At 35.0% G+C, this 72,089-nt stretch overlaps 4 protein-coding genes across 6 annotated transcripts in view; 2 read left to right on the forward strand and 2 right to left on the reverse strand.

Moving 5' to 3' along the window:
• Nucleotides 1–4,064: 4,064 nt before the first annotated feature.
• On the reverse strand, nucleotides 4,065–34,007 carry LOC134839193 (AKT-interacting protein-like). Of its 2 annotated transcripts, XM_063854663.1 has the most exons (7): nucleotides 33,620–33,946; nucleotides 23,047–23,111; nucleotides 22,545–22,645; nucleotides 21,384–21,472; nucleotides 18,929–19,027; nucleotides 15,775–15,982; nucleotides 4,065–4,315 (listed from the first exon to the last, which is right to left on the reverse strand). In XM_063854663.1, exons 1-7 carry the CDS (start codon nucleotides 33,679–33,681, stop codon nucleotides 4,220–4,222), a joined length of 720 nt encoding a protein of 239 aa, XP_063710733.1. In that variant the 5' UTR covers nucleotides 33,682–33,946; the 3' UTR covers nucleotides 4,065–4,219. The 2 variants fall into 2 exon arrangements, with proteins under 2 accessions (XP_063710733.1, XP_063710732.1); XM_063854662.1 differs by lacking the exons at nucleotides 4,065–4,315; nucleotides 15,775–15,982; nucleotides 18,929–19,027; ... (1 more) ...; nucleotides 22,545–22,645; nucleotides 23,047–23,111 and adding an exon at nucleotides 30,717–33,082 and having other exon boundaries at nucleotides 33,620–34,007.
• A 9,854-nt stretch (nucleotides 34,008–43,861) lies between these two features.
• LOC134839624 (E2F-associated phosphoprotein-like) lies at nucleotides 43,862–47,204 on the reverse strand. Its single transcript, XM_063855237.1, has 2 exons — nucleotides 47,031–47,204; nucleotides 43,862–45,083 (listed from the first exon to the last, which is right to left on the reverse strand). Exons 1-2 carry the CDS (start codon nucleotides 47,093–47,095, stop codon nucleotides 44,123–44,125), a joined length of 1,026 nt encoding a protein of 341 aa, XP_063711307.1. The 5' UTR covers nucleotides 47,096–47,204; the 3' UTR covers nucleotides 43,862–44,122.
• A 45-nt stretch (nucleotides 47,205–47,249) lies between these two features.
• On the forward strand, nucleotides 47,250–60,025 carry LOC134839623 (uncharacterized). 2 transcript variants are annotated; one of them, XM_063855236.1, is made up of 3 exons: nucleotides 47,250–47,710; nucleotides 51,636–51,854; nucleotides 58,091–58,246. In XM_063855236.1, the coding sequence occupies exons 1-3, from the start codon at nucleotides 47,582–47,584 to the stop codon at nucleotides 58,115–58,117; spliced, it is 375 nt and encodes a 124-aa protein (XP_063711306.1). In that variant the 5' UTR covers nucleotides 47,250–47,581; the 3' UTR covers nucleotides 58,118–58,246. The 2 variants fall into 2 exon arrangements, with proteins under 2 accessions (XP_063711306.1, XP_063711305.1); XM_063855235.1 differs by having other exon boundaries at nucleotides 47,269–47,710; nucleotides 58,091–60,025.
• Nucleotides 60,026–60,891: 866 nt separating this feature from the next.
• LOC134838935 (peptidyl-prolyl cis-trans isomerase B-like) overlaps nucleotides 60,892–72,089 on the forward strand; it is a 332,107-nt gene continuing 320,909 nt past the window's right edge. Inside the window, exon 1 of the mRNA XM_063854288.1 lies at nucleotides 60,892–60,913. The gene's annotated coding sequence lies outside the window, so the exon portion shown is untranslated. The remainder of the gene's footprint in view (nucleotides 60,914–72,089) is intronic.

Below are 72,089 nucleotides of genomic sequence, written 5' to 3' on the forward strand. Positions count from 1 at the left end.
TTTAGAGATTTTTGGATCTCGATTTTTCGACGGATTTTTTCTTATGGCTGACAGTTATTGATTCTGAAGGGAGATTCTAAGAAATGAAGAGAGTTAAGGTAGTGCGAATCCTTTTTACTTTTTAGGTACTTGATTTTTATAAGAATTGCATCGAAATGTTTTTTGATTTTTTTGGCCTACGGTTTCTTCAACAGAATTCAAGGAAATTTTTCTTCAGAATTCAAGGAAATATGAGATACATCATATTTTGTATTTTGGTATTTTATTTTATATCGAAAGCGGTGTAAAGCTCAACTTTGCCTGTGTCATAGGATACTTTGCGAAATTTTCTCTTGAAAAAAAAGAGTGAAACATGGCACAGAAGCTAAATCAGCAATAACTTTCGCAAAGTATTTTCCCATAAGTGAAAAAGTTTCCGTACATTTTTTCTGGGAATAAATTTAGTTTCTATTTATATCATGGATGCTACAATTCTGCTTTAACTGAGCAAAAATGTCCAAAGCAGCGCTAAAACGGTTTCGAAATAATTCATCATCATAAGTTATTTTTTATAGCAAAATGGAGTTTCATACAAGTTGCGATACGCAGAAAACTATCAACCTACAAAAATAGTTTTCTTCGTTTCTACAATATAATGAAAAACTAGAAAATCAAAACACTTAGCCAGGGGATATCAAAATAATTTTTCGAGTAATTAAGGAAAATAGTCATGCACAATAACACCAAATTTAATTTTGAATCATTCCATTTTCAAAAAATACTCTATGTTAATAATTGCCCATGTTTTTTTTCACAAAATTCAAGGACCATAAATGTGAATAAGACCAAGGAAAAAAAGAAAAATCAACGAAGAAAAACTAATTTTTGTTTTTCAACTACACGTATCTGTAAATTTGTTCTCATTTTTTATATTAATCATGCTGAAGAGTGATGTTGGGTCGCGCACAAATTGAGAAACAGAAGGAAAACTAACTGACTTTTGAATTTGGCCAGGGAACCCATTTCAAATTGGCCTTTTTGTTGTAATCAATGAATTATGCATGGAGTTTGTCAATGATTGAAGGTTTGTCAATGATTAATTTTTTTTTAGTACATTAAGAGCTGTATTAATTGAGTGTCTTCAAATTTTGGGCTAGATTGCACTTCGAACTAATGTGTTTCCTTTTTTTTGGCTTATTAAAACCCAAATTTGTCACCCAGGAGTTTTGCTAAAATTAGTTTTTTTTGTAAAATTGGTATTATTGAGACACCTTTCAGGACAGGTTCATGGCTCAATAGTCTCTAAAGTTTTGGTTTAAAAAAATTGGGTAGTTCGCATTATAGCTCTTTCAGTAATTTATTGCCTGTCCAGAAAAAATTTCTGACATATCAAATAAACGTGCACAGTGAAATCGCTTGTGCATCTTGTGTATTACTGCATAACTAGTAACTCTATGCACCGCTAAACTCAACACTTACAAAACATGCATACACTTTCTTATGAATGCAATAACGATTGAAAGCCTAAAAATAGTTTTTAAGTCAATTAAAAATTAACAAACTGGAGAAGCTACTTTTTTCGCTACTAGGCTGGAGGGGCTACAATTGTAAAACCCAAAAAAATGAGACAAGCCAAGCATATTCTTTTTCTGATTTTAGAAAAAACAGTTTTACACAGGCGAAGCAGAGCTTCTCACCACTTTTTATAACACCATCATAAAAAAAATATAATTAAAAAAATTGAAAATTGTTGAAAACTAGGTAAAAAAAATTTGCGCATGTCTCGAAGAAGGACACGTAGGTCCCAGCTTAAGCTGGAAGTACGTTTTTGATATTTTTTGGGTCTGTTCTACTGCTGCGGGATGAAATGCGTAATTTCATAAATTGAACTTTTCCTAAAAACTTAGTTGTTTCTCTACTAAAATAAGCTTAGTAAAAATTTTTGAGATAAGCTTTCTGTAATAAAAAAATATAACAAGTAGCCAATTCTGCAGGAAAAACTCACGTAACCGCTTCTTTCGAGAGAAATTTTTATCTCAGATTTGATACGAAATTTTTTAAGAAACTCAAAAAATTTCTAAAAAACGTAACTTTTCGAATTTCGTAACTTTTTTCTGCTAAAAGCAGCTCGTGGCCGATAAAAAAATGATTCCAAAATTGAGTTTCTCGATTGAACACTTAACTGAAAATTTGCACGGTAGTTTTTGAGTAGAGTCAATAAGTTTCCAAAAAACGGTCCAAGTTTCAAAATTTTTACTGAGTTGAAGGACACAACTTTTTTTTCGAAAAGAAACTGGGCGTAGCAAATTATCAAGGTAAATTTCCAACTACCTGTTGTGTCGATTAAACCTATTAAATCAGATTTGGCAGGAGAGTTACCAAGAACAATCCAAAAAACTGTCAAAAAATCAGAAAGTTGACTCTTCCGAGAATCATAGCTTCTTGTTTTTAAAAAAATGTGCGTAGCCAGTTATTCAGGAGATTCAAACAATCTGTAATTTCGATAAAAATCAAAGTTTCCAAAACAACAGTCAAAAATCAAAATTTGGATTTTCCAGAGGGCCACAATTTTTTTTCTGCCAAAAAATGGGCGTAGACGCGCATGCAAAGGAGCTTCACGCAATCCGTGTTTTGTTTTGAACCCAAATTCTCAGATATGGGAAGGTTTTTTTTCGGTAAAACTCATAAAATTTGAAAAAAACGCTCAAAAAATCAATTAAAAATAAAATCTCATATTTGGTTAATCTGTTTTTGAGAAAACAAAAAAAATCAAAAATTTTAGTCAAATATTCTCCACACAGACTTTTTCGAAGGCTACAGACAAAGGGGTAAAGAAAAAAGAGACCAGGGTAAGGAAAAAGAGAGCAAGCACACAAGAAAAGTATGTCGTCTTTCTATAGATAGCCCTTTTTACTAAGCTGAGACGCGGCAGACTGTTTTTGCGTTTAAAAAGTCTTGTTTGACTTGAGTCTGATTTTTGCTTTAGATTTTCAGTGTTGGATAATTTCCCAGGTTGTCTATAATTATCGTCCGCACTGTTCTCTTTTGGTGAATCCGAAGTATTAGATGACTCAAGTACGCAATTTATCGCGTTGAATATTTGTTGACTAGCCAACATAGCCAGCAGTTGGAATTGTCATTGAAAGCAAAGAACCAACAAAAAAACTGACTTGGTTTTTGAAAAAATTAAATTTCCAAAAAAAATTTACGCAATTCAAGCTCTTAATATTTCAGAAAGTTTTTTAAAAAAATTTAAATTAAAATCAACCCTATTTAAAAAAACTGGATTAATTAGAATTTGTTCATTCCGATAGAAATTAAGGATCTACTTTCAGTACTAGAAGTCATTCTTATTTTTGGTGACCTTTACACTTTGATTTTTCGATATTGAAGTTTGCCTACCTTTGAGGATATGAATTGAACTTAAAAAGAAATCAAACGTCAAACCGCAAAAAGTCTTATTTGAGCGTGAACAGATTTTGAACTTTTTCCGGAAAAACAATCAACCTGTATACGTGACAATCACTTCGTTTTATGCTTAAAGAAGTCAATTAAACGGCAAAAATCAAATTCAGCGTGAACCAAAAATTTTATGACTTCCTGAAAAACATAGCCAACAGACAGTTGGAAAAAAGTCAATGCACGCAACTACCCAGAAAAAAAAAACTACTACTCAGAAAAAAATAGTGACTTGTTTTTGAGAAAATCTCAACTTTCGAATTTCAAAAAAAAAGATGGCCGTAAAGTTCTTTGAATTTTTAATCAATTTATGATTGACAGTTTTATGATAAAATTAACACATTTTGAGAAAACTGGATCAATGGTAAATTTTTTTGTTTCGCTGCGAAATGTCGGATAATTGAATTCCATTTCGTGATCTTTACAGTTTCGCTGTTCGATAGTGGAGTTTGCCTTCCTTTTAAAAAAGTACATGAACTCAACTTAAGAAGAAATCAAAAGTCAAAGCGCGAAGTCTTTGTATGAAAAACCGAAAAAAAATTCATCGCGACCTATATAAGAGTTTACACAACGATCACTGACACTGAAACATTATATATCTTCAGATCCAAAAAAACAGTCAGAAACATTTTAAATTTTGTACGCTTTTATAAGACTTAATTATTGCACTAGAGTTAGTATATTTCGGCTATCCGATAGAAAAGTATCTGGACTGATGTAGATGCTTTTAATTTTTTGAAGAGGTCCAAACTTCCTTGGTTGCTTTTCTGTCTTGACCACTTCAGTCTCTCTGTGAAAAAGAGTGGTATGAACCTGGCTGAACCCACGAGTAGCCGCTGTGCTGGTGGTACTGCGAGTAGTAGTCGTACTTCCGTCGCTGAAATATCACAACACCACAAATCAGTGACCAATATATATACAATGCCATATACAATAAAAGTTCTTCGCGCATAATTAACTATTTTCGTGAATGCACCTTAGCATAAATATTTGAAAAAAATTTTTTTAATAAAAATAAATATTTCAAATTCGGTATACAAACTCTTAAAAAAATTGCAGCAGTCACTTATCCCCTATCCTCTCATCGTCCGTGAGAAACGAAAAACGCGCATCGCTGATAAGTAAAATTAAAGCGACGCGGATATTCTCATATAACCTTAAAACTGTTCAACAAAACTTGCTACAGCTGATAGCGAATAGATAAATTACCGAGAAAAAAATTCTTTGAAACGATGCACAAATGCTTGGAATCAAACGCTTCACCTACTTCGCCATAGGACCTAAATATCAGGAAGATTAAGTTTTTGACCGTGACCTCGTATTATAACAAACATAGCCAACTAACAATTGAAAATCAATGAAAAACTTTTTCATTTCTTAAACTTGAAATACGGTCAGCAATACTAAGCTGTCCTAAATCTTGAAATGAAAACTGTGCCATGAAACTTTACGCCAATATTAATTTTTCGTGTGTATGCGGCGCAGAAAATTTGACGAAAACAGGGTCTTTTTAGTGTTTCAAGAGCTCGGAAAATCAATTCGGTCGATCTAAAAAAAATGTCAAAATTTTCGAAAATTTTCTGAAATTCTGCCCCCTCGAGAAAAACCGAGATCCGCCCCTGCTTTTAGCTTAAACTTGAATTCAATTTGATTTTTACTGTGTTTTCATGCAGAATAGCTAAATTATGATCCATTATAATTGATTTTTTTAGTGAGATAATATTTTGATAGACAAAGGGATTATAATAGATTATAAGAAAATACAAGAAATTTTCGGAAAAATCATAATCAATTATATTTTATTAACATAGGCGCTACGCGCAATACACCGAAGGCATAGAAACTGAAGCAAAAACCAAACAACTTGAACAACTAATAATTGAAGAATAACAGTTCTAGAACAAAAAATCGTACTCTAGAGTAAACGCGATTGCCAGCGACAAACATGTAACGCGTAATCAGCAAAATAACAGTATTTGCAATATGGGTTGGTTCTTTAGTTGTTATTGCCCTTTCTGAGATACACGTGGAATTTGGATATGTTACATTAATGGCTTGGTTGGCGAAGTGATTGACCACAAGCTCCTGCAGAAGTTGACCATTGCGTGGAGGACTTAAAACTAACGCAGAAGTAGTTTCAGGTCTTCTCCATGACACATTACACAGACAACACGTGAAATTATCTGAATACGATATTTCAAAGAAATTCCATTGGCCCTCAGATTTAAATGCATTGATAATTGACAGTAGTACCTCGGAAGCATCGTGCTGATGTCCATAGGTATATGAGAAGCTGTAATTCAAATCAAGATGCTGGAGAATTTTAACTTTGGAAGTAGACGCATTGATGAAAAAGTTTTCTGTGGACAGCATTTGACGAAATATCTCTTTCACAGTTGAAATTAACACGCCACCATGGTCAAATTCAGTAAGTCTACTGAGCCGATCTCTGATGCAAGCGCTTGACAACAAAAGCTGAAGAACAGAATTGAGATAGCAACTGTTGTCATCATTTGCAATGCCCGTGGGTCGAAATGGCTCCATTACATGACTGAAAATAGAAGTAACATAAAATTTAACATTTTGCTTTACGTTATTGAGTCCACGCTCCAACAAATTCTTTTTTGAGAAATACAAAAGCAAATTTGAAAATTAATTACCGGACAGATAATAACTATAGATAAATCTTTAAAATAAATAATTTAAAATTATTTTTGATGTAGCTGCAACCCAAAAGCAAGTGGACAAATCTCGTTGGCAGCGTTCCCTGTAAATCGTTGTACGCTAATTGGTGATATACAGATCTTTCTGAAAATATCCTAAACAGAACAATAAATTGAAAATCATTTTTTGCTTTTAACTACATAGCTAAGAAGTAAAACATCAAATTTCACAATCAAACAACAAAGACGCTAACTAAATAAATAAATAAATGAACGCACAAACCAACAAATGAACGAACAAACCAAAAATAAATAAACATAAATAAATAAATGAATAAATAAATACATACATGAATAATAAATAAAAGCAAAACTAAATGAAAGAAAATAATTAAATAAATTTAGCAATAAATATCAACGAATAAACAAAACACACCTGATAAATAAATAAACAATAAAAAAATAAATCAATACATAAATAAATAAATACATACATAAATAAATAAATAAATAAACGCAAAACTGAAATGTACAAATAATTAAATTAACATGAAAAAATATATATCTCATGAACAAATAACCAAACAAACAGACCCATAATATAAATAAATGAAAGTAAATGAATTAAATAAATACACATACATAAATAATAAAAGCAAAACTAAATGAAAGAAAGAATAATTAAATAAATATAGAAATAAATATCAACAAATAAACAAAACACACCTGATAAATAAATAAGCAATAAAAAAATAAATCAATACATAAATAAATAAATAAATACATAAATGAATACATAAATAAATAAATATATAAATAAATAAAAGCAAAAGTGAAATGTACAAATAATTAAATAGACATGAAAAAATATATATGAACAAATAACCAAACAAACAGACCCATAATATGAATAAATGAAAATAAATAAATGAAATAAATACACATACATAAATAATAAAAGCAAAACTAAATGAAAGAAAGAATAATTAAATAAATATCAACAAATAAACAAAACACACCTGATAAATAAATAAGCAATAAAAAAATAAATCAATACATAAATAAATAAATAAATACATAAATAAATACATAAATAAATAAATAAATAAATAAATAAAGGCAAAAGTGAAATGTACAAATAATTAAATAGAAATGAAAAAACATACATGAACAAATAACCAAACAAACAGACCCATAATATAAATAAATGAAAATAAATAAATTAAATAAATACACACGCAGAAATAATAAAAGCAAAACTAAATGAAAGAAAGAATAATTAAATAAATAAACAAAACACGTGATAAAAATAAACAAAAATAAATATGTACATACATAAATTATAAATAAATATAAGCAAACTAAACATAATTAAATAAATAGAAGAACAGATAATTAAATAAATAAAGATGAACAAATAAAGAAACAAACATACGCAATCACGTGACATAGCGCGATATAGTCCAGCCCACATGATAATTGATAACTGTGGACGTTATTTGTCGACACTTGACAACAGACAACATTAAAAAAAAACCCGTTACACGATACCATAACACCTTGACTAAAGTCTTCGGTGTAATAATTTATTAAAATTTCATCAAAAATGCTATCATTATAATGGATTAGAAATCGTTTAAACATCTAAAATTGGCGCTTATAGTTAACTATAATTTCGCTAAATGTACGATTATAATTGTCATATAATCGATTATTTTCTCTTTTTACTGAGTGTGGGTTACTCTACTCTTCATAATAGGCTGAACTAAAGTAATGATTTTTTGTATAAAGACAAACACCGGTCGTATGCAGAATAAAATCTAAAACTTTTAAAATCAGCGGAAAAAAAGCAACTGGCAAAAAAAAACTTAAAGTCAATGAATTCTACTTTTCCTTTTTTTAAACTTTCATAATATCGTTAGAATTAAATCATGCATCGTTATTGGCGAATTGAAATTATTTTCACTTTCAGCTAAGGCACCCTCAAAATCAAAGTTATCAAAAATTTCTGTAGAGCAATGAAACTGAGACAATCGTTGCACTTCAAAAAGGTATCCTTTCGTGGAAAACAAAAAACATTTGAAATTTTTATCCAATCAAAATCTAGTGTTCTGCACACAACTGTATGCACTTTCAGTCCATTGGGGGGAGGGTCCTGCTCGTCACTCAGGAAAATAAGCAGCTCTGATGTTCCTGATCGCTTTTAAACCAGGTGTGTTTTAGTTGTATTCGAGTGTGTTGTAGTTTTTTTTGTTTTCCACGCAAAAACACGGAGTCATCTTTAACAGCCTATACTTAAAAAAAATGAGATAAATACATGCGTGTGGATTTTTGGGAACGATATCTAAAAAACAGCTTTACATTGAGGATCAATCACAGAATTTTTGTGTTCCCAAGCAGGTGTGCTCGTACGATCCGAAAATCCTGTTAAACTATGTTAACTGCTCGTTTAATATTTTGAAGACTATATCTATGATGCTAAAAGCGTAACCCCAATTATTGCCGTGCAATGAACATTGTTCCGAATTCAGATCAAATTAATTGGTCATATTTTTTGTCATACGATTCAAAATTAACCAGTAAATACTTGATACAGAGAGGCGAAGCCGAGCTTCGCACCACTTGTGATGCAGAAAATTGAACGTAAAAATGTGGAAAAATTGAAATTCTGTTTCGCGAGTTTTTTCATCATCTTCGCGAGTTTTTTTTAATCACCAGCAAATATATAAATTTCTACAATCAACAGTTTTACTCCAGCTAAATGGACTGCACTGCATTAAATTGCTCAGAAGACAAGCGATGAAACCTTTTGTAAATCACACAATGATAAAAAAAAATCATAAACACAATTTCAGATCCTTTAAATAGCCAAAACAATTAGCGTACAAAACAGAAAATTCATTTAAAAAACCGATACTCAAATTGAAAACAACGAATATTCTCCTTGGGAACGTGGGAACGAAAGTGCCCAGAAGAAGCTCCTATAAAAAAAATAAGATCAAAAATGCTACTGCTATATGGTTTTAAAAATTCTAGGCTATGCAAGCAAAAAACTAAATATTTGAGAAACATAGCGCAAATCAACTCAAGATTACATTTGAAAACGAAAAACTCTAACGGAAATGTTCAACAAATTAATTAAGAAATTATCGAACTCATGAATTTTTGATTTAATGGCACTTTATATTTGCTAAATCTCTGACACATCAAATGAAACGAAAATCTTCACAATTATTTTAGGCTAGAAAGCAAAAAAACACAATCAGCTAATGACGAAAACTATCAGCTGTTGACGAAAAACTAGATACACAAAAATTATACTAAGAACTAAGTGAAAAAATAACAAAAATCAATTACCTTGCTAGAAATAAAATGATAAAAAAAGAGTTTCACAACCACAACATAAAAAAGGACTCGACCAGAGTTGTAATACAAACTAGGAAGTCGAAAAAAAGTCAACATCGTAATCAAATTAACTAGCGTTTAACGCACCTCCGGTGCTTTGAAAACTCAAAAATCCTCTGCAGAAATTTGGAGGCCAGATTTTCAACCACTGAGAGTCCCTGAGAGCACCCTACTATAGGGTTAGGAATTCAAGTTTCCCAAAAAAAATAATTGAAAAAAAAAAAAAACGTCATTTCTCGAAAACTACAAGGATTTGAGCAGTCATATTTGGAGGCAAGACTCGCAATCCTTGATAGTACTCTGACAGTACCCGACTACAGGGTTGGGAACTTCAAATTTTGTAAATTATTTTGTCATTTGAAATTTCTGAAAATTTTTGAAAAAATCTCAAAAATCGTCCTATCTCGTTAACTAAAATGATTCGGGCATTCAAAATTGGAGGCCAAATTCGCAACCCCTAATTCGATATTGGGCTGCTTAATTTAAACTCGGTAAAATAACCACTAAAATCAAATTGGAAAATCGAAAAAAAAATTCTAAACCATTGCAATATACGATATAGCTGAAACATGCAAAAATAATACGTTGAAAACGCTTAAACATGGCGAGATAGTGAATCCCACAATTAAATATATAATAGATTGAGGAGGTTCTGAGGTTGCCTTAATTTTTCTTTAAATAAATTTTTCGGGGTACATAATTATCATATAATACCAACCAATTTTTATAAAAAAAAATTGGGAAAAGAAGCTGACAGAATTAAGGCCGAACGACCTCCAGCGCCAAAAATCAACAGAAAATCTTGGCACCGAAAAATTTTCTTTTTAAGGACTCATAATTTGCTCTCGAACGATACATGCTACCAATATAGAACTGAACATGATATTACCACATCAGTGGATATTGAACAGTTGATATTGATTACCATTTGAACATTCTGTGAACAAAGTTATTTACTGAAAAAAATCTAGCACCCGATTGCAATACCCTTGCTTATCGCAAGGGTAACACAGAGGCGAAGCTGTGCATCGCAAACACTCGCGGGAACACGACAAAAAGCAGCTTTATGAAGTGCAATTAAAAACCTTAGAAATAAGCCTCGAATTGGTTTAAAAAATTCGACTACGTTTAAGCTTCGAACCTGCGACATAGAGATTAAGAGTCTCAAACACTAACCACTCAGCCACGGACACTTAATCGGCACCAAACACTAGCTACAAAAAAAGCAGAGAACAGATGACATGCAATTTCCCAGGCTACAGTGAATTTCCAAACAAGTGAACATTTTTATTTAACACTTTTATTTGCAAGTTAGCTTAGAAAAAAAAGAATTTTCGTATTTAAAAACTAAGCTGACGATAGTGTAATTAGCATTCCGAATTTTATATTTTCATTGCCAAACAATTGGAGACCAATAAAAAGGCAGTCGCAACAGTCGGGAAATTGCCCTGGAAATCAAGCAGTCTTGTTGAGCTATCAAATCGATTACTATAAAGAGGTATCAAGTGAATTGATCATGTATTTACTGAATAAACGTTTAAGTTAAACTAAAACTAATGACAAAGTCACCCCAGCTAAAATTTTACGTATAAATGGCCCCCAAGTAATAGAGAAAACCAGTTTGCTATAATTTAGTTACGAGGCTGGGGGAAGGATGTAATGTGAAAAGGCCAAAAAAATTTGTGTCCATCGAAAAAAAATGATAATAGCACAGGCTAAGCTGCGTTTCGCAAACACAAACGAGGAAAATGCAAAAAGGTTTTAAACAGGCAAAACAAAGTAAAATAAGGAAACAGGAAAAGATTAAAACACACCTTGAGAAAAAATTTGAATATCAATTTTGAGATTAGGAGTATCACGTTCTCATATCTGCTCCACGAAAAAGCGAAAATTCGGTCAAAAAAAATGTAAATATTCCAATGTTTCGGATTAGAATCTCCGACGTGAAGACTAGGAGTGTCACTCAACTCCTCGCATCTGCGCCACGGTCACTTGGAAGTGGCCCAGCTAATGCTGAATGGACCTTTTTTAATATTTTGAGTCATATATTGTACTGGTACGGAAATGCACAATTTTCAAAATTTCAAAAAAAGGACTTTACGCAAAACTCTAGTATTTTCTCCGCTGAAATAGGAGATAGGCTGTTTATTTAATTGAGACAACTACAACTAGCTCTTTCAATTGAATTCTTTAACTCAGAATTGGCTGGGAGTTTTCGAAAAAGTGAAAAAGATTCCAAAAAACGAGCAAAAATAAAAAAATTGACTTTTCCTATAACCATAAACTTTTCTCTGCTAAAGCATGGGGAAAACTTTTTATGCAGGCAAGATTTCCACGGCCTGATTTTCAGATGGAACCCATAAAATCAGATTTAGCTAGTAGTTTTCGAGAAAAGTGATGAAATTTTTTAAAAAAGGTTAAAATTTCAAAAAATGGATTTCCCGAAGTCCATATCGGCTTTTCTACAAAAAATATTGCGAAACAGATTACGCAGGGAAAATCTAAGCACCATGTTAGTTTGAATGAAATATCAACCTCAAAGTCAGAAGGTTAGTTTTTGAAGAAAAAAAAGTTTCCAAAAAAAACGGGCTTCCCATGATTTTTTCTTTTGATTTTAACTTTCATCTCAATTTGTGCATTTCAAGTTTGAGAAAATGAAAAGAAGCAAAACAAATAGGTCAAAAATCCCCCAATCGAAACTTTCGAAGGCTGTAGAACGTGGGGTAAAAAGAAAAGAGACTAGCAAAATAAGCAGGCACATAGAATAGCAACCGGTTTGTCCATTGGTACCAATTTTTGACAGAGGCGAAGCTGCACTTCGCAAACACTAGCGGAACACGACAAAAAGCAGCTTTATTAAGTGCAATCAGAAGAAATCGAAATAAGACTCGAATCAGTATAACTTTGCTACGTATGGGCTTTGAACCTGCGAGCTCGAGAATTGGAGTCTCACGCCCTGCCTTCTCGGCCACGAACGCTCAACTACCGGCAAACACTAGCCACAGATAAAGTAGCTGCAGCTATATATGCTAAAAACTTGCCAGTGCTATGCAGCAAAAGTGCACCAAATACAAATATACACTGTTTTAAAAGAACTAATTTGGAATATAACAAACTGAATGCATCCACACTAATTTTGCATAAAACAAATTGGAAAGCATAGAGCCACATTATGCATAAATTATGCATTTCAAAAAAGTGCTAGATGTATTGGGTAGGGAAATTTCTGAAACCGAGTTTTTATTATTGATATGTTGTTTGAAACAAATAGCTTTTCTCGGTTCATTTGATGAATTTAAAATGTATCAACTGTGTTAATTTATAACTATTCGAATGCAAAGCACATGCTATCAAAAAGCCGCGAAATGCCCCGGAAGTGGCACGAATATTTGCGACTTAGGTTAGAAAAAAATAATCATAATAAAAATAATCATCATAATACTACTTATAATAAAAAACAATCAGAATAATAATGACAGAGGCAAAGCTTTCCGTCGTAAACTAGCTAGAACACGAAAAAAATCCAGCTCGTTAAAGATCAATAAGAAAAACTAGAAAAAAAATTGAATTAGTAAATTTTCGGATACGTCTGTGATTCGAAACTGCGACCTAGAGATTGAGAGTCGCACACACTAACCACTCAGCCCCGGACACTTAATAAGCACCAAACAATAGCCATATTTAAAGCCGAACACAGATGATATGCAATTTCCACTGCTACAGCGAAATTTCCAAATAAGAGAACACTTTTAATGAACACTTTTATTTGAGAGTCAGGCAAGAAAAAAAGGTTCGTTACATTAAACTAAGCTGATCGCTAATTTAACCATAATAATAACAATAATAATATTAATAATAAAACTAATAACACAACACAGAGGCAAGCTGAGCTTCGCCCCACTTGCGATACAAATCAAAGCCGCTGAGTCGAAAAAAACGAAAAAATTAGATCTATGAAAATGACTCGCCCTCAAAACACAAACACTTTTTGATTGTCAAATGCAACAATATGAGTTCCTAAAATAGCCAACTGACAGTTGGAAAAGAGTAATGAACGCAAGGAAACTAAAAAACACAACTTGTTTTTTCAAAAATCTTCAACTTTTGAATGTCGAAAAAAATTAGATGGCCTTAAAGCTCTTTGAATTTGTAGAACAATTTATGATGGACATTTTTTGTTAAAATAAACGCAATTTGAGAAAACTGGATCAATGGGTAAATCTTTTATTTCGCTGGGAAATCTGATGATTAATTTCTATTTTCGAAATAATAAGTTTCGTGGCCTTAACAATTTTGCTGTTCGATAGCAGAGTTTGCCTTCCTTTTAACAATAGAAATGCACTGAACTTGAAACAAAATCACAAGTCAACAAAATTGACGGTTAATTCTATGCATACGCAGTCGAAAGAAACTTGACGGCGTTTTAGTGAAATACGTTGGCTTTTTGTTTAGCAAAAAATTTTGTAATAACTCATTTTTATCAAGACAATATGATTTTTCCGAGTAATTGCTGCCTATTTCTGACTTTCGGAAGTGATGATAGTAAACTTTATGGTGTGTTCCTAAGACCCATTTACATGCCATGTTTTATATTATTATTATTTTTTTGAGCTTGGTAAGGTTGAACCAATCTCAAGAAACAACTATCGTTATTGATTTTCACACGTACATGTTTCAGATTGAGCCCATGTACAAACCCGTCTGCCAATTGCACGAATTTCTACACCCGCATAGTTTTTGATCCTTGCTGCATTTTTTTCTCCTCGTAATCCATAATTTAGGGGATACTACTGGTCTAAATTTAAGGATAAGACATAAGTATTCATGTGACAAAGGGTCTAAATAACATCACTCGTCAGATCCAATGATGATGATGATATCTAATACCATCTAGACCTTATTTCGCCAACCTTCACAAAACAGTATTTGGATTATAAAGTTTACTTCGATTCTCCTTTGTTGCACATGGTTTCCAAAAACATAACACTTAAGCCAGCTCAGCTAAATTTCATGAACTTCCCAACAACTAATGTGATGTAATTATGTTTTCGAATTGAGTGCTGATTGACTTTTAAATTCGTCCAACAGAGAAAATGATGGCATTGTTATGAGAGGCACTTCGTTCACGGCGACTCAAGCGTCTCGGCTGTCGCTTTCTGCTAGCCTGGCGCGTTCGACTATTTGAACTATCCAATGATAACATCGTGTTATCGATGCTGTCTTGGCTAGCAGACTGCTCACTTAGCATTCGATTACATACTTCAAGAGGAGTCCGCTCGAACCGGCCAGTGAGCTACAAATGTTCAACTAATTTAAGTTATTTCATGACTGCCTCAATTAGAAGGAAAACAAATCAGCCTTCATTTCACACTTATCAGAAAGCAGAAAAATTTAGTCGCTTAATTCTGATTGGCTAAAAATAATAATGCAGCATATTTTTGAAATATACTGACAAAATTAATGAAACTGTTTTCAGTTTTGAAAAACCTTAGCTGTCTTTAAAAGTAAATTGCTTAGAAACTGTCTTCGAGTTAACTAGATTTATGAGAGATGATACTTCGGCAAACTCGGCTGCTTACTAAATTGCATGCGAGCAGAGTAGTTAAGTGCTCATTTCTATTTTTAGCTGTACCATATCTTAGTTTTTTTTTCAGACGTACAGTGCTTTTGGGAAACTTGAATCCCAATAAATTTTCGTTGACTGTTTTGACCCCGTACTTTCTCAACAGAAATCACAGCCAATTTAATCACAGCGTTTGAATATTGATGAACTATAAAAGCAAAAAATCACCGGAACAAGTTTTCTCTGACTGTGTAATGTTATTGGCAAAAGTACGTAAGCAAACCTCAGCAAAGCAAAAAAAAACGTCAACGAATCAAAACAACGTCAACAAAGCAAAAAAAAGTGGAAATGACGTTGATATGGCAGAGAGCTGACATATGAAATAAATTTCTTTGATCATTTAAACCTTTTTTATTTCAGTGTATTTTTGATCAAAAATTACCAGCATAATTTTGTTCAGCGCTTGCATTGAATTAAGAAGACTTGCTTTCGGGTAAAACACTCAGATAGATAGAAACATAGCAAAGAGCCAATTAGTAAGCAATGTGTTAAATTGTATTGTTATAAAACGTCAGAAGAGGGCATTGAGCGACTTTGGATCTTTTCATAATGTAAGCAGTGATTTCACTAGTGGTTGGCTATGAAGAACAAATATGTGAACTTGATGAAGGGGTGGGGGTATTTAAAAAATGGGGCGTTTCTTACTCTGAAGCTGGCCATGGCGTCCTTGGCCTGTTTCAGCTGCATGGGGTCCATGTGTGAGAAGCAGATGGCCATTGGGTCGTCCGAGGAAGACGAACTAAGACCACTGCTAGTCTGGTCCGGATTGTGCGGCTGCACCACTGCCCTCTCCAAACAGCCCTCTATGCACTCCTCCACTTTGGCCTTGAACTGGTCCACATCTGTCGTGTAGCTATACATAACAAAAACCCACTTTACGCCTCAAATAATTATGGACTTTTTTAAATTGTTATTTAAAAGTCATGATGTGACCCGCTAAGAATACATTGATCCTGAAACGGCGAAGAATCAAAGATCAGTCAAAAAATTAAAGATATAGCCAGCAGACTTTTCAAAAAGTGTCAATGAGTTCGAGGAAACCAAAAAAAAATGATTGACGAATTTCAAATAAAAAATTTAATGGCATTAAAAAGCTCTTCGAAATTCAAAAAAAAAATTGGTTGAAGTTTTTTTGATAAAACTTACCCAAATTGAGAAAAAAATCAACAGATGAATTGTTGGTTCCGCTGGGAAATCTAAAAAAAAAACAACTTTTCGAAATCTGCAAATGATTTTAAAAAACTAGACTACTTGTATGTGCGCGACGCCATGAGTGTTCCGACAGCATTCAAAGTATATGGAGTAGTATTCGTTCGATTGAAAAAAAAAACATTTTCCAAACTTGCAAAAAAATGGAATATTAAAAAAAATGCGACCTGTTTTTGGAAATCTCACCCAAATGCTATTTTATGTATCATTTGAAACCGCCCGAGCACAAATGTTTCGTCACTTTTTCCGACTACCCCTTCAAATCCAAGGAATATGTCATCTTTTTAAAAAAATTTAATATCTGATAAAAATTCAAAAAAAACTTTTCTTCAGATTTTTTTTGAAAACATTACCCCTCACACGCTATGTAAAGCGCAAAATGATGTAAAAAGCGTCTAGAAATCGAAATCTAAATATAGTTCCATTTAGCTTACCTCAAATAAAACTGAAACCGAATGAAATTGATCTCAATAAATCGCCGCTCACGCGTTTACAAAACGACATATATCGCGTGTTAAATGCCACAATGTATCCAAATATTTCGTTTTGTAAACGCGTGAGAGGCGATTGATTGAGATCAATTTTATTCGTTTTCAGTTTTATTTAAGGCAAGCTATATGGCTATTGGCAAACTGTAAACCTATCTGAGTTGACAAATACAGAGGCGAAGCTGCGCTTTACAAACACTAGCGAGAACATGACAAAAAAAAACAGCTTTATAAAGTGCAATAAAAAGTAGCAATAAGCCTTGAATTAGAAAAACTTTGCTACCTATCGGACTCCAACATGCGACCTCGATATTTGGATTCTTATGCCGTGCCCTCTCGGTCACACACGCTGAACAATCGGCAAACACTAGTCACAAGTATAGCAGCTACATATGCTAAAAAAAGGCCAATGCCATGCAGCAAAAGTGGCACCAGATACAAATAGACACAATTTTGCATGTGATAATTTGGAATAAAAAAAACTGAAGGCCTCCACACTACTCTGCGTGAGAAAAATTGAAAAGCATCAAGCCAAATGATGTATAAATTACGCATTTAAAAAAAACGCGAGATACATTGAGTTGGAACTGAAATCAAGTTTATTATTGTACTGTTGTTTGAAACGAAAAGCATTTTTCGGTTCATTTGACGAATTAAAAAAGCATCAAATGTGTTAACTTAATACTAATCGAATGTCAAGCACATTCTATCAAAAAGCCGCAAAGGTGCCACCAAAAATGTCACCAATATTTGCGACTAAGGTTGGACAAAAAGAATAGTCGGACTATTACACTACGCAAAAGCGCGCTGGTGTAAAAAAAATTACACATTAAATACCTTCTTATACTCAAGGTCGGGACGGCAATAACTTTCAGATGGTAAAAAATATTCAAAAAAAGGAGTCTAGTTAAAAAGTAACAATTTGTCTAAATAAAAAACCACGCCAAGCACAAATATAACATCTTTTCTTAGTCGGATCAAGACTTCTCATATATCAAGGCTAAGCCTTGGATGTTTCGACTGCCCCTTAAACTTGCAGAAAAAAAAATTGCTCAAAAAAATTGAAAAATTAATCGAAAAAAGTTCGATTTAATTTTTTTCTTGATTTTGTCTTATTTTTATTTCCCACTAGCTATTTGAAATACAAAAGAACGTGTTAAGCGTATCGAATTGTATTGATGGCCTCAAATCATTGTATTGATGGCCTCAATCTGCTGCTTAGGCGTGTTATAAGAACACAAAATATTGAGCGTTAATTAGTCCAAATAAGTAATTTTTAAACCAGGATAACTTGACTAAAAAAGATCACAGCAAAAATTTTCTTTTTCATTTGAGCTAAGAAAAAGATATCTTTCAGATGGTATAAATAATTTGACAGATATCCCAAATTACACATTTGAAATTTTGAAACAAGAAAAAAACATCCCAAGCATAAATATTCCGCCACAATTTTTAGGACTTCCTGAAAAAAAACTAAAATAAACTCAACCTTTATAAGTGACTTCACAACAATCATTGACACTTCATAAGAAACAAAACATCGCCCTATAAAAAAAGCACATCTCATGGAATTTGCACATCGAAAACAAAAGGCTTACAGTTTTTCTCTCAATAAATTTGTCAAAGATGATCATTTTTGGGTGGGATAAGGTAATTTATAAAACTAATTTTATTGAATTTGTAACAGCAAGCCTAATGAGACGTCAAACAAACCACCACAAAACAAAGAAAAATGAGGGCGTAACAAGGAGGCATTGCTTTCTTACAGCCTTATGTATCTCTTACACGTTTAAGCATTCTCTCAGGCAGTCGTCCACTTAAGTTAATATGACCAGAAATTATGTAACGGTACCAAAGTTGCTTAGGGAATAATTTAATTGCAAGTAAAAACATGAAACAATGACTTCCGAATGCTAGATAATTATTGACAAAACACCAAGTCATTTCTATAGGATCATTCGGCTAGACCAATCTTTTAAATATTCACAATGACGTTAACAATTCATTCGTCTATCTTTACTCGTTTACAAGGTATTCGAATGAATTGATTACATTGATGAAGTTGTTGTTGTTTTGTTTAGATTATGACAGGACCGCCTTACAGTTTGGCGGCGTGTGGGTTGAGTGGGCTGTCCGTCTCCACCTTGTGGAACACCCTTCGAGCATACATCAACACCTGCCAGATGTGGTTCACGTTCCTCCTACAACACCACAACAATAGTTTAATAACAGTTTTTTTATGACGCACAATTATCAAAGGCGAACCGGATCTTCACATAACTTACCGAACAAAAAAAACATGCCCACGTCGATGACTTGAATAAAACTGCTAAAAAGTCGTAAATTTTTAAAAATAATTTCCAATAGACACAAGGAATTTTTGTAAACTCTTGAAAAAAGTGAAAATTTGTTAAAAAAACGTCGACTAAAAATCATTAAAAATGAAAATATCAGCCATTACGTATAATCGGGCTGAAATATAAATAGGAAATATAAGTTTCACAGCATCCACATAATGTTTTTTTTGGAATTTAGAAGACAGCCAACAAAAAGTTGAACACAGCGGCGAAGCGGAGCTTTGCACGATTTGCAATACGATCGGGAAAAAATCGAATACATTCGGAACTGCCGAAAAACTGGATGTATCAAAAAATAAAGCTAGTTTTTTTAATTTAGTTATGAAAAATAAAACATATCTAGACAGAAGAATGTGAAAGTAGCATCGGAAGCCAAGTGGTAAAAAAAAAGCCGTGGACGAGTGGAGCAGCCGTGGCCGAGTGGGGTAAGGCAAGCGTCTCTCATTACGAGGGTCGTGAGTTCGAATCCCACTTCGATCATGCTTGGAGGGGTCCCAGTGTCAACCGCCTCCTCACGGTGGGACAGGCTGCGTCGAAATGGATGATGTCCCCCTCCCCACGGTTGGTCCTGCATTGAGTTGGACCGGGGAGAAAAAATAATAAAAAAAGCGGTAAATTTTGTTGAGCAGAAACCGCTTCAACAAAAAAAACATAAACAATTTTTGAAGCCTCCTCCCCCTCCAACTACCCACACACTCACACAAACAAAGTCTTAGGTAAGCAAACGACACAAGATAAAGCCACCAATCAGATAAAATAAAGGCCGAAATCATTTAGGCAGAAAAAAGTTTTAAAGCGAAAAAATATATATATATATATATACACAAAGCCAAGGTTTGTAAAATTACAAACAGCAGAAGTAAATCAGCTAAAAGCGACTACATTGTAAGTAAACTTCGAGAAATCAGATATTTTCAAAAAATTTAGTTGAAGTCAAAATTGGTGTGAAAAAAATACCATGACGAGCACAAATTTTCCATTTTTTCTATGAAAGTCGGAACAAAAACTTGTGAACGTGCGATAATAAGCTAAAAAATATAGAGCTATATAAGATGATAGGTGGCAACTCCAGAAAAGCAATTTGGTAACAAAGCCGAAAAAATTGAAACGAAGCAAAACTACATTTTTCCAATGAGGTTTCATTCAAAAACTTAAAAATGAACCGAGCAGTCTATTTTGTAAACACCACGCTGTTGGCAATTATTTAACAAAAAAACGAGCCAAAAGAAAACTGAAACGAAAACTATGAAAACGAAAATACTTTTTTTCTTATATGTTTCAGTCACAAAATTTTAAAGCACATAATATAAACAATATAACCATATGAACAATCTATTTTGAACATATAACAGCATTTGCAAATATCGACAACTGGACGTGTTTCGCACAGAATGCAAGAAAACATGTTTCATGGAAAATTCGACAAGAAACAAGACGTTTGCTTTGCGAAAGTAACAAATTCAGAAGTGTTGGTAATGAGTATCATCACAAAGTAAATAAAAAGTTTTTGCTCCAATTATTCCTAGCAATCTGTTGGCTTCACGGCGTTGATGCGGTTCAGAAAGCCTTTATGGCCTTGGATCGTATTCAAAATGACACAGCGGCAAAGCGGAGCTCCGCATCAATTCCGATACAACTCAAGCGAGCGACTAGAAAAGGAGACGATGCAACTCAAGCGAGTGACTAGAAAAGGAGACAGAAAAATCTAAACCGAATTATAACCAATAGAAAATTCGGAAAGAGTCCAGGAACGCAAGTAAACAGAAAAAAAACTGACTTGTTTTTTTTTATTTCAACTTTTGAATTTCAAAGAAAAATTAGATGCCTCTAAATGCTCTTTGAATTGCTACAACAGTTTATGATTGACACTTTTTGATAAAATTAACCCAATTTGAGAAAACTGGATCAAAAGGTAAAAATTTTTTCCGATGCGAAATCTGATAATTAAATTCCATTTTCGAACATAGAAATCGATCACCTTTCTCGTGACCTTAACAGTTGTGTTCAATAGTGGACTTTTCCTTCCTTTAAACAAAGCAAATGAAATGAGCGTAAAAAATCAAGTCAAATCGCGAAAAAGTAAATTTGAGCATGATTAAATACTTTTCCTGCAAAAAATGAAAAAAAAACCATCGGGACCTATTTAAGAGTCGGAACTACGTTCATCGAATTTTGAAAAGAAAGTGAATGACCCATTTACCTCCACTTGGAGAATGCACGATGCACATCCAGCTCTCCAGTGTCAGGATTCACCAGGGGGTGGTAGACGGGAGGGTCGAAAACCAACTTCTACAACAACACAATACATTCAATAAGTGATAAGCAAAAAGTGATGAAAACTAAATTTGATTAGATTTTTTACCAGAATTAACATGGCGCAATTTATGTTGCGAAATTCGGACTCAAACTTTTACCCTAAAAGGGGTTAATTTTGGCTTCATTTAGTCAATCAAAAATTACCTGAAAGATGATTATGGTAAATCTCCAAAATTTGGCTCTTTCCCAGCCCCCCTTTCTAATTTTTCTGAAATTCAATAGTTGAAAGTCTATTTAAACTTACTTTTCATGTTATAAACTGAATCAAAACGTGTCAGCGTGAACAGATTTTCACAACAATTTTTACATGCAAAATGCCGTGTGAGCATTTTTTGAACCGCTTAATTTTGTTATTTTACGAGGGGGGAACTGGAAAAGAGACCAAAATTTGTGCAAAACGTCGAAAATTATTTTTAAAGAAAGTAATACTTTATAAAAGAAGCTCACTTTCATATAATTTGTTCATGAACTGACCAGGTAGTTTTGGCCTAGTTTTTTATTCATTTTTGGCGTAATTTATTTTTGACCAAGTAGTTCTGGCGTAGTTTTTTGTTATGTGGTTCAATTTATTTCGCAAAATAAATTAAACCACATTACTTCTGGTAAAATACACATTACTTGAGTGCTCATCACTTATTGTCTAATTTCAGCCCAAATTGAGAAAAGGGAGTTCAACGTTTCCAATTTTGTTCGGATAATTTAAAACAGCACCGTAGCTCGTGCTGAATTCTGGCTCCCATATTATTTCATTAAGTCTCCTGTTTGATGTTTGTTAATGTGGTCACCACTTTAGTTTATGTTATCGGCGACATTTTTAGTTTAACGGACTCGATTTTAAAGGAACCAGTACTCGCGCGAAAAAAGAGCACAGAAACCTTACGCTAAAAAAAACTAAATCTTTGGCCAAAATTGAGAGCCCTTGAAATCATACCGACATCATCTACCGTCAAAAAAACGCATATTAATCCTTTTATCAACACCTATATATAGGTAAAGCTGATAAACAATTATCAGATAGTTCATGACGGCCTGATATGAAACCTACTGGACAAGAGCTGTCAGGGAAGTCGTGAGGTATGAAGATTGCTAGTTTGAACACCCCGCCCTGGTACAGTCCCTGGCGCACAAAGATGACCCCGTTCCAGCCTAAACACTCTTCTTACTAATCACGATCTACCATAAAAAGCTAACTACGTGTAATGGTATATCGGAATAGTTAGGTAGTAGATTTAGAGGACATATTTTGTTTAGGCAAAATTGATTTTTGGCTCAATTAAAATTGCATCGGTACTACTTTAAATGCAATACTATACTGCTCGTATCAAGGGGCAGACTTGGATCTTCCGATTGTCCCAGAATTTGTCTGTTTCTTAGACAACAAAATTTTATAGAATTACTTGAAAAAAGTCGATTTGCCCGCCCATAACTTAACTTAAAATATCATTTGAGCTCTCATTTATGCAGATGATATTCTATCTTTGCTCTAGAGTACTGAAAACATGTGTGGATGCACATAATAGCAAGTATGTTTATTGCACTCTACTCACAGAGAGGGGTGCGACCACTGGGTACCACGAACACACCAGGCAGCTTCTGTTTCGCCAGTAGTTTACTAAAACAATCACAGTATCACAATTACAAAACCACCAAATTAAATTTTTGGAAAAAGGCTCCGCAAATTACTATCGACAGGGGCGGATTTAGGGGGGGGACGCCCCTTTTTTTCAGGGATTCGACCCCTTGACGACCCAAAGGGTCCCCCCTTTGATACTTTTTAAATAATCCATTTTTGACCGACCGACCCTAAAATTTTCTAACATATACTAACTTTGAGGGGGAGCGCGCGCCAAAAAAACAACACAATATTCGGCGCAGAATATTTGGCCAAAACAGCGTTTTTTTAGTGCTTTAGGAGAGATCGGAAAATCAATTTGGTCGACCTGAAAAAAAAGGTTGTCAAAATTTTAGAAATTTTTTTGAAAATCAACCCCCCCCCCCCCACCTGGAGAAAATGTTAGATCCGCCTATCGAGATCTGCAGGTAAGCTAGTCAGATTCACAATTGAGTTTTATTTATACAAGCTCTTTCCCCACTTTTTCTCGAGAACTAAATCCGTTTTGATGACGAAATAATCCTCCGCGATGCTACGCATACAGGAACCGAGGTAGGACAAGATACGTACTTTCGTGAATGCGCAAGTATCATTAGAAGGATTCCAACATAATATTCTTACAGAGTTATCACAAACGTAGGTCGGGAGAATTATAATTTAATTAGAGAGACATAAAAACCAGGTTATTTTTTCTCGTCAGCCTCCCAAATTTCAATAGCTCAAATTGAATAAAAGTTGTACAGGTAAAAATTAATACTTTGAACAACGTTTCAAATTGAGCGCCTCTAATTGATTGAATCGTTTGATACTCGTTCCATTCAAAAAGCTTTGAAGTGTGGTCCCGCCAGACCACTAGGAAAATGCTTAAAGTACTTTAAGTGGATGAAAACAAAGAAACTTGTAAACATTTCTTCGTTAGACTAGTAGCCTCTAAACGCTTCTTGAAAATGAAATGATCAAAAATATGAATTCACTGGCAAAACAAACTACATTTAAAAATGTTTATCTGACTTCTAGATGGGACCATTGATTTTTTTACGGGACCATACTTCTAAACAAGGTTTTAAACGGGATCATACTTCTAAGCGAGTACCAATCGTTTTCTACATATTACTGAACACACTATGGGGGGAATCTGAGAAACATGCTCGAAAAATTGGAAAGAAAAGTTAAAAAATGCAAAATAAAAAAACTTCAGTGAAAGAAAGGTGAAAAAAAATCAATAATTTGACCAATTTTATGAAATATGGTGTATATTCAATGTGTGTTCATGAAAACAAGACTACAGATGCAGCTGACAACCCCACTTTTCATTTTCAATTTAATAAACGCCAAATAATAGCTTTCAATCTAAACAGATAAAATTTAAAAAAAAAGGTCCACTTTTCATTTTGACTTCACTTGCGAATCTCAGATTGTTATTTCAACTAATTTTTGTCTGCATACAACTTTCTTTAGAAATCTGTAAAAAAAACCATATTGTATAATAAAACCCTTAACAGCTTCGAAGCCCCTTCTCGTTTGAACTAGTGTATACGCGCGTGCCTTAGAATTCTCAGGTCTTGTGTTCGAATACCGACCCGCTTTTTTTCGCTGAAATGGTTCCAACTCATATTAGATCTGCTTAGTCGCCCATACAGTTTCATTTGATGGAGAAAAAGTCACATAACTTGTATGCTTTCGTAAGGGTTGGCAGTGAAAAAATGTGACAATTTTTTAGGGCAATTTATTTTTGGGTTCGGCTTATCGGTGTACTACCCAAAAATTTTCGGCTTATTGACCTCTTGTTAAGCGATGCTAAATACTTATTGAACGCTGGTGAATGTGTTTTGCGACTGTTTTCCTGAAATTGAGCATCAACTGAGACTAGGCATGGAATGCACGGTTTCGCAAGTGCTGCAAACCCCCTGCTTTGCCTCTCTGATAAAATTGACATACCACTAATTAGACTACTTCAAACAAATTCAGTCTTCATACCCAACCCTGTTAACACACTAGGCCATAAAATTGATGCATACGAGAGTAAAAAAAAGCCTTCTACATTTTCATAATTCAAGGAGTTCTTTCAAAAAAAAAACTCGATTACAAATTAATACTTACGGTTCAAGTACACGTGTTTTTTAGCAATTCAGGAACTAGAAAAAAAATTAAGCTCTGAAAAAAGACAACGTCGTAATATCATGAAAAATTACAATACTATGCACAGAAGGAATGTTCAACTTCGCTTATTTCAGTAAAAAAACTGATTGCGCAAAAAACTAAAGGACGTTTTGAAGATGCTTTCGAAAAAATCTGAACTCAGCACGGACATTGCCTGAGCTTCTCCCAAATCGCAAAATGAAAACTGAAAACAAAAATGGCAAAATTGACTGAGTAGCCGAGAACTCCGCAAATTTAAGAAAAAAGTATATTCACCAGTTCCGATCATGTAGGCAACAATAACTAAAATATCCCGTAAACGGTGGGAATTGTTAAAAGTTTTTATTGAAAACAAATGAGATTATAGGTGATGCTATAGGTTTCACAAGAGTCAAACAGTTCAAAAAATTTCAACAAAAACAACAGTTTATCAAAGTTTTTCCAACATGTCTTTGAATATCATAGAACCAATGACATTATCTTGAACCTCGTTCATTTCCAAAAATCTTTCATATATATTTTTTTGAGGAACAAATAGGAATATGGAATTTGGCTACATTTCGTTGAGAAATCTAAAACATAGCCAACAGAATATTTGAAAAGTGTAAAAGAACTCAAGGAAACTCAAAAAAATATTGATATTTTTTAATATATTGCAACTTTCGAGTGTCAAAGAAAAAATATATCAGGTTTAAGCTCTTTGAAGTTCATGAAGTGTTCATGATTGCCACTTTTTCATAAAATTACAAATCAATCACGTTTTTCGCGCTTTCGTTATTGCAGAGCGCAATTGTCTACTTTTCAGCCAACGCTTTTAACTGCTTCAAAGTTAAAAGTGATTCTTCACTTTAATTCGTCTGACAGTAAAAAAATGCAAAGCAGTTTTTTCTCGAAGCGGTTTGACAATTTGGAAATATTCAAATTGGGTCGAATCACGACTGAAAAACTAGAAGTAACGCTTCACTAATAGCCCACAGAGACAGAAGTCTAATTGTTGTATCTAATTTTGCGTGAAAAGAAAAGAAAACTCATTCTATTGAACTTCTAACCGTGGTTGGAATTTTCAGCGGTTGGAATAAAAATAGAACTTACACGGACTTGACTAAAACCAAGTTGCCAAATTTACAACTAACAAAAAAAGCAGTTCTCTGAGAAATTCATGAAGCTCAATTCTGAATTCAATTCAGTTCTTCAAGAAATTTCATGAAGCGAACTGAATGTCGATATATATATATATATATATATATATATATATATATATATATATATATATATATTGACTGAAGCAACTCAAGCTATGATATTTTGAAACATTTCAAGTAATTTCATAGAGCTAATCGGATGACAAGTTAAATTTCTCTAAGCAAACTATTAGTTATGAAACTTTGAAACATTTCAATATTCATAAAGCGAATCAGGCGGTGAAGATTTTAGGTTAGTCTAAGCAAGTTTTTCCTGCTATGCAGAATTGAAATATTTCAAGTTATTTCATGAAGCGAATCGGATGCCAAAAAGTTTACGTCTTCCTAAGCTATTCCAACAAGGAAAATTTGAAAAATTTCATTTTTATGAAGCAAATCAGTTTGCCCGAAAGTCTCAGTTTTTCTAAGCAAGTTATACAACCTATGAAACTTCAAAAAATAAAACGATTGATGAAACTTCAACAAATAATCCAAATAATTTTATTGTTTGAGTCGGTTCGCGATCAATTCAGTTTTTTTCTGAAAATATCTATTCAAGCTATGAAACTTTCAATAATTTCAAGTTATCTTTGGATCAAAATGTTTTGCAAAAAACAAAACAAGTGTTTCTACACAAGCTATTCGAGCTAAGTTTCTTCAAGAAGCGAATCGGATTGCAATATGTTTAAAATTTGATATTGAAGCTTTTTAATTGATGAAACGTAGCATTATTCCAAACTGTTTCATAGAGCAAATCAGTTCGGTAAAAGTTCAAGCTTATCTTAACCCAGGTAATGGAGCTATGGAAGTTAGAATGTCAAATGATTTCACAGACCGAATCGCTTTGTGAAAAATTGAGTTTTTGTAAAGAAGCTATGCGAGCGATGAAAATTTAAAAACTGTTTCATAGGTTAAATCGATTCGCATAGAATTTAAGTTTTTCTTAAAAAAGCTATTCAATCTAAGAAAATTTCAATAATGTCAAGTTATTTCACAGACCGAATCGCTTCGTGAAAAATTGAGGAAACAAGTCGAAGCCACAAAGCTGTGGCTATAGCATGAATAACGACCACCAAGGCAACAACTTGGGTAATACTGCTTTAAAAATATAACCCCTCAATTCTACTTGTTACAGTTCCATGAACAAAAAGTAAAACGGAACACTTAGGTTCATCACCTGATTAGTTTATATAAAGCACATTCTATTGCATCAGAAGTTTTCCTTTCGAACATCTTCTTTTGTCAAAGCGAACATCTTCTTTTGTCAGTGCTACTCTAGTTAAGAAAACTTGATGGATATCAATTTATTTATAAGACCGAATCGGTTCACGAACTAGTTAAACTACATATGTTGTCACATGAAGCTAATCAGTTGTGTAAAGTTAAGTTTTTCTCAAGCAAGCAATTCAAGCTATGAAATTTCTCAAATTATTCTGTAGACCCAATCAAATCGCGAAAAATGTAGGTTTTTCTAAGCAAGTAATTCCAGCTCTGAAACTTTGAATTCAAAGTTACTTCATAGACCAAATCGGTTCGCGAAAAGCTTAAGTTTTTCTAAGCAAGCTAGTCAAGCTCAAAAAACTTGAACTATTCAAGTTATTTTATAGACTGAATCGATTTGCGAGGGTTCAAGTTTTTCGAAGCAAGCTCTTCAAGTTACAAAATTTTAAATTATACAAGTTATTCGATAGACTTCGAACTATCAAAAAAAATTCGAACTATTGAAGTCAATTCATGGACCAAATAAGTCCGCAAAAAATTTAAATTTTCTAAGCAAGCCATTCCAGCTTTCAAACTTTAAAATATTTCAGGCTATTTCATAGATCGAATCATTTTGCGAAAAGCTCAAGTTTTTCTAAGCAAGCTATTCAACCTCTGAAGGTTTTGAATACTTCAAGTTACTTCATTGAATCAGTTGCTTAGAAATGTTTGCGAAAAGTTTTGCTTCACTTAAGCTTTCCGCAAAACGATTCAGTCTATAAAAAGCTTGAAATATTTCAAAATTTATCTGAGCACGCTATTCACGCGATAAAACTTCGAAATATGTCAAGTTGTTTCATAGAGCATATCGACTGGCGAGATGTTTCAATTTTTCTAAGCAAGCTATTCAGGCGATGAAACTAAAAATTCCACGTTATTTCTTAGCGCAAAGTGGTTTGCAAAAAAGCTTGTTTTTCTAGCAAGGAGGTTGCTGTTTTTAGTTAGTTCGTTTCAGAATGAAATCAATCTGAAAAGTCAAAATTTCGAAAGAGTTCATCTTGTCTAAAGAATTGAAATTTTGTCAAAATTAATTGTAGAATATTCGAGACTTAAGAATATTTGAAAATTCTAGAATATTCTTGATTTTCTCTTAAACGTTAAGCCAAAAGCATTTTTTAAAACGTAGCATTCTACAAAACTAATATATAGATATAAGATTAATTAGATAATAGACCAAATCTGATAAATTCAATATTTAGGCAAGCACAGAGATGTTTTTCATGGGTAACACTTCACAAAACAGCTAATTAATATGCACATACGGATGAAACAGATCTAATATTAAGGCGACCAAAAATACATTGGAAAACTAGGAAGCTTCCCGATCAAATTCCAAAAATCACCAAACACGAAAAATGCTTTAAGCTGTGAAGTCGTTTTGAGCCGTTATATCAAATAATTGGAGACAAAGACAGACCCTAAACACAGCTGAGACACAATTGAGGCAAGAAGTCAAAAAAATTATCTGAACAAAAACTATAAGTCACTTGGCATGAAAGTTATCTCCATTCATCCAATTTCTAGCATTTGAAAAAAAAATAGGGAAGACACCTGGAGTCGAACTCGGATCTCACTCCCCAGCGTCACTTGTCTTTACCTCGGAGCAATAGCGTCTCGCATTCTGCTAATTTTGCGCTATTCTGAGACATCAGGCAGATAAGAATATGCTTTTATAAGTTTTATAGCGGATATAGCTAATGCAAATTGACAGCAAACAAAGACATACTAAACTGCAAGCAGAAATTGAAAACGAGAACTGAAAGTTGCCACTTGCAATGGAAAAAAGTGATCTGATATTAAAAAGTGGAACAAGGACTCATTATCCAACACTCTTAATATTCATGAATCCCTATGAGGTGAACGACTCATTTGTAGAGAATTAAGGTAAAAAAGGATTCTTTTACCTGAGTTTGCAGAGAAAAATATCATATTTTTTTCTAATTAAAAACTAAGGATCCATTCATTGCGTCCGTATATTCAAAAAGCAAATGAAATGAGATAAACATTGCATAACTTGGTTCACACGCAAAAAATAACTGCGTTATTAGCAAGATTTGAAACCAGGGTTTATAGAAAAAAGAACAAAAACTTTTAAACAAAGTCTGTGCTAAGGTAGACGCCGAAAAAGTATTTAAAAAAAAACATTTCGGAAATGCATAAAATTTCGGAAAAAAGCATTTCGGAAAGCTAACAGGTTCTAGCCGGGCTCGAAGATGAGTCATTAGCAATTTCAAGCACGCATGTTACCTCTACTCCAAATGCGCAGAATTACATAATCGAACTTGTTTCCATGATGAAAAGTTTCCATGATGAAAAAAATCTGCACTCCAATTTGGTAGCGATTGCTGATCACAAGCATAAGAATTCAATCAGATAGTTATTTTACGTTCTTTTACCTTCTTTGTATAATGAAAACGCACATTGGAAAAGTTTGAATTGTCAAATAGGTAACAGAAAATACAACTTAACTTTACAGATAGCAAAGTCATCTTTGTTTATATGCAGCTAACACTTTTTACATTATTAGTAATCAAAAGCATATGCAAGAACTTTAAACCCAGATCGGAGATAAGGTAATAAAAATATTTGCTAATTTATTCTGTGACCTCATCGGCATTTAGTACTAGAAGGCAGCGAATGAGTTGAATGTAGAAGATCATAACCTAGTAAATTAAAGCATGAAGCGACAAGACATTGTACTAACTAACAGCACTCAAGTGGTCCGATTATGATTCAAGTAACTCCTAGTCAAGACTATAACAGTTGCCACATTTGATCTAAACTGAAAAAGAGCTTCTACCTTACAAGTAATTGAAATCTACACAGTAGCGTGCCGGGAGGGGAGTCAATTCTGGTCCCACATTTGGTATAACTTTATGACATCCATTTTTCACTGAACAACCTCAAAATGTTTCTAACGGCGCCTTTGGCGCGAATATGACTAATTTTGATGGGCGAGCACGCGCCGAAAAAAAACTCAATTTTTTGGTTAAAATTTTCCAAAAAACCAAGCAAACCCCCCCCCCCCCCCCAGAAAAATTTCTGCGCACGCCACTGAATCTACATATTTCCTCAACAAGTACCTTGGCGATTAATAGTATGCGGCTATAATTGAATCCCGATCTGAATACTACAACTATCATATCACAATTATGTCATCTCATTTATAATGAGTAGATGCAGAAAGTTCGAGCAGACAAAACTAGTTCTAAAAAAGTCCTATATTTCAGACAGAATTCGTGTCAAGAAAGACTAATTTCAAATTTCCATGCAATTTTCTAAATAAATTTTCTGTCACTTTTATCAAAACGAGTAGGTTACTCTTCCTAACTATTTTGTAAAAACTGGCGAGTTGCTGTTTTCTATTGTTTTCTGAAAACTTGCAAGTTGAGTTGCTGTTTTAATCAATTTATCTCAAAGCGGCAATTTGCTGTTTTTATTATTTTGCACGAAAATAGCAACCTGTTCTCTATGATTTAAATTGTCAGTTCAAACTTTCTGCACATCTCTTTAGCTTATCTGGTTCTCAGTCAATCAACGTGAGCATTGCAAAACCACAGAAGGTATCCGCATTCGGCACCTCCCGACTGTCAGCAGGCAAGTTCAACTTGAACAGCACTTTTCTCTCTCGACCTTCGATAATCTTGACTATATTATGTGCGAGGAGTATCTTGTTTGAGCCACTGATCAGCCCAGCAGACACCATCTCTTGTGATACACTATCCGCGCTATCTTCTGCTGAATTGAAAGGAAACTTGATGTCATTCAACTCATTAGATTCATTTCGCATTCGCAGACATAACTCGAACTTGCGCGGCTGAACTGTTCTTATCTCTGGTTCTATGCTAGTCGATGATGCATTCAGTGTCTGTCTGTCACTTCCGTTTTGATGAGACGGTTCAGGCGAGGAAGTATTGGCCGAGTAGTCAGCGTCGCCTGAGGACTGCAGAGATCCTGATGGCAAGGCAAATTGATCAGCTTGCAACAGTCTATTCTTGCGATCTGATTGGCTGGATTTGTTATTGTCGCGATGTGATTGGTCGACAGCATTTAACGAGGACCCCGTGTCTAACTCGTCGTCGCTCCACTCCCATCCTCCGTCTTCTGTCCTGTGCATTGTTCCCGTAGATCCAGGCACTCTTTTCACCTTCTGGGCACGGTGTTTAAAATGGGGAAGCTTTTCAACAAAGTCAATGAATTTAGTCTCTTTTCCATTATGTGTCAATCCAACAACGTTTTCAAACGCACTATGAGAATGTTGAAATTTCTTGAAAATTTCGTGTTTCAGAAGCTTGGCGGCCGTAGGTCGTTTCAGCGGGTCTTTCTGAAGACACTCCGATATGAAATGATCTAATTTGCATTTTTTGAGGCTACTGAAGGATACGTTGGCTTCGTGGCAGCATTGCTCTAGTCTTGGCGAGTCGTTTTGCACAGTCATGATCATCACTTTCATGGCTGGATACTTGGCGTAAGGCGCTTTTCCAGTAGCCAGTTCGATGGCTGTGATTCCAAAAGACCAGATATCTACTTTCCAATCGTACCCAGCACTGTCTTGCTCAATGATCTCCGGGGCCATCCAGCATGGTGTTCCAACAAACGTATGCCTAACGCCTCCTTGCGACCTTTTGTTACTCGCCGATATCCAAGCACTCACTCCAAAATCGGCCAGTTGAACTTCACCATTGTCGCCGATTAAAATATTTCCCGCTTTCACGTCGCGGTGAATGTTTCCTTGCTTGTGCAAATAGTCCAAGCCTTGAAGCACTTCATGTAACAGGTAGATGATAAAATACTCCGGAAGAGGTGGTTCTTTCTTTCCATTTGGATCCGAATTTCGTTCTAGCTTCTCAAAATGTTTGATTATATCCAAAGCTGATCCCTTAGTGAGTAACCGCATCACCACCCATAGCTCATGCTTATGTACAAAAGAGGTATAGTATGTAACGATGTTTCTGTGATTGCAAAGGCTCATTAATTTGATCTCATTGGACAGTTCTGTGATGTTGACGTTTTGGCGGTCTAAATTGATTCTTTTTATAGCACATGATCTGTTGTCCAAAGGCGTGCACGTGGCCTCGAACACCACAGCCGTAGCACCAGATCCAATCATGTCCCCTAGCACATAGTCCTTTCGGCTCACAGGCCATTCCAACTCAATGTGGTCAAATGAGGGTCCACTTGAAAGATGTGAGTGATTGCTAGTTTGTGCTGCAGCTGACATTGTGCCACTTCGTTCCAATCAAATTAAGATCCCAACTGATTCCCGCCGGAACAAATTTACCTGAGTCGGCAATTCTTTCGGTAGAGAAGGCCGAACGAAACTTGTGACCCAAAATACAAATCTGAACTCCTCAGATAAGTTCTGTAACCTTCAATTGAATTTGGCTGCAGCTGAAATGTTTCACAATCTCTGAGTAAAGCACTTGTCTGTTTGAGCACACAGTTTATACGCAGCAAGCGTACATCAAATGGTAAATAAATTCAAGTTTATCTGAAGTATAATGTTGCAACGTCATCATCCCACTGAGAACTTAATGAGTTACAGTACTAGGACTAGATTATATGCAAAGCAAAACGACAAAATATAACTGAACCAACATGGAAAAATATATATTCAAACGGTGACGAGGACTATGGCTATAATGCTAATGCAATTATTCACTACAACCACACAGATACCTTATGAGAGAAGCAAAAATGGACAAATAAGGAGTCCCCAAATAGGGCTGATTACGTCTACATCGACCAGAAAGAGTAGCGAAGAAGCTTACAAAAGTTATGAGATTTTAACTGGCTAGAAATGTATGTAAATTAAGACTCTACTGGCATTAAGATAAACTGACAGCAGCTTTTATGCTCAAATTGGTATGAAAGGAGGGCTGTGAAAACTTCTATAGCCACAGAGAAAGAAACAGGAGAATAACTTACTATTCGGCCATCAGGGAATATTCGAGGAAAAATTCGCCATAGGCCCCGTGAACTGGATTCATCCTTCTGCTTTCCTTTTTTTCTATCTTCTTCCTCAGTTGGTTGTTTGTTTGTTCCTTTTTAACGAGCAGGTACGTGCTACAGCAGATAGATCAACGGGCCAAGTGGATGGACGGTGTTTGCTGATATTTTCCCCTTTTCAATTTTTGTCACTTTTCCTCTCGCAAAGAAAAAAATTGTAAAGAACGTTTCCACTCATAAGCGACTCCGAAAACAGTGAAATGCAGCTCAGAGCATGGGAAAATCTGAAAAGAGCCACAGAATTCACTAAGATTGGGTTCCCAGATAGCACATTCTATGAAACAATGCGCAGTTTAATCGACCGTTGTTTAAGGCTGAATGGACTCGAATGCGTTTCTTTCTTTCTTAACAAAGGGGTCGTTAAAATCGTTCAAGCGCATATCTTTCCATCTCTTCTAATATGACGTACCTTCTCATCGTGAAAACTGGAAATTTTAATTACGGAGACACGCCTTCCATCATTGAGAAAAAAACGTATGGAAAAATTAAGGTAAAAATAAATGACAAAATCGGTTATCACAGAAAAACTCTTTTTTCGCTCCTTTTAGATAAAGGACTTGAGTCTATTCGATAAAGTCAAATCGGATCCATTTAACAATTCCCCCCTTCAATAAGGGGGCAATTGTTAAGTAGATTAAGTTGTCCAACTTTCGACCAATCAGATCGCAGTAAAATTCGAATTTTAAATACAACGCTCTAGTACTAAGTTACTGCTTTCATTTAATGGGGTGGCAATTTTTTAGTAGACACCAAAGGGAGGGCGATTGTTAAGAAGATCAGTCAACTCGGCCGACAAAACAGATGAAATAGGTTAATTCTAAGTTAAACTGAGCGCTGCCTAGCTTTACTTAACAAATCGAACTAAACCAACAGGTACTTATAAAAAAATTGATCTCCAGGAAAAAGTAAATAGACAATTGATTACCTAACTTAAAACAAACTGCATCTACGAAAACCCTTCGAGTTTCATTTGTATATTGTTGAAACTTTTTTGAAGCAATTAAACAAGTTTCTGAAGACGAAACAAAAATATGCACAGATGCTTAGTTGGACTTTCCAATACAGAGGCGAATCGTAGCTCCACATCACTTGCGATACAAGACATAAAAAATACGTAGAAAAAGATAAAAATTTTGAATAAAAACAGGTCTACCAAAATTTCAACTGTCTAAGTCTCGGTAGAAGTTCATTTTAGGCAAAGATACCAGACTAAATATTAACACAGAGACAACGCATACACTTCGCATACACAAGCAAAAATATGACCGATAACGCTACTGAGAATAACGCTACTGCACTTCGCATACACAAGCAAAAAAAATGATCGATAACGCTACTGGGAAAAACTGAATGAGTAAAACTTTAAGTCTGCAAAATTTCTTACGTGAAGCACGCCAATTATGACGTATTAGCAGTGCCAGTCAGTTTGAAAAAAAAAACGAAATTTACCAACTAATATGCCTCAATTTATAGAGCGGACGCATTTTAACTAGTATACGAAAAAGTTCAATAAAACATCCGACCCTGCACAGGTTCGAACCCTCTTATTTTGTTGTGGATCTCCTTCCTTACCTCTATGCTACAGATCCATGATACTTTGAAGCTAAAGTGCTATTTGTAATATATTAGTCTGTGTTAATACCCTTAGCATTGACTGTACTTAATAGCTGGTTATTGATCAAAATGAACACTTTCAAAATGAACACATTTTGTCGCAATAATTGCATCGCAACAATATTTGCGACTTAGGTTGGGGAAAAAAGAGAATTCATACTATAACACAAGCTATGTTTGTGTAAATACCAAAAAAAAACAAAATTTTCGAAGAGGAAAAAAGCCGACAATTTTGAGCAGACACAAAGAGCCGAGAAAAAATTATATTAAAAAAAATTGAAAATTTTCAAGTCCCCCTGAAACTACTTTAAACAACACTAGCACTTGCAACTACAATAAAGTTGGTTACAGCACAAGCAAAATCCGTGATGTGGCAACGAAGCCGACAATCTTAAAGCAGACACAAGTTGAGCCGAAAAAAACCATAAATTTCAGTTAGAACAAAAATTTGAAAGATTTCAAGTCCAGTTAGAAACTACATTGAACTACAACTTGCACCTGAAACTTCAATGAAAATTTCTTTACAGAACAAAATACCGACGGGTGCAAAGGCGACGGCGTTACCTCTAGGCCAACTGCGAACGGTCTGAAAGATTTAAGCTTAAAAAAAAACAAGTAAAATTTGTAAGAAAACCTGTTTATGGAAAAAGTTTGTTTTCATTTACAAGACACTTGCTTTCGCAAGTGTAAATACATGGGAAAAAAGTCGAAACGAAGCTCTAAAAACGGAAAATGCAAGAACATACAAAAATATAAAATGTCTTGAAAGGAAATCAACTTCGAAAAACAAGAACTCCCGGATCTCCCACCCATGAGACACTTGCATAACCATTGTGCCAGACAGCCATTTCCAAAAAGAAAATTGGGAGAAAACACTCTCCTTAAAAAGAAAAATTTTGCTCTAAAATTGTCGAATACTCATTCAGAATGCGAGAGAGTGAATCCGAAGTCGCCAGCGACCAAAAAACAAAGAAATTCAACATTTCCGGACTGTTATCGTTCAACATCTAAAAGGTTTAATTCTGATCCTCCCATCGGTTCCAGAAATCTTTGTCGTTACACCACTTCTGACTATGAACACTTTAAAAATCTTCATTGAGGCGTTACCTTATAGTAGACTTGTTTGTCGAGCTAGTTCTGTTTACCACAAAGAACCCCCCGCGGGCGTAACGAACCCGGTTCTTCATGTAACCTCAGATCTTTATTGTGGATCGCTAACCCAATTTAAGCAGAATGGGCGACATTTTGGTAGTTACCTTAGAACGCAACTTTCACTAGTTTGATGTCCCTGAACCGCCCGCAATGAGATTGCCTCGACGTCTAAAAGCACTGTAGCTAAAGATCCTGACATTGACCCAATGGCTATAGGGCCTAGTTTCTCTTGCATCGCCGACAGAAATAAAATAAAAATCTGCTGAATAAAGAAAAATGAAAAAAAAAGTCATAACTACCTTCATTTTCACACGTTTGTCGTCTCGACTTGCGTATGTTCATTTTGAGGAGAACATGTTGATTGAGACAACTGCCCGTCTTGAGCTGGCATCGAAACAAAACTTATGCAGCGGTAACTGAGCTGATAATACTGGAACAGACCCCAGTTAGGCCGATAAAAATCAAGCAGACAAAAAACTTCAGGCTATCAAAAATCATGAAACTCAAAATTCACACCCAAACAAAACCGCATAGAAAATGTTTTCACCATCAAACGACCCAAAATAAGTCGGCTAAGCCGCAAAATTACAAGCCAGAACCCCTTTAAGCGATTCACAGCCATCACAAAGGCATTCAGAGCCATTTACCGAGCGGCATCTGAGCCGAAAATTTTTTGGTAGATGCCCATTGAGCAGTTAAACTTGAAGTGAAGTTTTAAAATTCAAAATTCGTAGGCGCCATAATCCGTGAACCACATTGAAGCATTAAAATATATTTTCGTCCCTTACTAAGCCGGTATAAGATAAGGCGAAATCATTTAAGCAAAAAGGTAAGAAAAGTTTATAAGATTTTATATGAAGTTAGGTTTGATAAGAAACTAAATTAGTGTGACTTTAAAGTACGGTACAAATGCTAAAATCAGACGAAGCATCCACACTTTTGAAGGCAAGCCGGCATAAATAAGCAGACAAATGATAGTCCGAAAATTGAACTTTCACGAGTCAATTTACAAAAAGTTGGCTTCCGGTCGGAATCGAACATTATTTTCAATTGAGAGAAATACAAACTCCATACATGCTCAAAATTCACTGCTACTTCGTCAGAACTTGCCAGTTCAGGTTATGTAAAAAGTAAGAGCTGTAAGAAATTGTTTAATGAAAATAGCCTAGTTCCTAATTACAAGTCACTTGCTCCTGCAAATGAAAAACAAAAGTGGTCAAAAATTCAAAATATCCACAATTTCAAAAATTTTACAACTTAAATAGCTTCACAGTGCAATAGATTCAAATATCAAAACGCAATACTTTAAAACTTAATGATCAAATTTGAGTTTGAAAACTTGTTTGAAAAAAACTCAGTTGTCTTAATTTCGTCACCTAATAAATTTCATGATTCTTTTCACTTTCTCCAAATTTCAGAAATAAGGTCGAAATTTTTAGAAAAAGTTATGGTTTTTGATCAGCGAGATAATTTCAAATAATTGAAATTTTCTATATACGAACATCTACCTCTTTTTGCTGTAAAGTAATTTTTTCTTCCATAAAGTTGAAGGCAAGTTTGAAAGAATGAAACCACCAGCATAATACACGATTAATAGGGAAACAAACTTTTACCAAAATAAACTTCTTTTCTGAATATATTATTCATATTTAATCACTGAATGATCGTAGTACAAGGAAGCTAGAAACATTTCAAATAAACTGGATTTACTACAGAAAAAAAGCTATCGCTGCAAAATGAAAACAGAGAAGCGGAGCTTGGCAACACTTGCGATAAAAAACATTGAATTTAAGGATTGTGAATGGAAAAAACGTAAGTCAGAAATAATTAATTTGAAAGTCGAAAAAACTACACTTAAAAAACTTCATCTTTGTATCGGCTGATAACCATGAACAGCAGAAAAAAGATTGGGAATCTTTTGCCGAGCGGCAACTAAGACAACAAAATTTGGGTCAACCGTCGAGTCGATAAAAAACTGTTGTAATAAAAATTTTGATACAGTTTTTTACGACCCATCCGTACTTAAACAAATAATAGCTTCAGGATGCAATTTGCACTCGAAATTACGCAAAATAATGCGACTAAGCCGATGTAACATAAACTAAAACTGTTTAATCGAAAAACAAAACAAATGTAAATGAACACAGAAGCAAAGCTTCGCATCGCTTGCAATAGTAAACAAACATAGCATGCCATACTAGCACAGAAATTGAGACGAAAACTGCTAACTCTAAATAAAGTTTTGAAAATTTCAAGAAAAATTAGAACTACTAAAATGTTCGTAGCTTCGCACCACTTGCGATACATAAACATCAAAAAAAAAACATTTGAAGTCGAAAAAAAATTTTAAAAAACTTTTGTCTCCATAAAACTTTTGTATGCCTCCATAAAAAAAAACTATCGGCCCACAAAAAGCTAGAAATACCTATTTGATAATTTATTGAACTTGTTTTATACTAATGCTGGATGGAATGAGTAATTTCAAAATTAGACTTTGCCGAAAACCTTAGTTGTTTATCTACTAAATTAACTTTGAAACTTTCCCGGGACAAAACATTTTCCTTAGAAATAACGCCTTAAAACCAAACGCGTTACCTCAAGGCCAAGTGGTGAAGAACCTGGATTTTGTTAAGGTTCAAAAATAAAGCAAGTGCAATTTCTTGAAAGAAAAATAGTTTACGGGGAAAAAGTCTCAATTAGTTCCCAATTACAAGACATTTGCTCTCGCAATTGTAAAGAAAAATTGAAATTTTTCAAAAAATGACAAATGAACCCCTCATAAAACTCACACAAACAGGAAAATTCTTTCGCTCATCCAACGATGCAATATGGAGCCACTAAGCCGATTAAGTATACGCCAAAAAAAAACTTTTACGCCGATTAAATAAAATACCAAGAAAACAAAAAAACAAACCTCCACCAATGGGCTTTTAAAATGGCATTCAGGGACTTATAGGAAAGCGAAACCATCGAAAAGAGTCCGTTTTAGGGGAACTAAGCCGACAAAAAAACAGGTTGACGATAGTCTGAAAAAGTTGAAATAGTTTAGCTTGAAAGGAAAAACAGGTCCCGGCCGGATTCGAAAAACAAGCCTTTTTTGTCTCGAGCAATTGTGTTACCTCTAAGCTATATGAGCTAGATGTTTGAGTGATTTTAAAAAAATCTACCTGAAACGAACTTCACTAAATTATTGCCAAAATTATGGAGTTTTATTTGATTGTTCAAGAAATTGTGCATGTCAAAAGTAATATTTACCATTCCTATTAAATTGACTATTCTGCGAACAAATTGTTTACGGGAAAAAGTCTAGTTCCTGATTGCAAAGCCCTTGCTGATCGCAGTGATGAAAAGCAAAAATTACCCGTGTTAATAAACGTAAGACATAGGGCTTGAAAAATTAAAATTTTTCAGAGTAGATAAATCGCCCACCTCCTCACTGAATGCAAGCTTTCAACGGTGTCTCAACAACATTATCTTTTATCCTCTCAATTTTACCTGAAACTTTACTTCGACTCCCATCCCTTGCACTTTTTCTATACGTCCCTTTGCCCTTCCTGACTAATGAAACGGTTTATTAAATCAACTTTTGAGGACAACCTGGACGAAACAATTTCCGAGAGCAACGAGTCGACTGTTTTAAGGATAACAGCGACAGAAGTAAATTCCTTTTCAAAAATGTTGAAAAACTAATTAAACGCATTCATAAGAAACACTAACTAAGGTCATCCAAGATGCCGCCAACCCCAAAGCCCTCCCACTGAGCCCTCCGGAAATTTTCTCGACTGCGGTTCTGCTCCCCCAATCAACTCGGAGAACTTAAGCGCAGCTAAGCTTTGGCTACATACCCGTTTTTTTTTTACTACTTACGGCAAGAGAATTGACCTGTCCGAACTGTCCTCCTCCCCACACTATCCTTCATCTTTTTAACTACCCCAAAAGCCAGATTAAACTCGCCCCAGTAGACCTACGGGCAAATGACAACAACAACTGAAACAAATAGTCTAAAACGCGCTAATAATTGGTCTCAGTCGCGGTCTTGAAATCGAGTTCAAAAGGTTCATGAAATTGTAGAAAACGGCAAAGTCAAAGAATCATTATCATTGATACTTTTTTTTTTCATTTAAACAAATTATTTTGGAAGACGCAAGATACACCAGCAAAATATCATAGATAACGCTAGATAAAACCGAGTCACCACATGCTTTCAAAACTCTCTTGACTTTTTCCCTTCAAGATATGATAGATGCCTGATAGGAAATATTGAAAACGTTTTCTGCCGAGCTACGCATTTTTAGCATTAGAAGCAAATCTCTTTTAGCGCATCAATTCTGTTTTAGCGCATCAATTCAGTTTATATGCATTAGCTCTAATCAATATAACACAGAAATTGCAATTTAAACGAAAGCGACAACGTGAATATGTACTAACACAAATTTAGTTCAAAATTTTTTTTGGAGTAACACAAATTTACCCTTTTGGTAACACAAATTTTTGCAGGGTCGGATTTAGGGGGAGAAATAATGGTGCTTTTACGTCGGAAAATCAATTTGGTCGAATTAACACCAGTCAAAATTTTTTAAAAACCCGCCCCTCTCAAAAAAAATCCTGGATCGTTCAGGGATTGGAAAAGAGTCATGAACGCAAGTAAACATAAAAAAAACACTGACTTTCTTGAAAAAATCTCAACTTTCGAATTTCAAAGAAAATAATAGATGCCCTTTAAGCTCTTTGAATTTCTAGAATAATGTATGATTTGCGCTTTTTTGATAACATGAACCGAACTTGAGAACACTGGATCAATAGGTACAGTTTTTATTCCGCTGGGAAATCTTAAAAAACAAATTCCACTTTCGAAACTAGAAATCGTTCACGTTTTTTCGCGCCATTTCCACGTTCGTATTTGGAGAATGCTATTTACATCAGTTTCAGACGATGAATTTCAATTGAGCTCAAAAAGTGCATAAATACCAAGGAGCATTCATCAATGAATGCACATCTGTAGTTATAAGAAATTTTGATGAACAGTTTACACAGAGGAGAAGCTGAGATCTGTACCACTTGCGATACAAGTGCGAATGACTATGAAAATCAAACGGAAAAAAATTCAAAAGAGTCGTTTTTGTCAATCAAAATTATTATAAAAGACAAAATAACCAAAACCAAATTGCCTGCACCATAAGAAACTCTACATGGAGCTTTGAAAATGCTATTCAGATGCCAAGTTTTCAAAAAAAAATAGTCCTTTCTGCGGAACTAAGCAGACAAAACTAAGCAGACAGACGATCTAAATTCGCCAAAATTTTCTATTTGCAAGAAAAACTAGTCTCAAGTGGAATCGAACTCCCGGACTTTGTCATTTCAAGCAGGAGGGTTACAGCAATTTGGAATAAAGCTGAACCAACGAGCTACGGGAACTAAGCCGACAAAAATAAACAGACGGACAATAATCCGAAAAAGCAAAAAAACTCTGGTTTGCAAAAAAAGGGCACGGCCGGATTCAAATTGCAAATATTTGCCATCCCCAGCATTTGTTTTACCTCTACGCCAGATGGTTGATTCAATTTGATTTTGTAATTACCAGGCGGTAACAGAGCCGAAAAATCATGAGCAGAAACCCTTCATACAGAAAAGAAATTCGAAAAAAATGCTAAGTCCCTTTTCCCCTCAAAACTCACACGCACACAAATGGAAAAAAAAATGATATATTAACAAATCGAGCTGGCAAATTTACAACCAATGTGAAAAACAATTTTCGGTTCAGCCGGATTTTTAAAAGCTAAAATAAACGATTCTTAGAAGTGGCAACTAAACCGACAACACATGAGCAGAAAACTATAAGGCCGAATTTTTTTTGAACCGGAACAATTACCGTTTTAAAAAAAACTGGCCCTGGTTAAGATTCGAACCGAAGGACTTTTGCCGTCCCAGGCGTATTCGTTACCACCAAGCTAAGTTTCAAGAGACACTACAAAATTTGAATTCATTATGAACCAAGGTACTACCAGTTCAATGAGTCCTGTGGACAAAGTTGTTTACGGGAAAAAAATCTAGTACCCGATTGCAATATCCTGTCTATCGCAAGGGCAGATTTTAACCAAAAAAAAACGAAAAAAAAGTCAGCAAGACATTTATAAGAGTCTTCATTACGTTTATTATTCTTAAAAAAAGCGACTTCGTGAATTTGCAGTAACACAAATTCAGTAAAACAAATTTATGTAATAACACAAATTTACCCTTTCGGCAACACAAATTTTTTCAGGGTCGGATTAAGGAGGAGATGGAATGGTGCTTTTCTTCACCGTTCAGAGATTCGAATTAAACAGTCAAAAATTTTTGAAAATCCGCCCCCCTCAGGAAAATCCTAGATCCTCTCGTAAACGCTTACTTGAGTAAGAACTAGATCAATGGTACAAATTAAATTCTACTTGAATTGAATATGACTTCGTTTTGCGTCAGATGAACTTTTGTTAATAAGAACGTAACTGGCATTCAATTTAGCAAATCAATTTGATATGCACTTAAAACTAACCAAAATTCCAAGCGCTAAAATTGCATTAAGCGAGAACTAATGATAAGCGCGTGAATTTTAAAAAGGAATTTATTTCCGAGCTCTCTCAGAACACAAAAAAGACCCATTTTGACAAAAAATGAACTGACAGAGAACTTGTGCGTTACATTCGTAGCAAGTAGGGTTCCTTGTTTGAAATTGAACAGAGGCGAACGGAGTTTCGAAATACTTACGAGGCAAAAAAAACATGCCAAATTTGAGCAAAAAAAGTTTATAAAAACTGCTTCAATGCTAGAAACGTCAAAAAAAATGATTCCATAAGATATTTATTTTTCTTAAAGTCTTGTGATATTTTTCTACCTGTTTCTAGTCAAAATTTAACTGAAAAAAAAACAGCATTTCATCCATTCTTTAAAAGTAAGAAAGACAGATTTATGAGCGTGCTATCATGAGCTTAAAATTCCACGCTATGGAAAAATATAATATTTTCAAATCAAAAAAATAAAAAGGAAATTAAGTCGTCAAAAATGAATCAAAAACGATGATTCCTAAATAAAAACCCAGCTGTTTTTTTCAAGATTTTCGTTCAAAAAGTTAGTTTGTACGTAATATGAACTATCAAGTCTAATTTGCACGCTATACTGGATAATATAATTGACAGTGGAAAAAAAACGAAGAATGAGCTATTAAAATTTGAAACGATAATAACGAATCCGGAACAAAACTGTCTACAGCGAAAAAGGAATAATTCCGGATTACAAGACACTTGCTCTCGCAATGCTAAATATTGAGAATTTCAACTGTAAAATTTTCAATCACGAATTAATCCACGGCCAAAAAATATTAGCCTAGATGTCGACTAGAAAAGAGAGTAGTAATTGGTCAAATAGACTTGAACTAAAAAAAAATTACAACTAATTTTCTTTAATTACTGAGACACTTTTTGTATGAACCTCGACATAAAACAGTACTTCAGAACAGCAATTTTTCAGCAGTGACGGCGGCTACTACTTTCTTGGTGTGCTAACAGTAAATCCATAATATTTTTGGGTCAAAAGAGACTCTCAAGACCCATCGCTCCACACAAACTCTGATAAATATCTGTTGATCTGTGTGATGAAAGTCATCACTAAACTTCTGATCATTTTTCAGGAGAGTGAGGCAATAATGTTGAAGAAGTGGAATATTTCCTCTCTATCGTACACCGCTATTTCTGTCGTGCAAACTTCACATTTGACCGGGTGGAATTGATCCTGCTCAAGTTTGATCAACTCTCTCGAATCTTCATTCACCACCTCTTTCTTCATACACTTCATACCCTCCGCTAAAATATTACTATTCGTACAAGCCTCTTCATCTGTCTTAAATTTTCCACCTCCACGTTTTTTACTCCTCTTTTTCTTCGCTTTTTCTGTTACATGCAGAACTTCGTTCAACTCTACTTTGCAGTTCATAGTAAACATGGCTCTATATTGGTTGGCGTAAAACTCATGTCGCTGACAATCTATGCATACAATCGTCATACAAGCTGGACAACTTAGGATAGCATCGCTAAACGCTGTGCGATTTCTGCGACGTGACCTGCTTCCACCATCACTCTCTTTTTTATCACTTTGATTTGAATAATCAGTTTTCAAGTGTTTCACTCTTTCGTTCTGAACCCATCGTTCATCTTCGTCGTCCGCTTCTGGGTCGTAGAAAGGGTCATGACCTTCGGAAGATTCCTCTTCTATTTCCGGGTCAGTGACCTCTTCTGTTCGCTGACCATCTGTCGAAGACGTGTTCTGATTGACATCAATGTTTTCTGCAAATTTTACATGTTTCGTGTGACTGCTTTTATTTTTGATGTCTATTTTCTGAGTATTAGAGTCTGAGTTTTGCACTTGGTCTAAGTCGTCAAACTCGTCTAAAGCGTCTTCCATGTACTGCTCGAAGTCTCTCTCTTCTAGTTTCTTCGCCTCTTTCCCAGTCAGAATAGATTTCTCATGTTCTTTTTGGATCATGTCTTTCACAGAATCTCTGCTGTTTGAATCTGCTTCTAAGCTGCTGCTCTCGTGCAGTTTAGACCTCAGCCACTTCTCAAGCGGAAGTGCGCTATCTTCATCAGAGCTAAACAAACAACGCTTTCCTAAAATTTTGCACTAATGTGATTTTCACGTCTCTACTACACGATACAATTTCCACAAAAACAAGGATAGCCGGTTGCTGTACAAGTAGCACAGAATGTTCCGACCATATTCATAAAAATATAGAAAAAAAAAACATTTTTTTTTAGATTCTTCAAATTAGTGTCGTTTTTAGTGGGTGATGTGATTCAAAAACTATACGATCGCGTAGGAAATTATTGAATCAGGCATGATCGACAAAAATTGTTTTCAAAAATGGAATACCAAATAAAAATGAAACAAAAAATGTATTTTTTTTTTCATTTTTTTTGTACAATAAGTTTATTTTTTTGAAAACCTTTTTTGTCAAAAAAGCGCTGACAGAAACATCCGAAACTAAATTACTTGATAAAATTCATGTTTTATGAGCCAAAAATTACTTAAAAAGTAGTCAACTTCCATAAGGCGAACGTTACTCGATCGCCTTTTTCACTCGAAATTGAACTTCAGAAATTGTCAACCAGAAATTTTCTCGAAACTGGGAGAATTTTTGTCGCTCCATCTCCACAGTTTTACTCTATTTTTCTTGGCTTTTTCGTTACATGCAGTACTTTGTTCAACTCTACTTTGCAGTTCATAGTAAACATGGCTCTATATTGATTGTCGTGATATTAAAACTCGTGTCGCTGACAATCTATGCATACAATCATCATAGAAGCTGGACAACGTAGCGAAAAACTTCATCGTTCGAATCAAGACTGAAAGGGATTTAATGTGATATACCATTCAACTCCCTCTGATGATTGATTGTGGTAGCGTATTTTGAGTGGGAAAAAATAAAACACACCCAAATACAAAGTTCCTCCCCATTTTCAATAATCGGAACACAAACCTGAGCAGAAACCCTCCAAGTCAAAGAAAAAATCAAAACTCTTAGGTAATCAAAAAATTTGAAGTGCACTTCTGCTCAGAACCCACAGTCACGCAAAAACGTTTTTCGGTCATCAAACGACGCAATAAGAGGCCGCTAAGTTGGTACAAAGTAAGCCGAAACCTATAAGCCGAATAAAAACAAATGAAAAAATAAATTTTCACAAATCTAGGTAGTAAAATTACAAATAACATGGATAGCAAATTTCGATTTGGCCTAACATGCTCAAAACCTATCTGCTGCAACAGAAAAGCCCACTAAATGAATGGGTCTAGGATCCAGTAGATATGCCCTGTAAACAAAGTTATTAACGGGAAAAACCTAATGGCCTATTTCAAAGCCCTTGCTTGTTGCAAGTGTAATTAACAAGCTTAATTTACGCTGGCCGTTGTAATTCTTGACTGTTCTTCTGAAAATGAATTTTTTTATTTCAATATTTCTGTCTCATTTTCTATTCGCTAGCTTGCAATGCTACGCTTACATTGTGATGCGAAGCTCTGCTTCTCTGTAAAATACATGAGTCCTAATTGCGCTGGAGATAAGTCAAGAACGTGACTTAATTTTGCGTAAAAAATAGCATTTCACTTCAATTATTACTTGTTTGATCAATAATCAATTAACCGGCTCAACATTCTATTCTTAAGCAATGCGTTTAATCCTAGCAACTGCTGAATTTAAATCTACCGTTTCAAATAGAATTCAACATATTCTCACTTTTCCGGGATGATGAGCTTGAAAAACATGGAAAACAAAATTAAACAACGTGAAATTGCACTAAATATTACAGCCATAAATGAAGAGCGCTTAAATTGACAGAAAACGATCAACTCATAAAAAAACTGGTAACCACAACCAAGAGATATCTGTAGTCAAAGTATATGCTTGAAAAGTGATCAAGGCCTTCAAAGATTTTAGAGAAAGACTTCGGTTGGTTTATTCACACTCGAGAAACACCATCATTTAAAATTGTCTCCGATTTAATTTGCCCCTATGAACTTGTCAATGGGGTTTCAAAAATACCTGTTGACAAGATCATCATCGCTGAAGTCGTATTCGACATAGTCATCAGTCATGAAAGAGGCCATTTCTTTACACCACTCTCAACTCTAGCACAGTTTAATGGTTTAATCAGCAGACAAGTTGAACAGAGCGTACCATGGTATAACAGTTCATTCTATCTGAAATGAATGATAAGTCGTTAAATCATAAAAAACATACACTGCATATTCGACTTGGATGATAGTAATCATAAATTAACAGAGCTCACTTTCAAAACATTCAGTAGTTGTTTTCAAATAAGAACCAAACCAAAATAACATAATAAATACGTAGTGATTTGATTTATTTTCGGCCTTCTTATTAAAAAATCGAGACCAATTAATTCCCCCATAAAATTTTTGAGGACCAATAATAACAACACCAAAACCACGCCAAAAACATTTATAACTCGTGGTTATTTGGTTAATTCTCGGTCTTCTTTGTAAAAAAAAAACAAGACTGATTGCTATCGTCCTAGTAATTAGTACCATTGAATCGTCCTAGTAACTAGTATCGGTAATTCGACAGATAGCATGTCTGGTTCGGCTGCTCAAACTGCTCCAGTGAACGCTGTCGGAGTGGGGATGTCATATGCACACTGGGAAGCTAGAAGAAACCAACAGCATCAAGACAAAAACACTTACGCAGCCAACATAAACAAGGTCAGTATGGGCCAAACTCATGAACCTCTGATGAATACCCCAGCAAAGCGATAAGAATGTTAAAAAGCGATGAATAAAACTATAAATTGGTCGTCCAAACCAGCTTGGCCTGAGATCTAGAGCAACATTGGGATTCCAACACCACAATGTGGAATCACCTAAATCAACTTAAGCTCGTTTGTCTCTGAAGTCCCAAATACACAAATCATTTGCAAACAAAAAAAAAAGATTCAAAAGCTTGTGCTTAATTATATGTCCCCGGATTACATAGGATTTTTGAGTTCAAACCAAAATCGATTTTCAGGAATTCTGACTCATGGACAATTTTAGCAATTACAATCAAACTGTATCAAGATTCCAAAACCAGGCCAACCCTGCTTGACAACGTAACAAAAGCAAAACCTTTATCCACCAATGGATTGCAACAAGCTCCATTTCATTTGGGTGGCCATACAATTTAATATAAACAGATATGGCAATACAGTTCTTTCGACTCATTATCTGTTCAAATTGTATGGCGACCTAAACTGAGCTTGTTGCCGTCCATTGGTGTATAATGATTTTGCTATTATTACTCGATTTGCGCACTCTGAAAGTTACAAGCATTTTAACACAGAGGCCAAGCGGAGCTTCGCATCACTACCGATGCAACACAAAGATACGAAAAAAAATGACAAATGTTAAAAACTAGTTGAACCAAAACTTTTGTATGTCTCGATGAAAAAACAAGTACAGACCCGCTAAAGCTGGACCCGCTAAAGCTGGAGACCCGTTGAAGCTGGAATTTCAAAGACCGAAGTTTTTGATATTGGAGTTTTCCCAAAGACATAATTATTCTCATACAAAAAATTTAAAAGTTTATGCAGAAAATAATTCGCGCAACTGGTTCTTTCGATTGAACTTTCCTTTTCAGATTTGAAAGGGTATTCTCTTAGAAAATTCAAAAAGTTTTCAAAAAACGATCAAAAATCAAAAAACTCAGGGCCATAACTTTGTGTAAAAAATCAGGCGTAGTCGCTGAAGTAAAGAATCTCAGTAAAAAAAACGGTTAAAAAATCAAAAATTGTGCCAGAAAAATTTCCGTGGCCGTTAATGCAGGGGAGCTTCCCACTACCAATTTTCTCCATTGAACACACTATTTCAGCTTGGGAGGGTAGTTTTTAAGAAAAACGAAAAAAATAAAATAAAAAACAAAGGTCAAATATTCTCCCATTTTTTAAAGGCTGTAGACAGAGGGTAATGTAAAAAAACAATAGGGGAGTATGATGGCACACAGTGGAATAGGCAAGGATATCATTTTTGAAAATCAGAGAAAAAATATCCAAAGCGTCTTAAAAAATCCAATCCCGGAAATTTTCATAAACCCTCTTTCTATCAAACGGGACGTCGAGGCAAACATGCCAAGCCAGACACTTTAAAATTAAACTCAGAGCTTCGAAACCACTTGCGATACAAAACAAGAGAGCCGCTAAGTCGGAAAAATTGAAAATGTCGAAAAAACTAGATTATCAAAACGAATATGACTATTTTTGATAAAAGCGTCAAAACAAAAGAAAATGAATGCAGCATTGTAAAGAAATTTACCAAGCGGTAACAAAGCCGAAAACACCTTAGCAGAAACCCTTTAAGCTGAAAAAAAATCAACAAGACGTAAGACTTTTAAAAAGTAAAAAAAGTCGCCCTCATCCTCAAAACCTCAGCCGAAAAACTGTAATTGCTCGTCATATGAAGCAAAATGAGGCCACTTAGCTGATATAAAAAATACCGAAATCTATTAGGCCGAAAAAAAAATTAAAAAAACAAGACGAAAAAATTCAAGTCTAAAAAAACTATCAAGTCCCCCTGGCGCTCAAAACACACAAACTTTTTTCTAATCAAAATGCGCAATATGAGGGAATTAAGCCGATTTAATATAAGCCAAAACCTATCAAGCGGAAAAAAGCGGGAAAAAAAACGAAAAAACTTGTTGCTATGAAAATCTATAATTTCTATTTAGATTTTTAGCATCTTGTGCGATCTAGAAGAGAGCATAAAAATTACGTTTCAACGAAACGAACCAAAAAAGGACACTAAGTTGATAAAACAATTCGAAATCATATGGGGAGAATGAAGTTTTAGAGCGATAAGAAAAATAAAAAATATAGATACGAGGTCATGGCTAGTAAAATTACAAACAGCAAAAAACCCAAACACTGAAAGCAAGTAAAAAGTAAAATTTGTACAGCAACATGAACAATTCTACGATAGGCCAAATATTCCGGCAAAACATAGGAAAAAAAATTAAGCCGACAATTTCTTTGAACAGGTCAACTTTGAATATTCAACATTTCTTCTCTCAAATGTTGAATTTCTTGGAATATTTAACATTTGAGAAAAAAGATCCCGTCAGATTTAAATCCAGGACCTTTGCCGTCCCATGCGTATTCGTTACCTCCAGAGAAAGTTTGCCTGAGACGCAAAAAAAACTTTAATTTATTATGAACTGAAATTAAATTTACCAGTTATATTTATGACCATTCTGTGAACAAGGTTATTTACAGGGGAAAAAGTTTAGTACCCGATTACAATACCATTTCTTATCGCACGGTTAATTAACAAAAAAAATACGAAGCGCAAACAAAGCCGACAATCTTTGAGCAGACACCAATGGAGCCGAAATGAAAAGATTTTATAAAACTTTAAAACGTTTCAAGTCCCCCCAAAACTAAAATGAACAACACTTGCAAATACAATGATACTTACTTACAGCACAAGAAAAATTCGTATGAGGCAGCCAAGCCGTTAAAACTTGAGCAGATAGACGAAAGCCCGACAAATCAATCTTTACCAGAAAAAAGTTTTCATTTGTATACATACTGAAAAAAACAAAGTCAGGCCAGGATTCGAACCCCGGAATTTAGGGTGCAAAGGCGTTACCTCTAGGCCAAGTGCGAAGAAACCTCGAAGTTGTAAATAAAGATTTTGAAACAACAGTTGTTTAAGGGAATAAAAAGTCTAGTTCCCGATTACAAGACACTTGTTAAGTGCTCCTCAGTTTGAAATTCGGTTCCGTAGCCCTAAAATTATTCGTCATGCATAAAATTCGAAATATAGTTCAGGCCAAATAGAAAGCAATGTCAAAAATCTTAACTTCAAAATGATTTTACACAGGGGCGGAAAATTTCGAAAACTTTGTCGACCTTTTTTTTAGGTCGATCAAATTGATTTTCCGAGCTCTCCCAAAGCACTAAAAAGACCCTATTTTGGCCAAATTTCCTGCGCTGCAGGCAACATTTTGAAAAAAAAACAAGCCAGAAAAGGCGTTTTTAGGCAATTTTTGGAAAATTTTAACCAAAAACTTGGGTTTCTTCGGCGCGTGCTCCCCCTTATAAATTAATATATTTGCACCAAAGGCGCCTTTAGAAAAATTTTAGTGCCTGTCACCAAAAACGGATATGTCAAAATAGTACTAAGGGGGGACTCTTTGGATCGGCAGGGGGTCGAATCCCTGAGGAATTGAAAAAACTCCTCAGGGAAAAAACCCCATGAGGAATGGAAAAAGGAATTGAAAAAACTCTCACGCGTGAGGTTAAGTGCATGCTTGCATTGCCTCGCCCTGGTTAATCGCCACTTCTCAATAGCTACCTTAATAGCGATGACATAATTATTGAACATGAATGCACATCATGTAATATTTCGCCGCATGACTCTTTACGTCTTTTCAACTGCAAAATCATACTCGACTTTCCCTAATTTTCCAGTTTGGTGCCTATTTTTTTGTTGAAATTAGCGAAAAAACTCAACAACCGAGAATAGTTTCAACCTAATCTCAAGAGGGTTTCTCGGCATTCTGATTTGAATGCCAACATCAAATTAATTGGTAACCGATTCGTTGAACGAAAATGGTATTTCCATAATTTGAGATAAACTAGGTTAATTCGTTTAGTTTTACGATGAGATGCAGAGACTTCAGAAGGAGAGAGGAGTCAACAGGACCCAGTCTCAAAGTAATTCCCGGTCGGGGAGAGGACCAGGAGTGAAGTGGTTCTACAAAGAGGCGCCAAAGGTGCTCTCAGACAAGTGGACCAGTCAGTCCAGCTACCGCAGATTCCCCCACAGCAGGGAGGAATATGTCTACACAGCCAAACTTCCCTCACGATTCTCGGTGAATACATTTTAAATTACTTTCCCTGTCACTATAGCTCTAAATGAGCTCAATGTTTCAAAATTGAGGAGTGCTTTAAAAGTATCTCATTGATTTCGTCGACCCAAAGACTACGTCAGACTTCAATGCCTCACTGAGATATCATAGTCAATCACAATATGCTCAAAATCTACGCTCAAGTGAAAAACAGCTATTTTTTTTTAAGAAAAGTAGATGAAGATCAAAGAAGAAGATCGGCTTAGCTTGATCTTCCGATGTATAACAAGAGCATCAGTAGCACAGAATATTCCGACCAAAGCTATCCTTGCTTAATAAAAAATTCCAAACAAATGTCTAGCTTTCTTTTTAATTTTTCAAAAAGATATGACGAGCACATTTTTAGCGGTGCTGATGGCATCACACGCTCATACGTAATTAAAACAGCATTGGGAACTTTCAATAGGACAACAGTCAGACTTGCTTGGTTCGAAACACACAAGCACTTCTGGACCTCAATATAAATTAAAACCAAACCTTACCTCTTTTCGTTTTATTGCCTTTTGGACAATTTAATTGGAAGCGACGCACTCTTTGCGATATATCGCAGACATAGGCTAACAAAGGCGAAATAAGAAAGATATCAAGTCGAAGAAAAAAAAATGCTTTGAAAATGATGAAAAAATAGCTCAACCGAAATACCTCAATGTTTGCCTGAACTGAAAAATTATATTGAAGCAACCAAAACACAAATAATGACGATAAAATATCTTTGAAACAAAGGTAAACAAAGCATTGAGCGAGCCGAAAATACATAGTTGGACGCCCATTAAGCCAGAAAATATTTAGAAAATTTTGAACTTATATTGAAACCTAGAAGCATAGCTCAATCTGATTAATTTCCACACTTCAAACGAAAATTTACAAGGCGACTATGCCTATCATACGAAAGCCAGTTAAACCATTCGAGGTATACAATTTGCCATACAACAAAAAATCAGTGCAAGCTAGCAGACAGGAAAAGAAAGCCACTAAGTCCAAGAAAGTGAAATTAAAACTTCAAAAACCACAACTTAAAAAAGTCAGAACGTTGTCTGGAATCATGTTCTCTGTGCGGAAAACACGTCCAGAAACACAATTGATGGCAACTACTGAAAATTCAAAAAAACTAACAAGCTTCAGCTGAGCCGACGAAACTTGAATAATTTCCCGTAGAACCGTATTCTAAAAGTTTTAGCATTTTGTGCGATTCAGAATGAGGTATAAAACTTATGCTTTCCTTAAAATGATCCCAAATTAGGCCACTGAGTCGACAAAAAGCTGCAATCATTCAAGCCGAATATAGTTTTTAAGCGAAAAAAAACTAAAACAGCAAAAAAATACGAAATCAATGCTAGAAAAATTAAAAATTGCAGGAGTAATTCATAACACTATCTATAAGCAACTACATTGAAATTGTGTACAAAAAAAAGTGAATTCTACTATGTGGCAATTAAACCGACAAAACAAAAGCAGACAAACAATAGACCGACTTTTTTGGAAAGGAATATTTCCAGGGGGGAGCGGTGTTGAAGTGGTTACGTCTCCGCCTCTCAATCGAAAGGTCGGCCTCTCAATCGAAAGGTCGGATGTTCGAGGTCCAACATGATCCGTGCTCGTTGCTTGAGGGTGAAACATTACCCAGCCCAGAAAACTAACAAACAAATTTTGCATGTATTTCTTAAGCAGGGGCACAACAGCGGTTCGCCGTGATGAGCTGTACAGCTCGTATGTTGGTCCTTTCCCTCGAGTATAAATGGTCTGAAGTTTAAAAATAAACGGTTCCTAGCCAGATCTGAACCCACCACGTTTACCGTCCCAGGCAAATTCTTTACCTCCAGGCTAAGTGCCGGACATACTTTTTTGAATTCACTATGAACCAAGATACAAGTGATTCTGTTAAACAAGTTATTTAACCGAAAAAGTCTATAATCCGATTTGATAAAAATGGGCGAAGGCCAGACCGGGATTCCCGCTACCAACCAAGAGCGGAGAAGCTTCAAATTAAACCTTAACACAAACTAAGCACCTTAAAAAACTGGATTCAATAATGACATGCACTGACAAACAATTTCTGTATGTGGTTCATAAAAGCAGATAATGAACCAGTTCTGTTCATCAAAGCAAATAAAAATCGAAGCCGCAAAATTTGAGTCTGCTAAGCCAATACTTGTCCTCAATTTTTTCTGGACAAAGAGATATTTTGAAAATATTATTGGAACTTGAATCAAAACTAGAAATACTTCAACCTAAATAATACACATGATCTCCTACGAGTTTCATTGAAGCGCCCAAACTCTTCGAGTGGCCCGAACGATACAAATTATGATCAAAAACTGGTTTAAAACATAGCTATAGTTTATTGCATATATTCAAAAACTTGACTCCAAACAAAACTTCATTTAAAATTCAGATATCAAGAGATGCTATCAAAACAATTGCAGAAGAAATTTTAACAGCAAAAAAATGATTCTGACAAAATTATGTCGTAAGTTTTGCACCGGATGTTTGAAATCAGACAACTTTATAACATCAAAGTTTTAGGACTGCAAAATCTGGCAAAATTGACAATTACCAGATTCAGCCAACGAACTTCCAGCTTATGCGTACCTCAATTCCACTGCTGGGCCACCTCGTTTGCTATCAAAGAAAATTAAAAAATACCCTAACAAAAAACCAGGCAGCACTGATAAGTTTTCACACAGAGGCGAAGATGAGCTTCGCACCACTTGCGATAAACACGAAAGCCGCTGAGTCGAAAAAAAAATCGAAAACTTCGAACTAGATCTATATTCACAAACACACACACACACACAAACAAACTTTATTCACGCGTTAAATGAAACAATATGCGGCCACTATGCCGATATAATATTGGCCGAAACCTATTAAGCCGAAAAAAAAAAACAAAGACTAAAGAAAACAAAAAAAATAAGACTAAAAAGTTAAAGTTTCCTCGCCCTCGAAACACAAACTACTTTTTTCGTCCATCGAAAGGCGCAATATGCGGTCATTAAACCGATATAATATAGGCGGAAACTTATCAAGCCGAAAAAATAAAAAACAAAAAAGCCAAGAAAAAAATTATTGTCATGAAAAACTTGAGTTCTAATTTCTATCAAGATTTTCAGCATTTTGTGCGATCCAGAGTTGAATATAAAAACTAGGTTTCTCCTGAAACCACTCGATATTAGGCCACTAAGCCGATATAAAATAAGCCCCAGCCTATTAAGCCGAAAAAAGGACAAACAATAAAATTTCAACAAATCGAGCTGGAAAAACCACAACCAACATAAAAAGCAACGGATATTCAAAATAACAAACTCAACCATGCTTCATATTTGCAACGAGAGGAGTAGGATTGACAAGGAGGACGAAGAAAGAGGATTTGCAAAGAGGATTTGTGATGGAGTCCAGAAGTGAGTCCTGAGGACAAAGTTGTTTACGGAAAAAACATTCGAGTACCCGATTGCAATACCCATGCTATCGCAGGGGAATTAAGCGGAACAAAAAACACGTGGTGTTAAATACAGAGACTCAGAAACTGCATAAAAAATGAACATCAATTGTGCGACTTGGATTGAAAACGGTGAACTTTTGACTATACTACAAGCAGTTGTTTGTAATGAGAAAGATTTTTTGTTATCGTAATTAATCGTGAACAGAAGTCACAGCACATTGTATCAGATTTTAAAAAACTTTAAAAAAAAAGTGACAAAAAGTGCGACCGTTTTTTTTTCTGAACACAAATTTCGACTTTTTCAGTAACCATTTTTGGAGAATTTTTTCAACCATCTGAGAGGTAATGATGTCCTGAGCATGAATTTTAAACACAGTGGTGAAGCTGGGCATCGCATCATTTGCGATACAACAAGTATAACATAGAAACAGCATGACGCTGAAGAAGTAGCAAAGAAGACTTCGAGCGGAGAAAAAATTGAAAAGGAAACAAGAAAAATTTTAAAAATGAAGAAATAAGCTTTTTTCATGATCAAAATTATTTAAATTTTTTAGGAAAGTTATGACGTTAATATTGAGCATTCGAAAACATAGAGCCAGAGTCTTATCGATCTTTAAAACAAAAACAGGAAATTCGTAGGAAACAAATAATTGGGTAGAAAAGTCGACAAAATTGCAGCCGACAGCCAATAAGCTGAAAATCAACAGAAAAATAAACTGCTTATAGTGCCACAAGTGGTTCATATAAAAAAAAAATACAAGACCCAATTCGGAAACTAAACCTACAGAGTTTAAGACGACAACCAAAAAGCACAAATTTTGGAATGCAACACAAACATAGCACAACAAACTGGCAGACAGAAACTGAGACGAAAGCCGCTGAGTTAAAAAAAGTTGTGCTAAGTTGAAAAAATATGTAGTTGCTAAAAAAAATTGCATGCGTAATAACTCGTGCTCATTTACCGACAAAGCAAAACTTCCGAAACTTTTTTAAAACAATTAAGTTGCAAAATTTATATTAAATTGTTTCAAAAAATAAAGCAAAAACTTTGGCTAAAAAAATATAGCTCAATTACTTCCACTAGTGGCCTTCAAAAAATTTGAAGAAAGCTGAATCTTCAAAAAATGTCCGTGCAGCGGGAACTAAGCCGAAAAAATAAAAAGACGGACGCGATTGCATGAAAAAGCAGAAAATTCTAGTTAACAAAAAGCAAAATCCGAACTACAAGCCTTAGTCATCTCAAGCATATGTACCTCTATGCCGGATGCGCTAAATAATTGATTGAATTTAAATTCTTTATAATAAACAAACTGAAAGGCCGAAATTGACAACTTTAAGTTAAATTATTTTAATTGCACTGCGAAATGCTTAAGAGCTTGATTTAGAAAAATTTCTGTTGAAGATCAACCGTTATTGAGAAAAACATAACTAATAGAAATAACTAATTAAATATTGAAAAAATAAGGCGACAGAATTAAAGCCGAACGACCTCAGTGCCAAAAATCTACCAAAAAAATTTCGAATCTGCTAAAATAATAGAAAGCAACTCCTAATGTAAACACCAACACAAAAAGGAAAAAAGCCAAGTACCCGATTGTTGTACCCTTGCATATCACAAGGGTAAAAACTCCATCTGTATTTTATTTTCGTGACGTTATGAGGGTTTGAAAACAGCCAATTTGGGACAACTAACGCGCGATCTATTTCGTGATGTAACGCGTAAGCAAAATAACAAAAACTACAACTTTCAATTTCATCATTTTTTAAATTAAAAAACCATAAAATTTAAAGGGGCATGGGAACATTAAGGACTTCACCATGATATGAGCAGTCTTTATCATCTTTTGTATTTATCTTGTGTATTTATTCTTCTTGAATTTTCTATGAAAAAGCCATTTTTCAACTAATAAGAATTACACAGAGGCGAAGCTGCGCTTCGCAAACAACTGCGAGAACACGACCACAAATTAGCTCTATCAAGTTAATAATTAAAAAAAATTCGAAGTAAGCCTCGAATTAACAAAAACTCGACTATATGTGTGATTCGAATCTGCAACCTTCTGCAATCAAGAGATCTTGAGTCTCACGCACTATCAGCCACTCGAGCTTAACAACCGATAAACACTAGTCATGAATAAAGCAGCCACATATGCTAACAAATTGCCAATTCGATTAAGCACCAAATACAAATAGACTCAATTTTGCAATTAATAATTTGGAATATAACAAACTGAAGGCATCCACACTAACTTTGCATGAAACAAATCGCAAAGCATTAAGCCAAATTATGCATAATTTATGCATTTAAAAAATTGCGAGATATATTGAGTTAGAAAATTTCTGCAATCGAGTTTTTATTATTGCTATGTTTGAAACAAATAGCTTTCTTCCGTTCATTTGATGAATTAAAAATGCACCAAATGTGTTAATTTATTGTCAAAGCACATGCTATCAAAAAGCTGTAAGGTGCCCCACCATTTTTGGGGTACCGCACCATAAAATTGCAGCACCAATGTTTGCGACTTAGGTTGGAAAAAAAGAAGGTTCGTAATAATACACTAGCTTCGCAAGTATAAATATGCTGGGATTCAAATTTATTTCAGATAATCAAATTATGACCAAAATGGAAAGATGGAAGCTATTGGAATTCTTTGTTTTTGGTGAGACCTTCAAAATATTGTCCCCTTCACCGGCTCTGCTGAAACATGTAAATTTTGAACCTTTTTTCTCAACCACTGTTAAATGGCTTGTTTCGTTTCAGAATACACACTACTTTCAACAATGGTGATCAATCAAAATTCAAAAAAGGAAGAGACGCGATAAATCGCAGGACAGAAGGCAGCTACTTAACCGAGACTCGGCTTTTGCTTTCATATTTACGCAATCAATTTCCCAATTAATTCAAAAAATTTTCTGATGTGTTTTGTCTATTCTTGGCATTTACTGCCTTCAAGGCATCTGCTTGTTTTCAACCGAACCAACCAAATGTGAAAAGAAGGATTAATCCAGACTAGATAATTTTACATGTCAAGTATAAATGCTATCAACCTAGTGTACCGAAACGGCAGATGTTTTCACCGCTGTTTCCATGATTTCTCAATTTTACTGACCAAAACCTCGCCTTTAGATTTTTTTAATTCAGATCTAAACACAATATTTTTAAAACCTGATCAAAATGCTGAAATCAGGTAAACCTCGCCCTCGCTCAACTGTTTTGCCAGCCATAGCAACCCCAAAAATCAAAACCTCAGAAGACCGAGTTAGACCTTGTACTGCATGTAACGACATTCGCTTCCTCGACCTAACAAAATCTCCAAGACTGTTATCCGCAAGAATTCCCAATATGTCTTCTAGTTACTATAGCAGCCAGTCCAGCACAACAGGGTTGGAGCATTACCATAAAAAGGGAGGCGGCGTTATCTATAAAACCGAACAGATTTTAAATGGGACAAAATCACGTCACAAAGACAAATTAGAACCATGCGACCCGATTCGAGGAGGCGGTAGACTTTACGATGTTGCAATTTCGTTCAACTCCGACAATGTTCATCTTGCAGTCGAGATAGCAAAATTTTTGGAATCAGAGTACCTGCGAGTAGCCATGTGTAAGATACCTTCGAATGATGAAAACAACAACAAAAACACTTCCGTAGACAGTGGAACTGAAAACAGTTACAAAATCATTCAGTCGAGAAACTATTTGCAATTACAGCACGGAAAGTATATGCTGGAAAACATTCGATTTGAGGAAGAGTTATGTCTAGCAGTCGAAATGGGGATAGCAGTCATATTTGCGAAATCTACACCCAATGGGACTGACATACATTCGCTGAAATTTCCAATGCAGTTGATAGTGGGACAGTACAAAAAGACGTGCATTGATCTATCCGACCCAAACACAAGACAGCGACATGTAAGAGTAATTGCTGAAACTATTCTCAGCAACAATGAATTTCCCAACAAAATTCGACACAGTTTGAGAATCAAAAGCATTTGCAGCATTGAAAACAGAGTAAACGATCAAACACCGCGATACTTCTGGAGTAACTACATAGGAAATGACAAAGTCGTATCGTGGAAAACCTTTTTTGCCCATTTTTTCAAGCACTACGCTCAAAACATTGATCCAATATCAGAAAGAGATCGAATTTGGCTGTGGAGTATTCTCAGAAACCAGCTGATATCAACTGATGGGAATTTGACGCCCTCAGATTTGGTCAAATTTTGCACCGAACAAAATACAATTCTAGTTCCTATTTGGGCAAAACTTTGCCAGTTGGCTGCGAAACTACATGTTTTCGCTACGCTGATTAATGTTGATTCATCTACGCGCGAGATCTTTACCACTTACTTTGGAAGGCACATACAGACAGAGAAGATGGCCTTGCTGATCCTTCTAACAAAAGATCAGAACCCAAATTGTCGAGTCGCCGCAATTCTAACGCTCTTTGAGTTGACCAAATCCCAGCTTGATATTGGGCGTACAATTTGCGAGATCAATCCTTGTTTATCTGACGAAGATTACTTTGTCAGGGAGAGTGCATGTCGCGTAGCTTCTGTATCGCCTTTGTTCGTGGAGAAATTTCGATCCAAACTCATGTTTTTGTCTCGAAACGACCCAGTTAAGAGAGTAAGAGACGCTGCAGCTTCAGCTTTGCTAGCAACTGGGTCCTGTGAAGACACTATGAGGAATTGATTAACATATGACACGTTTTAAACTTCATCCAGAAAACAACAGCCAAAAATGTATATGTTGTTCATTAAAACCCTTCATAGTTTAAAACTACGAGTACATGTTTTTAGCTTGTTAAATAAATGCTGATCACCTTTTTACTCTGGCAATAAGCAGAAGAAAACTTACCAATGGTTTCGAAAACTTACCAAGGTAATCCGGGTTTGAAAACGCCAATTTTCCTCATCTGCGCTAAATTTTGCATCGTGGTGAACTTTTTCTTGAATAAGCGGAGTAAAAAAATGTTCATCCGACGTTAAACATTATCAGCGAGAAAAAGGAAACATCCATTGTTAAAATTTAACTGAACTCGGACGTTTCTTATTTTTCAGGCAGATTGAAAATTTTAGTGCAGATGAGAAAAACGGACCCGGATTACATTGGTAAGTTTTTGAGACCAAACATTGATAGTTTTATAGAGGACAGCTCTGATCATTTACTTGTGGGCTATTTAAAAATTTTACTATATTTCGAAAGAAATGTTCACCGAAAACGACTATGGAAACTAGCTTTTCAGAGTAAAAACCTGACTTTGCGCTGAGTTTTGTCCATTACTGTACAATAACAACATAACAATTAGCTGTTTTTAAAAGTTAAATAATCAATAGGTTGCCTCAAAAAACTAAGCTGGGGAAATTTTCCCTCAACCAAAAAAAGGTGACCTAAGAACAACAAAAAATTGGATTATTATTTAAAATCAGAAAGATTTAGGGCATCGAGTACAAGGGTTTGAAAAAACATGTTCTAATAGTTTTTAGAAGAAAACATTTTCCTCTGAAAGAATTTGAATTCCATAGTACTTGCAGGTGCATAGGTCATTTTAGCCTAATTGTTGTGATAAACTTATTAAATAGATTTGTTATGTTTGATGTTTGTGCCTGTATGTGGAGCGCCCTCTGAGGGATTTTAGAGACAGGTCTGTCAAGTGGCTTTCTGTGGGGAGGTGGGGAACTGGAACTGGCTTGAGAAGTCTGGTGGTGCGCCGCTGGACCTACTGAGCTCGGGTGAGATTGTTCCTTGTTTGTGATTTTTAACCTTTATGCTGCCTTTTAACCTTTTAAATTAATTTAGTTGTCTTTTTTCTTTTTATTTGCTGATTTGTAAAATTCCCACTAACCGCTTATCATGGGTTAGTTCAGTCCCCTAAAGTCCAGTCAAAATCCTTTTTTTTTACCTTTATGCTGCGTCAAGATGAGGAAAAACAACAAAGAGTGTACAAGCAAAGATTGCTTAAAACCTTCAGGACTGATAAATTGGATTAAATGTGATTGTTGTTCTAGTTGGTATCATATCAGTTGTGTAAATATTTCTCTTAGCGACTCTAAGAAAACCCAATGGTTTCAGTGTCCTTTATGCGTTGATGTAAAATCTGTTAATAAAGCAACAATAGGTAATGATTTAGTGCTAGACAATTATGTTAATACAACCATCTCAAATGTCCGAGTACTCAAGAGAGTACCAAAAGACTCGCGTGTTCCCTTGGCGGAAAATCTGTCGGACAAAATAAATGACATCGTCTACAATGTAGAAGATGTTACAAAATGGCTAATTTTTTTAACGTCGTTCTTGTTTTTTTTGGAGCAACCGAAAAGAAGTGGACGCAAACAGACCACAAGCATGAGCTCTTTGATAAATAAAAAAATTCGAGCAAATGACGTGTCACTTCCAAAACCCCATCCCCAAGTTTCAAGCCCGCCTCTGAGTGACCTCGAGCAGAGAATAAAGTTAATAAGTAGTAAGCTCGATGAAGGAAATGTAAAGGGCGGAATAAGGCTTGCTGCTTCGGATGACAAAATAGCTCCTTTTTCAACTGATAACTATCAAAAATTGTTATCTAAGCACCCGCAGCGAGCCAAATTTGCAGCTCCAAATCCAGAAAAGTTGGATAGTTTTTTCGTAACCGATTTCGACCTATACAAAGCGATAATGTCCTTTCCAAACGGATCAGCAGCAGGACCTGATAAAACATTTCCTCAAATTTTTAAAGATCTTGTTAGTAAGTCGAATGGCAGTGCAGGACTTAATTTTCTGAAATCGCTTACTAAGCTGATAAACCTCATTGGAGATGGCAAAATACCGGAACCACTAAGACCTTTCTTTTTTGGCGCAAAGCTTATCGCCCTCATAAAAATAGACGGAGGGTTGAGACCGATTGCCATAGGCAACACGCTGAGACGTATCGCGTCTAAATGCGCTGGAAGCAAGGCCCTCTCCGAGCGACAAAATTTTTTCGGAAACGTACAGGTAGGATGCGGTACCAAACGAGGAGCAGAAATAGCTGCGCACTCGTTTCGAAACCTAATTGAACGCGACGACAATCCAAAATGTACTGTTCTTTTAAAACTAGATTTTAAGAATGCCTTTAACTCTTTAAACAGAGAAACAATGCTGAATCATGTTTTTTCAAATCGCCCCGAATTATATAATTACACCCATTGCGCGTATGCTAAACCTAGTTACCTTTTTTACGGAAGCTCTGTCATAAGGTCAGAAGACGGAACTCAGCAAGGTGATCCTGAAGCCCCACCCCTTTTTGCGGAAACAATTCATACACTAGTCAAACAGTTGGAGTCGAAAATTAACATCTGGTATTTAGATGATGGGAATTTAGCCGACGACTATAAGGTAGTACTCCGGGACCTTAAAAACATTCTGAAATCGGAACAAATTTACGGCCTGAGCTTAAACACTGAGAAGTGTGAACTTTGTTTTTTGGGACCGACTACTAGTACACAGTATAATTCAATTTTAACACAATTTCGAAAAATATGCCCCAAAATAAAAATAAAAACAAAAGAAGAACTCCTCATTTTAGGATCTCCAATCGGCGAACTTTGCCGAAAAGGATTACTCGACGAAAAAATTAGGGAGCTTGAAAAAATCTCGGATGTCATTGACAAACTAGACGCCCATTATGGTTTTTACCTCCTGAAAAATTGCTTTAGCATGCCAAAACTCCTATATTTTTTGCGTACGAGCCCTTGTTTTTTGCAAAATGATTTTTTGGAACGCTACGATAAATTACTAAGAAATTCGTTATGCAAGGTCACTAACGTGAAAATGGATGATAACCAGTTTTTACAAGCAGTTCTCCCGGCAGCCAAAGGTGGCTTGGGCGTTTCTTCCGCTCGTCTACTCGCTTTACCCGCTTTCTTAGCCTCAGCAGTAGGAGCGAAAGATGCCTTGAGCGAAATCTTTGGTTTGGAGCATGTGGATGGAACCAATGATGATGCGCTTAAACGGTGGTTTGACCTTGGAAAAATTGAAATGGCTCCGGAAAATGAAATCCAAAAAAATTGGACGGAGCCAATTTTTGACAGCGAAATTGCAGACTTGATTTTACGACTCGAACCAACGGACGTGAAAAGGTTCAACGCGTTCCAAGATAGATTTGGATCCCAATGGTTGAACGTCATCCCCTGCAAAAATTTAAGGTTAAAACTGTCGAACCAACAACTCAGAATTGCGATAGGACTTCGATTAGGATCAAAAATATGCGAACGGCATAAATGCGTGTGCGGAAAAGACGTTACCGAGGATGGTTGGCATGGTCTTTCTTGCCTCAAAAGTGCAGGGAGATTCTCTAGGCATTCAAACCTGAATGCCCTTATAAAGCAGAGTCTATCATCTACTCACATTCCGTCTGTTTTAGAACCACGACACCTCTACAGGACCGATCAGAAGCGACCAGACGGTTTGACGCTCGTTCCATGGGCTGATGGTAAGCAGCTCTTGTGGGATGTAACGGTAGTAGACTCCTTAGCCCCTTGTAGGATTAATGCCGGGTCTGTTTGTAACCCTGGTACGGCTGCCGCTGAAGCGGAAGAGCGAAAAATTGACAAATATAAAGATCTTGTAAATGATGGATATCTTTTTCAACCGCTAGCTTTTGAAATTCAGGGCGCGGCCGGCCCCAGCACAGAAGTTTTTTTGAGCAAGCTTTGTAAGAACCTAAGCATATGCACTGAGGAACCCAGAGCAGGCAGCTTTTTAAAACAGAGAATCTCCCTGGCAATACAGATTGCGAACGCCGCTTGCGTACTCGGAACAATAAATGACAAAATAACTTTCGACGAAATTTTTTACTTGTAACACTTGTATATTATATTATCTCGTGTCGAGTTGCGTGTTCTTATTGAAGAAGCGTAACCCGTATCGATTTTAAATGAAAAGGACTTAAACACTTGACATCTTCTTTTATCATTATCACTTCCATATCTAGAAAATTCCAAGGATTTTGACTGGAATACATGATGAAGGGACTCATGACTGTAACCTCGGTTACTATGATACTTTTGACCTTCTGATTTCTTTTTTGGACAAATCAAATTTTGTTGAGTTTTGTTATATTTAAGTTATGTGAAAAAAAAGTCAATAAAAAGATCGGAGCCGTCATTTTTAGGCCAGAATTGGAACCCCTGAGACTACCCTGGCAGCACCGTATTACTAGATTGAGACGTTCAACTTTTGTCAATATTTAAGATAACTTCTTTCAAACATATTTTTGAAACAATCAAAAAAATTTTCGAAAAATCTTTTAAAAACGTCGAATCTCGGAAACAAAAAAAAGATTTGGGCAATCATAATTGATGCGCAACCTGCAATGCCTGAAATTACCCTGAGAGCAATTCACACAATCAATTGAGAATTTCAATTTTGTCTAGTTTTCATTTATTAAAATCTTTGAAAATTTTTGAAAACAAAAACATAAAAACGTCATATCTCGCAAACTAAAAGGATTTGAGCAGTCAGATTTTGAAGTGCGATTCGCAACTCCTGAGAGAACCCAGAGTTTCAATTTCTAAAGAAATTTTTAACTTTAAGTGTTATGAAAATCTTAACCATTGCATAATACGATGATATATAGAGAGTTGCAAAAAGTTCGGACAGACAGAATTAATTAAAAAGAGCAACTGTCTAGACATCAACGAAAATTAAAACTGAAATAAACATAACGTCGAAAGTTCAAAAAGCAGAACTACGGGATCTACTTAACAATCCCCATTTCAAGAAAGGGGAGGAAATCGTTACTAAGGTTACTTGCAGCAAACTGTCGACCAATCAGAATCCGAATTTACATACAATGCTCTTGTGCGAAATTACTGTTTTTACTTACAGGGGTGGAGATTCTTTAGTGGATAGAGTAGGGGGATTGTTAAGTAGAACCGAGTTTCGCTCAAAACCTATAACCACGACGGGCAATTGCATCTAAAGCGTCGAAATGTTTTAGAGTTAAATCTGGATGCTCATAGCAGTATTTAAAATTCAGGCTAGCGTAATCATCGGATAATCGACGATCTCGCATTTTGAGTTTGGCCTGACAAAAAATTCAAGGTTGTTCGGCTTCAGATTTTGCATGCAAAAAAGCGTCGAAAAGCACTGATTGCTCATTTCAATTAATTCTGTCTGTCCGAACTCTTTGCTACTAATTATAGCTTAAACGTTCAATTCGTTGAAAAAGCTTAAACAGCTAGAAATCAGTCGGCTTTTTTTTGCTCTTTTTTTCATTATTTTCGCCTTTGATCTTTCTGACCTTCAAACACTAAATGAGAATTCTCCAAAAACAAAAATACAGTCGTTTAGATAGATATTAGTCTGAACTAGAAAATTCATTCGAATTAAAACAAAACATCCAAGCATTATATTATCAAACCCTAAATTTTGAAAATTCCATTCATGCTTTATTCGAAAATCTGTAATAAAAAAACAAATTTGGCAAAAGAAAAAGACAATTACAGAACAATTTAGAAGAAAAAGAAAAAAGATATCAAAGCCGTACCACTAGACCGGTCGACATTTACTACTATTTGGGACTGAGAAATTGTTTTCAATAGCTTTTTCTGCGTTTTCTCATCCTCAATTGTAACTTTTTCTTTCGTATTTCTAGGCTCTGGTCTGGTTTAATCATTTTCAGTATTTCACTTAAGACTTTCTTAACGACACCTCTGGCTTCTTTGAGATTTAGCGGGGCATTGCTATCCTGGAGAGCACTACACGTCCTGCTTAAAGTGGCAAGAAATTCATCTATTCTATTAGACTGAACAATACCGGTAGTACTTTTGCAAGACTTGAACTGTCTTCTCGTCTTCGTTTGACTGCAGTAATTTTAATAAGTTACCAGTCAGTTGCATCCATTTTAACCATGTCAAGCAAAAAACTAAGCCAAGAAGAATTTAATGGACTTCAAAAATCAGCTTTATACAGGATTTACTCCGATTTGTACGACCAAAAGGAAGAATATCGTAAAATAATGGAGTTTATTGAGAAAACATCGGAAGCAGACAAGGATGGCAAACTACAGTCAACATCCACGAAAGCAAAAGAAGTATATAAAACTGTGAGAAACTTTTCGCCTTTTCCTGTACCAGAGGAGTGTGTAAACTTGATTTTGGGTTCAAGTATAATTGCTAGGGTAAAAACTGAAATTTTCCCCGATGATACGGTTGTTCATGCATACAGAGGTAGCTCCACTGAGGAGAAAATAAAAATCGTTGACCAATGCCGTGAAAAAACTCAAGTGTATGATAATCCAAGATGGGACGAACTCCATCTGAAAAAATTTACTCAACGATTGACGAATTTAGCGCCAAATATGAAGAACTTATCGCTTTAATAACTGCACAATTTTCACCAGATTCGATTGTTAGTTGCGAAATACCACCAATACTCAACAATGATGATGCTAATGTCAAAATTGATCATTATAATCGTTTTCTGAATGAAATGTATGGTTCGACGACGGGATTTGAGGTGCTAAATCTAAATTCAAACATCAAAAGCTTGGAGAGCTATCAGTGTTTATATTTTGACACTATACAACTGAACGATGAATTAGGTATACCATTCTTGCGCAATTGCCTCGGCTCATACATGTTCAAACACTCAAGTAAACTCCCGAGGGTAAAACCAGCCCCTGATTATACTGGAAAAGCAAATTCCAACCAAAAATCGCTTTCCAATTATCAACGGAAAAATCTTTATAGGTCTACCAATCGACCCTATAGTAACGATCGCATGCACCCATATGGCCGACAAACTGGTCATGGCCAACAAACTGGTCAAAATAATTTCAATAACAAATCATGGGGCTGTGATAGTAATTATAAACATAATCTGAATCGTAACCAGCAGTCATATAACTACTTGCAAGGTTTTCAATATTAAGTAATGCTAGTTAAGACTATCTTTTTTATAAACGACTGTTATTTGTTATTTGTAATTTCAACTATAATTGTTCTACAAAAAAATCTGCTGTTACTTTTTGTCTTAACCAGCATATCTGTCATCAGCTTCTGCGAAAGCGATCATTTTGTAGCTTATGAGGTACTGAATAATGAAAGAAAAGTATCTTTTTCCATGGATTGCCACAATATACTCGAACAAATTTTTATGCACTATACTTAATAATATAAGCTATTACTATTACAATTATTATACAAAAAACACAAGCAAGACTTATAAAAAAAAGAAACGCCCCTGCACAAAACTCTCCTAACATCAAGGGATATCCACCCAAATCCAGGACCCTTCATAGAATTCAGTCAAATAATGAAAAAACTGGAAAACTACAACAACAACTTAAAAGTACTACATCTTAATTGTAGAAGTTTAGCTAGAAAGCGTTCAGATCTCAAACAACTTATCAAAACTTTTAATGATAATACAATTTTCGGATTTTCCGAGTCATGGTTCAATGATACAAATGACGATAAACTATGGGCCATAGACAATGACAAACATAAATTGTTCCGATGTGATAGAACTTATGAATCAAGTAAAAAGTTGAAGGGTGGAGGAGTCATGTTACTGGTTCCTAAAAAGTTAAACCCAAAGGTAAAGACATGACTTAAACAACCTGCAGAAAAAGTATGATAGCATCTGGATAGAATTTAAAACCGGACTCAATAAAAATGATAGAACCACCCTATTAAATCTAGCTTACAATCCTAATAGAAACAAAAACAGACTTCTTAGAAGATCTAGCCAAATCAATTGACCATGCACGGTCATTTAACTCAAACCTATTTTTACTAAGAGATTACAACCTCAAATATCTCAACGAAGACGACAAACAGTCTTTAGATACAATCCTAATACCATCTAATCTGGACGTCACTAACAAATTAACACCTACTCACTCAAAAGCACTAATAGACTATATTATCACCGACCTAGGCATAAAAGATCTAACCAATAATTCAATAGTATTCACACCACCAATTAAGACAAACAACCAAGCAACAGCATTCATCACAGAAATTAAGCTGAACAACAACGTAAGACCAATCAAACGTAAAAAATATGACAAATCCATTTACTCCAATTACAAATTCAAACAAAACTTATAAGCTATAAATTGGAGAAGTGTCTATAGCAATAATAATCCCGAAATAATGCTCAACATCTTCACATCTAACATTGCTGACACCATTAAAGAATGTGCCCCACAGAAGACTATTTTCATTCACAACGACAAACCAAAGGTAAACTACCAAGATGATAAATTTATATCCCAACTGTTTAGCTCGAAAAAAAGCGAACGCAAAAAATGGAGTATAATAAACGATACATGAAACTCAAAAAAATCTTCCAACCTCATTCCTTTACTCAGAAAGTCTTTCGGCGATTTCATAACAAATAATTTAAAGATGGCAAACTTGCTAAATTACAAGTTCTCAACTCTTGGATGCTTCTATGAGAAAAAGTCAAAAATCAGGCAAAGTCCACCGACTTCTACATGCAACATTTGGAATAACAATAAAATTTCATTCCGATTCATCACATCAGCTGAATGTAAAAAAAAAATACATAATTTAAATTGTCGAAAGGCACCGGTTCCATCCAAATTCCATGTGCATTGAAAGATGGCTGCAATGAAATATACACACATCTGACATTTCTATACAATGAGTTTTTGAAAAACAAGACATATCCTTGCAAGCTCAAAAAAGCAATTGTCACATCAATATACAAAAAACAAGATCCAGAAATACCAAAAAATTATAGGCCTATCTCTATAACTGGGGCTCTCTCAAAAATTGAAAAAAACTTGTTATATAAACAAATCAACGAATATCTGATATCCATAAAAATTACTAAGTAATACCCAATTTGGGTTCAGAACATCATATTCAACAATCGACGCTATTCTTTATTGCACTGAAGCATTCAGAAAAGCAACAGACAACAACAAAACTGTAGCATGTTCCTTACTGGACCTCTAAAACGTTTGATTCTATTGATTATACTTATCTTAAACAGAAACTAAAAGGGTTAAACTTTTCCGAAGAAGCTATAGAAATGATCAGTTCCTTTGTCACCAACCGAAGCCAGAAAACAATTGCTAACAACACCGAATCTGATTGAATTGCACTTGAGCAGGGTGTCCCACAGGGCACTGCCCTTGGCCCTCTAATATTCAATCTCTACATTATCGATCTCAACAAACAAATTGACAAAACATGTAAAATAGTTCAATATGCGGATAATACATTAGTATTCTGTGAAAATAACTATCCATAAAAGGCTCTCAAAGCACTCGAAGCCAATTTCAGTCTGTTGTCAAATGGTTTTTTAGAACACTCACTTCAGTTGAATGCAAAAAAAAACAGAACTCTTTGTTTTTAGCAAAAAACATTCAAGGAAAAATGGTGAAAAGTATACTCTAACTCTAGATAATAAAATAATTGAGGAAAAAACCAATGTTAAATACCTAGGAGTAGTTTTAGATCAGTTTCTCACATTCCAAGATGAAATCAAAATTATTCCCAGGAAAATGGCATGCGGAATAAAAACACTTCAATCAATCAAAAATCCATTGCCAGTAAAAACAAGACTCTTGATAACGCATGCACTGGTAGTTAGTCATTTGCATTACCCAGCAATTCTTTTAAGTGGAATATCCGCTAAACTAATGATATCTCTGGAAAAACAGTTAAGCTGGGCAGTGAAAACTTGCTGCGATCGTGTAAAATACGACTCATCTTCAGACTCGAAGCTAAAACAAAATAAAATTTATGTCACTATAAAATTTTATGTCACTTTTGGAACATACAACACCAATTATTGCCAGCCTATAATAACATTGAGTATGATAACCACCAAATAGATATTAATACAGGAAAAAAAATTATATTTTGGCGATAGATACAATAGGCAATACATAGAAAATTCCTTCTTTAAAAAGTCAGTCATAATCTGAAACAACCTAACAGATGATGAAGTCAACTTTAAAGACATAATAACATACAGAAAAGAAAAGATAATGTTCAAGAGTTATTATTTATTATTATTTAAAGAAGACCACTCTGTGGCAACTCATGGTAAAGTTTCATGGAAAAGCTTCAAATTTATATAATAACATTTATATATAAACAACCTTGAAGCTCTCAGGTGAAAAGTAATAATCGATAATTGTAATAGATTTTGTTTTGTATATTGTTATTGTAATTATGCGTATCTAATGATGTTATAGTATTTTAATGAATTGATAGAAAAAAAACAGAAAACATTTGATATACACTTGTGTAATGAAAATAATTTCGATGTGCAATTAAAGTGTTTTTTTTTTCTTCGCGATAGTGAACAAAGACAATCAGATTGAGAAAACTGACAATTGCGTAGGAAAAAATAGAGTGGAAATTGACTCAAAAAGACTTAACTTATATACTGGTCTACTTTATACTTATAAAACGCTGCGCTTTTCTTCACTTGGCTCTGTAAATAAAAATATCGTCGAAAAAAGTTTTATCATTAATATAGCCGAGTACACAGGAAGCGTTCGAAACCTGTTTTTCGATGGAGATCCTCTGCGCAAGAAAACTACCTGCCTTTGGTTGCTCTGTACACGTGCACAAATTCTTTCAAAGTTTATTCAGAAAAACCTCAGTGCTAGAGGGGGTGGCACCCTGAACTTCAAAGGCTATTGGATGAAAAAATAACCAGTACTATTAAACCTCTATACATGTCAGATTTTTGATCCTCCCACTCGGCCGTTACGGGGTTACAAGCCGAGTTAACTACCATTGCATCCCACAGGAGCTGCCTATCAACAGCTCATGGGACGACCTTCAATTCGTCTGGTCACTTCTGATCTGTCCTGCGGAGGTGTCGTGGCTCTAAAACAGAAAAAAATTTGAGTTGAATTGAGACTTTGCTTTATACGGGCATTCAAAATTGAACGCTCAGAGAATCAAAGTGCACTTTTGAGACAAGATAGTCCATGCCATCCATCATCGGTTACATCTTTACGTCAAACGCATCTATATTTTTCTCAAATTATTGAAATTGAGTCCAATTGCAATTCTAAGCTGCTGATTCGACTTTATCAATCTTAGATTTTTAAACCGTATAACGAAATATTTTAGAATTAGAAACATTTATGTCAAGAATGAGCTTTACTTATAATTACTATCACCCGGCTTCTTTTTCTACGTTCACTTTTTTACAATTGATGATTTTTCCAAATGACTTCACGGAGATGAGTTTTTTCACAGTCCGAGTTGGACTTCTCGTAGAGTAATTTTAGATAGAGTACACCATCTGTTCGTCACGCTATCTCTTTTTGGCTGGATAGTTTCGTGCAACTCCTTTGTCTAATGCCAACCCTATTCTTAACCTTATTTTTCCTAGTCACAATAGATCTCAATATACTGGTTTATTGCGAAGTTGGAAGAGAAAAAGAAATAATTGATATCAAAGTTTTTTGGGTTCTCTGAAGTAATAGGATTTCAGATTCACATTTACAGCTTAAGATTTAATCATGGATCATGATTGCTTAGTAATAAATCTTTTACACGGGATTCATATAAGTAGTTTTGATTTGGTGGGACTCATCGGGGGTCTAGAGAAGTTTTAAAACCCTTAGTCGTTTCATACGGTAGTATTCTTTGAGTTCTTGAGAGAATTCAGGACGGAATATTTTTATGATGATTCAGGGATTATCGTGAAGCCAAATAGATTGAAGTGATACATAGAATGTGATCATAAGGAGTGGTTTTCATAGTTCAGAGCAAGACTACGTACAAGA

Source organism: Symsagittifera roscoffensis, chromosome 2, assembly GCF_963678635.1.
Source record: "Symsagittifera roscoffensis chromosome 2, txSymRosc1.1, whole genome shotgun sequence".
NCBI lineage: Eukaryota > Metazoa > Xenacoelomorpha > Acoela > Convolutidae > Symsagittifera > Symsagittifera roscoffensis.

Excerpts from the sequence above, each read along its gene's own strand:
- LOC134839624 (XM_063855237.1), bottom strand. The coding sequence starts at position 47,095 with ATGGCCTCTTTCATGACTGATGACTATGTCGAATACGACTTCAGCGAT. Across the intron at positions 45,084-47,030 it reads GATGATGATCTTGTCAACAG|CTCTGATGAAGATAGCGCAC; the intron begins GTATTTTTGAAA and ends TTGTTTGTTTAG.
- LOC134839193 (XM_063854662.1), bottom strand. The coding sequence starts at position 32,912 with ATGTCAGCTGCAGCACAAACTAGCAATCACTCACATCTTTCAAGTGGA.
- LOC134839623 (XM_063855235.1), top strand. The coding sequence starts at position 58,505 with ATGCTGAAATCAGGTAAACCTCGCCCTCGCTCAACTGTTTTGCCAGCC.